This window comes from Neltuma alba, unplaced genomic scaffold, assembly GCF_004799145.2.
Source record: "Neltuma alba isolate B1F8T4 unplaced genomic scaffold, ASM479914v2 tig00013210_pilon, whole genome shotgun sequence".
NCBI lineage: Eukaryota > Viridiplantae > Streptophyta > Magnoliopsida > Fabales > Fabaceae > Neltuma > Neltuma alba.
The window spans coordinates 805-72893 of record NW_021637515.1 but is presented as its reverse complement, the minus strand read 5'-3'; the positions used below and the strand labels follow the sequence as shown (position 1 = coordinate 72893).

General features: G+C 35.7%; 9 protein-coding genes across 9 annotated transcripts; 6 read left to right on the top strand and 3 right to left on the bottom strand.

Annotated features, from left to right (window-relative positions):
• The first annotated feature begins 5178 nt into the window (after window positions 1–5178).
• Window positions 5179–6444, top strand: LOC114735493 (vinorine synthase-like). Its single transcript, XM_028923191.1, has one exon. It carries the CDS (start codon window positions 5179–5181, stop codon window positions 6442–6444), a length of 1266 nt encoding a protein of 421 aa, XP_028779024.1.
• A 2114-nt stretch (window positions 6445–8558) lies between these two features.
• On the top strand, window positions 8559–9923 carry LOC114735492 (vinorine synthase-like). The gene has a single exon (XM_028923190.1). It carries the CDS (start codon window positions 8559–8561, stop codon window positions 9921–9923), a length of 1365 nt encoding a protein of 454 aa, XP_028779023.1.
• A 3018-nt stretch (window positions 9924–12941) lies between these two features.
• LOC114735491 (DNA-binding protein HEXBP-like) lies at window positions 12942–13283 on the top strand. The gene has a single exon (XM_028923189.1). It carries the CDS (start codon window positions 12942–12944, stop codon window positions 13281–13283), a length of 342 nt encoding a protein of 113 aa, XP_028779022.1.
• A 27415-nt stretch (window positions 13284–40698) lies between these two features.
• Window positions 40699–42003, bottom strand: LOC114735490 (vinorine synthase-like). Its single transcript, XM_028923187.1, has one exon. The coding sequence runs from the start codon at window positions 42001–42003 to the stop codon at window positions 40699–40701; it is 1305 nt and encodes a 434-aa protein (XP_028779020.1).
• Window positions 41216–60159, top strand: LOC114735496 (vinorine synthase-like). Its single transcript, XM_028923193.1, has 2 exons — window positions 41216–41285; window positions 59357–60159. Exon 2 carries the CDS (start codon window positions 59409–59411, stop codon window positions 60024–60026), a length of 618 nt encoding a protein of 205 aa, XP_028779026.1. The 5' UTR covers window positions 41216–41285; window positions 59357–59408; the 3' UTR covers window positions 60027–60159.
• On the bottom strand, window positions 47591–48055 carry LOC114735489 (salutaridinol 7-O-acetyltransferase-like). Its single transcript, XM_028923186.1, has one exon. It carries the CDS (start codon window positions 48053–48055, stop codon window positions 47591–47593), a length of 465 nt encoding a protein of 154 aa, XP_028779019.1.
• LOC114735488 (vinorine synthase-like) lies at window positions 48234–48761 on the bottom strand. The gene has a single exon (XM_028923185.1). The coding sequence runs from the start codon at window positions 48759–48761 to the stop codon at window positions 48234–48236; it is 528 nt and encodes a 175-aa protein (XP_028779018.1).
• LOC114735495 (vinorine synthase-like) lies at window positions 48307–64926 on the top strand. Its single transcript, XM_028923192.1, has 2 exons — window positions 48307–48828; window positions 63374–64926. Exons 1-2 carry the CDS (start codon window positions 48804–48806, stop codon window positions 64693–64695), a joined length of 1347 nt encoding a protein of 448 aa, XP_028779025.1. The 5' UTR covers window positions 48307–48803; the 3' UTR covers window positions 64696–64926.
• A 3712-nt stretch (window positions 64927–68638) lies between these two features.
• On the top strand, window positions 68639–69964 carry LOC114735483 (vinorine synthase-like). Its single transcript, XM_028923182.1, has one exon. The coding sequence runs from the start codon at window positions 68639–68641 to the stop codon at window positions 69962–69964; it is 1326 nt and encodes a 441-aa protein (XP_028779015.1).
• The last annotated feature ends 2125 nt before the right edge of the window (window positions 69965–72089 follow it).

Genomic DNA, 72089 nt, shown 5'->3' with positions numbered 1-72089 from the left:
TTATGAAGAAGAATGATGTCATCTTGCCATACTTGCTTCTTTTAACCTCCTTCTAGTGTTAATTAGGCTTTTTGATATCTTGTGATCTTTTATCCTTTCTCTATATAAAGCTTCATGGGCTTTTTGGTAGTGACTCGCTATCCATTGATCTATCAAAAGGTTTCGGCCTACAAGGAAATGACTTCACTTTGATTGAAAAATATAGTGAAAATTGCATGAAGATCCTAAAAGCAAAAATAAGTTCATAAAGGTCCCATAAAGTTACAAACAAGTTATAACTCTCAAGAGATCCCATTCCAAAAGAATGTAAAACTACAATTACTTTTCTATCCTCGTTGATTGATATAGAAACAAAATGTGAAAGGTAGAGAAGCCATTTTGTGCATTTTCTGCCCAATTGTTTTATGAGAAACAAAAACATCATTCTAAAACAAATTGAGTTCATCGATCATCTTCCCTACTATTATTATTGAAGTCAAAGAACCTTTAATTTCCTATCTTTTCTCTTCGTCGTCTCAGCTAATTTTCATATTCGCAACATTTCATCTCCTCTCCTAAAGGTTATTGATTGGGTTTGTGTGTATGGATATGTATAAAATTCTTCCATACTTGACCTGAGCTTGAAACTTGAGCTACTAATGTTTGAACCATCTATCGCGAACCAAGTAAACAATGTGAAACTTGTATTTTTCGTGCGTTGTTTTGATCATTTAAGTTGGGATCTCATTATAAATAAATAGGGTAATGAATGGGTGCTTTGTTTCTAACCATAACTGTAACATCCTGAGTTTTATCGGGTTTTAATAGCCTCTTTTGGGTTGATTTTGAGGATAGATTAGTGATTTAACCTTGATCTTGGTGTTTGTGTTGGATTTGAGGTTTGTTGGAGGAATAGGTGAACGTACCCTTCTCAAGGTATGTTCGAGAGAGTTTCAGAGGGGAGTGTCTTCTCAGGAAGGTTTGGCCATGGCGAAGTCATGGGGATGCCGCGGCGAAGTTACTCTGGTGAGCGAGGCTTCCCTTTCGGGAAGGTTTCGCCGCGGTGAATGTTTTCTGGGCGAGCGAGAGTTTCCTCTCGGGAAGCTTTCGCCGCGGCAAATATTGGGGTTCGCCGCGGCGAAGTCAGGTTTTCAGGCGAGTAATCCCTCTTGGGATTAGTTTGCTGCGGCGAAAGGTCCCGAATCTATATAGTCGCGGGAGGGTTCAGCGTGCGAAAATAAGAAAAATCTGAAGGAGGAGAGAGGAGCTCTGCTAGGGTTTCGAACTGTTGGCTTGGAGGAGACATTTCTAAGGATCCATTACCTCAAGTAAGTGATTTTAACCTCTAATCTATCTTCTTGATTGGAATTTATAAAGATTTATGGTGAAACCCTAGGATTTTCTAGGTTGTGTTGGAACTGAGGTTTTTGACCGATTGTTTTGGGTTTAATTGATTGCATTGGGTTAGTTTAAGTATTTAATCGGTGTAGTTTTATTGGATTTAAAGAATCTTGAGTTTTTGGAGTTAGGGTTTATGGAATTGGATGATTTGGGATTGAGGATGATAATGTAGAGATTGATTTTGAGTTTTGTGAATTGGGTTATGTTAAGGAGGCTTAAATTGGATGTTTAATCGGTTTAGATTTGTTGTTGGAACCTTAATTGCTCAAATGGGATGTTGGAGGTTGAATTCCTATAGTGGGTCTTTGAGGTTTGAACTCTAATTGATGCTTGGAAGGAGACTTGATGTTTTAATAGACTTTGAGGACTTTGGAGTGTTGTTTTGATAGTTATACCCTTTGAGTTGGGTAGAGTTTTGATGGGAGATAGGAATTTTGTGTCCCCAAGTGTTGTTTTGGCCACATTATTAGTTTGAAAGCTAATATATGTTGGTTGTATGTTTGTGTGCTTGTGTAGACCGGTTGTGAGTCTTGGTGGTGCACGGGGCCATATTGTTGATTGTTATTCCTTGCTCAGGCGAGAGGTAACCACTTTCCAATCCTTAGTACTTGCTTCTGTGGTATTGTGAGTAGATTTATGTTTTTTGCTCTAAGTAGTAATTATGTTCAAACTGTATGTTGTGTATAAAAAGGAAAACCGTCTTGTGGGGTTTCGACTAATGATGAATGAATTTTGGAATTGTGAAGGATATGCCACTGAATGAGGTTAATTGTGAAATGATTATTACTCTTTGATTATGATTTGAGCATGATGCATTGATTGGGAATTGGTGAGAGTTTTGTCTGTTACTACCACGTGGTAAGGCCTCCATTAATGCATGATGGTTGGCTTAGTACGTCCCCCATAGTGAGGGATAGGCCTTTTGGCTCCCTACGTCCCCCAGAGTGAGGGATAGGCCTTTTATGGCTCCTTACGTCCCCCATAGTGAGGGATAGGCCGGCTTCGGCTCTTGAAAATCCCCCAAAGTGAGGGATATGGTTGATGGGATTGCATCATTGCACCTGCATTAATTGTTGTGGCTATCAATTATTATATTAATTGTAAACTGCCCCACTTGACACCTCACGAGCACCTATTTAGTAGTACCTAGTATTGGAAAGGTTGGTTACTGGGACTTAGTCTCACCCCGTGGTTTACAATGCTTTCAGGTGAAGGTTCCGGGCGTGGGCCGTCGGGAAGAGACGCAGAGGCTTGAGCTTGGTTAGCTTTAGACCTCTAGCATTTGTATATGTATGACTAGTATATATTGCCACAGTTAGGACTACTTTTTGATATATTTGATTACCCGACCTTGTTGTAAACTGGAGAGAATGTATCTCCTTATTTTGGTTGGCCGGAGGCCATTGCTAGTGTTTTATGAACTCTGGATTATTTGGTTGGGAATCATTTAGATGGGCTGATGTGATGTTTGTTGTTACCCGGGCCGGAGGCTCGGAGGCCCAGTAGATGTAAATGAATGATTTTAGTTGCATGCAATGAATTACGGGTTAACCCGAGTTTGAAAATCAATTTCTAAAAATATGAAATTTTCCTTCTACTATGGTAGCTCATTTTAACAGCTTTCCTTTTCTACCATAGTAGTGACCTTGTGATGAGTTCTAACGTTTTTAAGGTAAAGGGTCTTACAATAACAACTTTCATCGTTTTTGTTCATTCTCACTTAGCAATACCCAAACAAAGTAAGTCATTTTGAAAAAAATTACTTCAAGTACTAGATGCAACTTAAGCTTTATTATTAATCTGGAGGCAAAATCCTGATTTTCAGCCCTTCATATGGGGTTCAAACTAAAATTTCTCTGAGAAATAATTCAGTATTTGAATTAATGTATCAATTTATCAAACAAGAATGTCAACATATAAGTGACCAACTGCCCGTTTGTTGTTTAATTAAAAAGATGCGATAAGTTTAAATCTAATTGCTCTAACTGGGTCTTCCCTTCCAATGAAATGTCTTAGATCACGCTTATGCCAAAAAGAGACAAAGAAAAATGACAACGCATATTTTGCTAGCATGTGACGGCATTTATGTTCGCTTCCAATGAAAATCATTATAAGTTGAAAGAATCACGACGGAAACTTGTTATATAAATATATGGGCCAATGATTTTGGCCGACTTCATCATTTAACAAATTTTTCACTCACTACATGTCATGTTTATGCCAATATACACGAGCTTTAAAAATAAGTCAGGCTCCAAGAAATTGCAAAATAATCCCCTCAATCATAGCTTATATTTTTGGACCATAAGGAAAAAGTTAAACATTTTATTATGAGATGTTTTTAAAATCTTTCTTTTCCGGAATACTAAAAGGCTAAAATGTTTAATTTGAAGAGAGTCAACTTTTTTTTTTTTGAAAAAAAAAAAACAAGTCCGAAGAAAATTAAGATGAAGGATAAAAGAAGTTTGGAGTTGTGATACAGTTACAGTGTACTATATATCATGAAGTTTAAATTTTTATTGTTATTCTTAAAATTTTTAGTTTTAAATTTGTGAGTTACTTTGAATTACATTACAAATTTAGCATCTATTTTATTATTTATTATTTAATTTGCAAATTCATAGAAGAATTAATAACTTTCCCGCATATAAGGCTCGCCTTCCACTCCAAGAAATTAATAGTGACCGATAACCATAACCATAGTTCCTCAAGCCCGCAATCAGTATTTTATTATCTCTCTCAATTATTACTTGCACGCAACCACTCTTCAAATGAAAATGAAAAATGTTTAATCTTGTCAATCACATGGGGAGTTTGTATATTAGGGCTCGTTTAGATCTATTTCTTTTATAAGCACTTTTATATAGGTCGAGACAAAACTCTCTTCACATATTTAATCACAATTGAAAAGATATTTTAAAAAGCTCCTTCCCCCATTCCAAACAAATCCTTAGTTGTTAAAACGTGATCTTGATCAAAATCAAATTCAAACTATCATTGAGACATCAATAAGAGGATAAAATTGTCGTGATTGAAATTTGAAATTAGTTTTAGTGCTCTTTGCAATGATGACCATGGCAATACTCATCATTTTATGGAACCAGTTTCAATCCTTGATGAGCACTCTAAGCTCATCAGATTTGGATTATCCATATCTCATTTGGAAGATCTAGATTTAAAATCTTTAATTAATTATTTTTAAATAGAAAAAATTATTTTTTGAAAGAATTATAGTTAGAAAATTATCTCTATTTTAAATTCTATTCATATTAAAATAATTATTTTAAATAAATAAAAATTAAAAAGAAATCAAATCTGGAGTATCTAAATGAGATATAGATGATAAAAATCTGAGGAGTTTAGAATGCTCATTAAAATGATGAGTACTAAAACTGGTCATAGTTTTGTTTTATTGTGAGATTTGCACTATTCAAATATACTTTGAACGATACATATTTGAAAATTTCAACTAATGTTTTTTTAAATAAAAACTGACTTTTGGGGGGGGGGGATCACAATTAAGATATTGCATATCATATTTTAGATTCGTACACATTAGACTAATTATTATAAGAAAAAAAATAAAAAATAAATCTGAACTGTTCAGATTAAATATATGAATGATCCAGATTTAGATGTTCATCTATATAATATTGACAATGACATCCTCCTTCATGATAAGGGCTGTAAGATGAGCATAAATATAATTGTTTTGAGTAATAATAAGAAGCTACACGTCAAGGAGAGAAGCACCAAGAAATTAAAATGAGCGTTGAAGTAGAAGTAATCTCCAAAGAAATGGTGAAACCATCGTCTCTCACACCTCAACATCTTCGTCATTACCATCTCTCCTTCATCGACCAGATAACTCCCCAAATCAACAATTCTATGGTCTACTTCTTCAATGCCGATGATGTCACAGACAAATTTAACATCAACGAAGCTTCCGATGTTCTCAAGAAATCATTATCTCAAGTCTTAACCCACTACTACCCACTCGCCGGAAGACTCATAACCAACAACTTAGTCGTAGACTGCAACGACGAGGGTGTCCCTTACGTAGAAACCAGAGTCAGGTGCCACCTCAGCACCGTCATCGGCAACCCGTCTCCGGCCGACGTCAGGAAACTGCTTCCCTACGACATGGATGAAATCGTCGATACAGTCCTAGGTGTCCAATTCAATGTCTTCGATTGCGGCGGAATAGCCGTCGGTGTAAGCCTCTCCCATAAGATCGCCGACGCGCTGTCGTATTTTGAGTTCATCAAGAGCTGGGCAGCCATGACACGCGGCGAATCACAGCCAATAAAAACCCACTTTCAATCTTCCTCACTCTTCCCGACAAAAGACTTGTTAGGATACGACCCGAATTCACACATCGGAAACCACAAAATCGTGGGAAAGCGGTTCGTATTTGAAGCATCGGTAATAGAATCTCTGAGAACAAAATATTCAAGAAAGGTCATTGAAGAAGGCCTAAAACCTCCTTCAAGACTAGAAGTGTTATCAACTTTCTTATTGAACCGGTTTATTGCTTCAACTAAAGAAGAAGGGGACAAGAAAAAGATTGACATGGTGACATCCACAGTGAATCTACGCACAAGAATGGATCCTCCATTGCCAGAATATGCGTTCGGGAACTATTACTGGTATGTTCAAATGTTTTCAACGTTAGATGAGAAAGGAGAGAACAACGACGACTTGGGAAGACAGTTAAAAGAAGAGATAAACAAAGTGGACAGCGATTTTATTGTGAAGCTTCGGGAAAGCAAAGAATGGAATCCTAATAGAGAAGATATGGCTAAAGCTATTGAGAAGGGTGAGTTGGTGCCTGTTACCTTCACTTCACTGTGTAGGTTTCCCGTGTACGAGGTTGATTTTGGATGGGGTAATCCTACGTGGACAGGACCGCCTACGTGGAAATTCAAGAATGTAATTGTTTTTAAAGACACCAAGTCAGGTGGAGGCATTGAGGCGTACGTCAACTTGACGAAGGATGACATGGCTAAATTTGAACGTGATGAGGAGCTTCTTGCTCACGTTTCTACAAAGGGGTTGAAATAATTTTATGTTTGTTTTATATATTTATATGCTTATTTTACAATTTATGTACTGTGTTCTTGTCTGTTGTTCACCTTCATTTGTCATTATTCAGAGCTTATCTGTTAATCACTTGATTAATGAAACTTGTGGGTTTGTTTTGTCATTAAATTATAAAGGTTCGAGTTTTATGTTTAAGAAAGTGTTCTAAAATATTGTTTACTTCTTGACCTCTGCACCCTTTTTTTTGGACATTGACTAAACACTGCGTCTTTTAATAGTGCAACTTGTTATCTAGTTTACATGTCAGATCGACGCGTTATTGTTTTACAAAGCACCCTTTATAAGTAAGCTAAATGTATTAGATTATTTACCAGTTTTTGGGCAAAGTAGATTATTTACCAATTACATGCTCTATACCCACCATAAAGTATTAAGAAAAATAGGATACATAAGAGCAAGTTTGAGAGGTTGGATTTGGTTCAAATATAAGACATTAATCTTATTTGTCTCCCAAATTTATAATGTTTTTCTCAAAATATCCCTGTTGATTGTAAAGGATTCCCGCTAAAAGGTGGTTTCAATACAAATTAATAATCAACTTAATCAATTTTCTTAATATCCACATAAATAAATGTAACATGATTTTTTCTAAAATATGTATATATAACATTATATATACACTATATATTAGTTAATAAGTTAAATAAATTAGTTTAATAAACAAATGATAAATATGAGAGATAAAATGGATTAAAGTATTACACTACCTCAAGTCCCTAAGATTTAGATTATAATTCAATTTGAACCGTACACTAAGTTTTATATTAAAGACTAAAGATAATATTTAAAACTAAATTCAATCCCAAACAGACGTTTTTTATAAATATGGACAGAGTACTAAATTAGGACCTCATTATAACTTTCAGTTTCATGCTCATTTCTTAATATTTTAGTATTGGAAATCTCTAAGTCCTTTTATGGTGTTAACCTGTTCCCTTGGATGATTAATTATCATTCTTCCTGTTAATCAGCTACTGTTTTGGTAGAGCTCTCATCCTTTGCCAAATAAAACCTTAGAGAATATAATGTTCTTAAGAAAAGATTTTAAGAATCAGGTTTTTTTACGCCATCAAATTTTTATTTCAGACTATACTGTCATTATAACAATGAAAAAAAAAAAAAAACAGAGACCACGACACTCAAGTCAATTAATCAAGATCATAATTGCATATGTCACAGATAATAACAATGGAGTTCATACAAGTCTATAGGGCCATGATTTCTTTTGTTTATTTATTATTATTTTTTCCCTAAAAAATGGGGCGAAAGCTCAGAATCCTCAATCATCAACTATGTGCAGAGATGTGGGAAAGAAACTCCCATCATATCACAGAAAAGTACATCAGATAATCCTCAAAGCGAACTATGCAACACAATCAAATCATCACCATATATGCCCTAAAGTATAGTTTAAGTTGCAAGCCAATCAGCTTTAGAATTTCCTTCTTTAATATGTTAGGATCCTACGGCAAAAATGCAAGAAAATAGAAGAGAAGAATTAAAAACTTTCAAGAAATAATAAATAGAAAAACTTTACTATTTTGGAGGATTTTTTTTCCTTCAATTCTAATTTGTTTCCTATTTTTCTTTCCATCTAAATAAATAATAAACTATGAGAAAAGATCACCTGGCATACTCTATAAACCGAGCGTAGCCACATATAAATTCAAGAAGAATTCTATTCCTTACCTTCGCTCCACTTCATGCCTCCTGCATCGGCTGAATAACAACATCCGTATCATCTCCCAGAAATAGTTTTAAAGTTCTAGATTCAGAAACTTCAACCAGTGATTTTTAAATAATTTTTTAAAAAAAATAAAACTGACAAAATTATTTTTATTTTACATTTTATACCTACCAAAATAAAATTTTACAAAATAAAAATAAAAAGAATTAAATCAAGACGATTTGAAGGTCAGAATTTCGGTGTTTGATGAGCACCCAACCAACTCCCATTAATTAATTAGCCATCCTCGTCCATGATGAGAATTATAAGTATAGATAGAGATGATCATCATAATTGTTGAGCATAATCAGAAGCTACACGTTAAGGAGAGAAGCACCAAGAAAATAAAATGAGTGTTGAAGTAGAAGTAATCTCTAGAGAAATGGTGAAACCATCGTCTCCTACACCTCGACATCTTCGTCATTACCATCTCTCTTTCATCGATCAGATAACTCCCCAAATCAACAATTCTATGGTCTACTTCTTCACGGCTGATTCTGTCACAAACAAATTTAACGTCAACGAGGCTTCCGATGTTCTCAAGAAATCGTTGTCTCAAGTCTTAACTCACTACTATCCACTCGCCGGGAGACTCATGACAGACAACTTAGTGGTAGAGTGCAACGACGAGGGTGTCCCGTACATAGAAACCAAGGTCAGGTGCCGCCTCAGCCACGTCACCGACGACCCCTCTCCGGCCGACTTCAGTAAATTGCTTCCCTACGACATGGATGAAGTGGTGGACACAGTCCTAGGTGTCCAATTCAATGTCTTCGATTGTGGTGGAATAGCCGTCGGAGTAAGCCTCACCCACAAGATTGCCGATGCGCTGTCGCATTTCCAATTCATTAAGACCTGGGCCGCCGTAACACGCGGCGGACCAGAACCAGTCAGAACCCACTTCCAATCTTCCTCTCTTTTCCCGACAAAAGACTTGTCGGGATATGATCCGAATACACACATAGGACAGCACAAAGCCGTGGGCAAGCGATTCGCTTTTGAAGCATCCGTAATAGAATCTCTGAGAACAAAATATTCAAGAAAGCTCAGTGAAGGCCAAAAACTTCCTTCAAGAGTAGAAGTCTTATCAACTTTCCTATTCAACCGGTTTGTTGCAGCCACAAAAGAAGAGGGCGACAATAAGATTCATTTAGTGACATCCACAGTGAATCTACGCACAAGAATGGATCCTCCATTGCCAGAATATGCGTTCGGGAACTATTACTGGTACGTTCAAATGTTTCCAACGTTAGACAAGAAAGGAGAGAGCGACGACTTCTTTGGAAGACAGTTAAGAGAAGAGATAACCAAAGTGGACAACGATTTTATTGTGAAGCTTCGAGAAAGCAAAGAATGGAACCCTAATAGAGAAGATATGGCTAAAGCAATTGAGAAGGGTGAGTTGGTGCCTGTGGCCTTCACTTCACTGTGTAGGTTTCCCGTGTACGAGGTTGATTTTGGATGGGGTAATCCTACGTGGACAGGACCGCCTACGTGGAAATTCAAGAATGTAATTGTTTTTAAAGACACCAAGTCAGGTGGAGGCATTGAGGCGTACGTCAACTTGACGAAGGATGACATGGCTAAATTTGAACGTGATGAGGAGCTTCTTGCTCATGTACCAGTCTCCTCATCTACGAGCTCTACCAAGTCAAAGGGATATACTTTAGTAACTCTAAACGGACCTTCCCACTTATCACATCCAGCATTATAGTAATTAGAGATAAGAAATATTCTCAAATTATTGAGGATTAAAAATGATAAGAAAAAGTCAAAGGATTTTGGTGGAAAATAATTACAGTAATTTTCCAAGCCAATTATAGGAAATTGACTAATTAAGGAAAATTGGTCAAATGTAAATAAGGAAAAATATTTCCGAGCCTTGGAAAATTAAGAAAAAATGGGGATAATATCTTTTGAGAGTTATATGAAATTATAAAGCTGGTTTTATGACCAAATTACCCTTAGAGAAATTATAAGAGAATTTAAGGGTGATTTAGGCTAATTAAGGAATTTTATTTAGAAAATTCCAAATAAATATTTTTAAGGGGAATAAAATTCCAAGAAAATTCCTATGAGATCCCAAGGAATTATAAGGAATTATGGAATTAAATGGAGACCCTCAAGTATCCAAGGTTTTTCCAAATAATTTGGAAAAGTGGAAAAATCCCTAAGAAGAAGGGAATTAATTTTCCTTTTTAATTAATTATTAGGAAATTAATTTTGAGACAAAGAGGGCAATTTGGGAAGAAAATAATGAGGAGAATAAATTAAGGATTTGATAGAAAATAATTACAGAGACTAAGTTATTGTAATTATAGAAAAGAAGTTAAACTCAGAGCCTAAAGTATACCGATAAAGCAAGATTAGTGTCTTGCAAATCCAAGGGATCCTATTGAGCCATGTGTCAAGCTCTTGAAGGAGAAGATTTGAATTAGCCAAGTGTCATTCCATAAATGGAGAGGATTTTTGACTTTAGTAAATAATTTCATTTGGAATTATGTTAATTATGAAATTTGGCATGATGAAAGATAACGTCCTGAGCTTCAATTTGATAGCTAATAAGTTAAAAATGGCCCAGTATACGATTTATAATGATTTTTCAAAGTTAATAGTCAGAATCTGGGAATCAGAGTTTTTGGCAAATGGACAGTGTTGCTTTTCTCAAGAACCTGACGCTTTCTCATAAGGAATTGGACAATGAGATTATTTTTCCTTGAAAGAGGACTTAAAGAGTTTTAAGTAGAATTTTGAATCACCCCAATTGGATTTTTGTAAAATAAGTTATGAATTTTTTAAGTTATGCCAAAAAAACTGGATTCTTACCCGATGAACAGTAAAAATCCGAAAATTAGCGTTTTTATAGAAAAAAAGTGAGCCCAAGACCATCCAATATGGTCTAAAATGATTTTGGAAGGAACCTAAGTCAATATAATAGTAAGGTGTGACATTTTTGGTATCAAAGTGGAGGTTCTGGCATAAGATAGAACGCTCTGCTTAAGTATCCCTTGGATGTTTAGAACAATACCTATTTTCAGAAGTCAAGATGGGGATTACCATGGACTGGGATACTAAACCTAAGCCGTCAGTCAACACTTGGGATCCAATAGTAATTGATCTCACCAAGGACGAGGATCCAGAGGAATGGGTAATGGGAGATGCCAGCCCTAGCCATTCATTAGTGTGCTCCAATGATTGTGTTGAGCACTACCCAGAGCTGCTAGGGATCACGACAGAACAGTTGCTGTACCTCCCACGACCCGGAGACCTGGTCAACCCTGTAACTGGCCTATACCAAGAGCCATTAGATTTAGATCTTTATGTTCAGTCTCTTAAGCAGTCTGTTACTCCTACTATGTACCAGTGTAATATCCCTGGACCCAGTACTGTACCAGTTGTACCCCCAGCCCTGGCAACACTTGTAGCACCTGCAATACCATTTGTACCTGCCCTAGTTCAGCCTAGTCATGAGATCCGTAGTGTGGGTCAGCTGAGTGATCGGCTGAGGTTCCTAGGGCGTCACATCAAGAGGGATGTTGATGCAGACCTGAGAGTACACCTAGATTACCTCCAAGGTGTGAGAGAGCTGTATCAGGCCCATAGACCAGGCAACCCTTACCTGGATCCTTATGACTAGCGGAGTGAGATGGTAGAGGTCCTACCCAATACCCCTTTCTGGACCCATGAGATCACCCGCCTAAACTACCTGCTGGGAGATGATGTTGAGGACTGGATCCGAAGCCTCGAGGGCTTTGTTATCGTTCATTTTCTTTAGATGATTAGGATGTTCTTATCACTGACGTAGGATGTATTTTGGTACAACTAACCCTAGTAGGTTAGGTTGTTTAGTGCTTGGTTGCTGTATGTTGATTTTATTCTGGCTGGTTGATGTTTAGGTGCTAATTGCTGTATGCCTGTTTTGATAATGAAATCCAAGCATGATATTTATTTTCTTGCTCCTTGTTATGTTATTCGGTTAGTTAAGCGATGATTAGAACCCGACGAAACCTTTCACCAGAGAGACCCCCAGTGCAAGATGCAAGGGTCCCTCTTGATCCATTTCAAGTAATTCTGGATCGCCTTAAGGAGTAGCAGAAAACCATCAAGGATATGCAAGCAGCGCAAGCTCGCCAGGAACAAGACAGAGCAGCAGCAGTAGCAGCAACATTAGCAAACCTCGAGAGGAGGCAATCAGAGGAAGAAGTCTCTCAGACCAGCACCAGCACCAGACCAATTACCTAGGCCGGCAGTACCACTGGCAGACCCTAACAGTATCCAACAATGGATGACCCGCTTCTGTAAGCACAACCCGCCCTCGTTTGATGGAACATTTGATGTGCAAGCGGAGGAAGAGTGGATTAACCATCTAGAGAAGATTTTCAAGGTGCTAGACTGCTCATCGGAGCGAAAAGCCCAGATGGCGATATATAAGCTAAAGAAGGATGCTGATCGCTGGTGGAAGAACACTAAGATTCTTCTGGATGCTTGAAACACGATGGTAACTTGGGAAGTGTTTCTAGAGCAATTTTATGAGAAGTACTTTCCGAGATCTGTCCGAGATGAGAGAGAAGCGAAATTTCTGACTTTGAAGCAAAGGGATGATGAGCCTTTTGATGAATACTTGTCTAAGTTCATCCGTCTCTCTCATTATTCAAGCTATCTCTGATATAGAGATGATGAGAGGTGGACGATAGAGAAGATGGTTCGAGGACTGAGGCCATCATTGAGGGAGATGATTGCTCCTAGACAATTTGAGCTGTTCAATAAAGCAGTGGAAGCTTGCCGAATCACAGAAAGCAGCTTCAACCATCATCTAATGGTCAAGACAACTCCCAGAGTAGAGAAGGGAGGTCAAGGAGGTCAAGGTGCTACCTCGTCCAACGTGAATAAGAAGAGGAAGCAACCTTGGAACAACCGCAAGAGCAAGAAGGGCGGTAAAGCACTAAAGGGCAAGGAGTGTCCTAAGTGTGGCAAGAATCACGGTGACAGACCGTGCATGGCTGGGCAGAATGTTTGCTACACCTGTGGCAAACCTGGACATTTCTCGAGGGAGTGCCCTCAGAACACCGAGTAGGCAAGACCACGCACCCAGGGCCGAGTGTTTGCCATCACAAGAGAAGAAGCCCGAAAGTCTCCGGAGATGATCCAAGGTACGATCATGATTAACAATTCTCCGGTGATTGCAATGTTTGATTCGGGTGCTAGTCATTCTTTTATTTCATATGCCTATACGGAAAGACTTGGCTTGAGTATAAATACATTGCCATATGATATACATGTGTCTACCCCAACACAGAGTAGGGTAATTACATCTGATGTATGCCTGAACTGTATAGTTTGTTATGAGCACTGTTGCACTGCTATAGATTTGATATGCATGCCTTTCCATGAGATGGATGTGGTGATTGGACTCAATTGGTTGTCATCCCACAATATCCTAATGGATTGTAAGAACAAAACCCTAATCTTACCCATGAGGGATTTAGAGTTGAATCCGGAAGTTAGATTAAACTTCATTACGGAAGCCCAAGCGGGCAAATGCTTACAAAAAGGTTGTCAAGGATTCCTCGTTTTCTTCTTAGTGCAAGTCGAAGTCGAGGAAGGGATAGGAGAAATCCCAGTGGTTAGGGAATTTCCGGAAGTGTTTCTGATAGAGATCGCAGGATTACCCCAGACAGAGAAGTAGAGTTCACAATTGACATAGTACCTGGAGCAGGACCAATTTCTAAGGCCCCTTATAGAATGGCTCCTAATGAAATGATAGAACTTAAGAAGCAGATAGAGGAGTTACTTGAAAAAGGTTTTATTAGACCAAGTGTGTCGCCATGGGGTGCTCCAGTGTTGTTTGTCAAGAAAAAGGATGGTAGTCTAAGGCTGTGCATAGACTATAGGGAGTTGAACAAGGTCACAGTTAAGAACAAGTATCCACTCCCTAGGATAGATGATCTGTTAGACCAGCTAGTTGGAGCCAACGTATTCTCTAAGATTGATCTAAGATCGGGCTATCACCAGCTCAAGATTAAGTCTGAAGATGTCCCTAAAACTGCGTTTAGAACCCGATATGGGCACTATGAATTCTTAGTGATGTCGTTTGGATTGACGAACGTACCTGCCATATTCATGGACTACATGAATAGGATTTTTCGTCCTTACTTGGATCAATTTGTGGTCATATTCATTGATGACATCTTAGTGTACTCCAAGTCTCCAGAAGAGCATGAGGAGTATTTGAGGATTGTCCTAAACACCCTGAAAGAGAAACAGCTGGTGGCTAAACTTAGTAAGTGTGAGTTTTGGCTCCAGGAAGTCCGATTTCTCAGCCATGTGATTTCCCAAGAGGGAGTGGCTGTCGACCCCAGTAAGATTGAGGTAGTACTCAACTGGGAGAGACCCAAGATGGTGACCGAGATCAGAAGTTTCCTCGGACTAGCAGGGTATTACAGAAGATTTATCCAGGACTTTTCTCAAATTGCTCTCCCGCTGACCAAGTTAACCAGGAAAAACCAGCCGTTCTTGTGGGATGAGAAGAGTGAGGCTAGTTTTCAGGAGCTGAAGAGGAAGCTCACTTCTACTCCTGCACTCATACTTCCCGATCCTTCACAACCGTATGTGGTTTATACAGATGCTAGCAAGCAGGGACTGGGATGTGTGCTTATGCAGCAAGGGTGAGTAGTAGCCTACGCCTCACGCCAGTTGAGATCTCATGAGGAGAAGTACCCAACCCACAACCTGGAGTTGGCAGCGATAGTTTATGCACTGAAGATATGGAGACACTATCTGTATGGAGCAACCGTAGAATTGTTTTGTGACCACAAAAGCCTCAAGTACCTCTATGACTAGAAAGAGTTGAATATGAGACAACGAAGGTGGATGGACTTACTCAAAGATTATAATTTTCAGATTAAGTACCATCCAGGCAAAGCGAATGTAGTCGCGGATGCCTTAAGCAGAAAGACAGTACAGGTAGCATCGTTGATGATCAGAGAGCAGAAGCTGGTAGAGGATTTCAGAGATTGGGGTCCTCTATATCAGATGCAGTTAGTGGAAGGAAATAGAGGTAAAACCTAGTTTATAACACTGCTCAAGGATCAAATCAGAGAAACACAGTCACAAGATTGGCTAGCAAAAATTCTCAAGGAAAAGCTGTCTAGAGGTGAGAATAAGAACTTCAAAATTTCTGAGGAAGGGATACTAAAGTTTAAAGGAAGAACCTATGTTCCCCAAGTGTCTGATCTCAGAAAAGAGATACTGGCAGAAGCCCATAAGAGCAAATATACTCTTCACCCAGGAATAACAAAGATGTACCATGATGTTAAAGAACTCTTCTGGTGGCCTGGAATGAAGAAGGATATCATGGAATATGTGACAAAGTGTCTTACCTGCCAGAAGGTGAAGGTAGAACACCAGAAACCTGCAGGAGAGTTGCAACCCCTGGATATCCCTAAGTGGAAATGGGACAGTATATCCATCGACTTTATAGTGGGGTTACCTATGACAGCGGCTAAGCATGATGCAATATGGGTGATAGTAGACTGTCTGACTAAGTCCACGCATTTTCTCGCCATGAATGTAAAGGATTCTCCAGAGAAGTTAGCAAGACTTTACATTAAGGAAATTGTTAGGCTGTATGGTGTGCCAAGCAGTATTGTTTCGGACCGAGACCCAAGATTTACTTCTAAGTTTTGGAGGTCCTTACAGAAAGAAATGGACACCACTCTCAGATTCAGTACAGCCTACCACCCCCAGACAGATGGGCAGACGGAAAGAACAATTCAGACATTGGAGGATATGTTACGTGCCTGTGTATTAGATTTTGGCGGTAATTGGGATACGTCTTTACCGTTAATTGAATTTTCCTATAATAACAGTTTCCATTCGAGTATTCGGATGGCACCTTACGAGGCACTCTATGGGAGGAAGTGCAGATCCCCCTTATGCTGGACAGAGCTTAGTGAAAGAAGTTCTCTTGGTCCTAATATAGTGGATCAGACTTCCTGACAGATAAAAGCCATTCAGCAAAGGCTTCTAACGGCTCAGAGTAGATAGAAGAGTTATGCAGATACAAGGAGGAGACCGTTAGAATTTGACGTTGGTGATCACGTATTTCTCAAAGTGTCACCAACAACGGGAGTCGGTCGATCTCTAAAGACCAAGAAGCTTAGTCCAAAGTATGTTGGACCATTTCAGATCTTATCTAAAGCTAGACCAGTGGCCTACAAGTTGGCTCTTCCCCCGAAGTTAAGTCAGATTCATGATGTTTTCCATGTCTCCCAACTGAAGAAGTACTATCCAGATCCCACGCATATCATAAGCTATGATAATATTGCGCTTCGGGATAATCTATCCTTTGAGGTTAGACCAAAACAAATCATTGATCAAAAGGCTAAGCAGCCGAGGAACAAGCAAATTCCCCTGGTTAAAGTGGTCTGGAAGGGTCTTTGCTCCGAAGAAGCTACATGGGAGATGGAAGCTGAGATGAAGGAAAGGTACCTTGAGCTTTTCCATTAAGGTATACTTTAAATTTCGAGGACGAAATTTATTTAGGGGGGAGAAATGTCACATCCAGCATTATGGTAATTAGAGATAAGAAATATTCTCAAATTATTGAGGATTAAAAATGATAAGGAAAAGTCAAAGGATTTTGGTGGAAAATAATTACAGTAATTTTCCAAGCCAATTATAGGAAATTGACTAATTAAGGAAAATTGGTCAAATGTAAATAAGGAAAAATATTTTCGAGCCTTGGAAAATTAAGAAAAAATAGGGATAATATCCTTTGAGAGTTATATGAAATTATAAAGTTGGTTTTATGACCAAATTACCCTTAGAGAAATTATAAGAGAATTTAAGGGTGATTTAGGCTAATTAAGGAATTTTATTTAGAAAATTCCAAATAAATATTTTTAAGGGGAATAAAATTCCAAGAAAATTTCTATGAGATCCCAAGGAATTATAAGGAATTATGGAATTAAATGGAGACCCTCAAGTATCCAAGGTTTTTCTAAATAATTTGGAAAAGTGGAAAAATCCCTAAGGAGAAGGGAATTAATTTTCCTTTTTAATTAATTATTAGGAAATTAATTTTGAGACAAAGAGGGCAATTTGGAAAGAAAATAATGAGGAGAATAAATTAAGGATCTGACAGAAAATAATTACAAAGACTAAGTTACTGTAATTATAGAAAAGAAGTTAAACTCAGAGCCTAAAGTATACCGATAAAGCAAGATTGGTGTCTTGCAAATCCAAGGGATCCCATTGAGCCATGTGTCAAGCTCTTGAAGGAGAAGATTTGAATTAGCCAAGTGTCATTCCATAAATGGAGAGGATTTTGACTTTAGTAAATAATTTCATTTGGAATTATGTTAATTATGAAATTTGGCAAGATGAAAGATAACGTCCTGAGCTTCAATTTGATAGCTAATAAGTTAAAAATGGCCCAGTATACGATTTATAATGATTTTTCAAAGTTAATAGTCAGAATCTGGGAATCAGGGTTTTTGGCAAATGGACAGTGTTGCTTTTCTCAAGAACCTGAAGCTTTCTCATAAGGAATTGGACAATGAGATTATTTTTCCTTGATAGAGGACTTAAAGAGCTTTAAGTAGAATTTTGAATCACCCCAATTGGATTTTTGTAGAATAAGTTATGAATTTTGAAGTTGGGCCAGAAAAACTGGATTTTTACCCGATGAACAGTAAAAATCCGAAAATTAGCGTTTTTATAAAAGAAAGTGAGCCCAAGACCATCCAATGTGGTCTAAAATGATTTTGGAAGGAACCTAAGTCAATATAATAGTAAGGTGTGACACCACTTGGTGACAAACTTCCCGGGCATCAGCTTCAACCGGGCTTTAAACTTTAGAACCTTGTCACCTTCATAAAATTGCTTCCTCAGAATCTGTCTGTCATGAATCATTTTCAGCTTGTCTTTATAAATTCTGGCATTGTCATAGGATTCAAGTCTCATTTCTTCAAGTTCTTGGAGTTGCATCTTCCGATTGACTAGTGAAGATTTGAGATCTGTATCACATGCCTTGATTGCCCAATAAGATTTGTGCTTGATCTCCATAGGTAGATGGCAAGCCTTGCCATAGAGCAACCGGAAGGGGGATATGCCTATAGGGTCTTGTAGGCAGTCCTGTAGGCCCAAAGAGCTTCCTCAAGCCTTTCACTCTAGTTCTTACAGGATGGTTTCACAATCTTCTCAAGTATTTGCTTCACTTCCCGGTCAGAGACTTCAGCTAACCCATTCGTCTGAGGGTGATAAGGAGTGGCCAGCTTGTGATTGACTCCATGTTTAGCCAATAAAGACTTGATGGTCCTATTACAGAAGTGTGTTCCTTGGTCATTGATGATTGCTCTTGGAATGCCATACCTGCAAAAGATATGAGAACGTAAAAACTTGGTAACAGTAAAAGCATCATCTTTCCTCGTTGGCACTGCCTTTACCTATCGAGACACATAATCTACTGCAAGTAATATGTATGAAAACCCAAAAGACAAAGGGAAGGGACCCATAAAGTCCATGCCCCACACATCAAAGATTTCACAAAAATGCATAGGTCTTAGAGGCATCTCATGCTTCCTACCCAAACTCCCAAACCTCTGACACTTATCACAAGACTTGCAGAAAGAATAAGTATCCTTAAATAGAGAAGGCTAATAAAAACCACACTCTAAAAACCTCCTAGCAATCCTATTAGCACTAAAATGCCCCCCGCAAGATAAAGAATGTGCAAAGGTAAGGATAGAGTGGGTTTCATTATTTGGAACACAACGTCTGATGATCTGGTCACTGCATTGCTTCCACAAGATTGGAGCATCCCAGATATAGTATCTTGCCTCCCTCTTTAGCTTATCAATCTGAAATTTCGACATAGAAGGAGGTACAAGGTCAGTGACAAGATAATTAACTATATTAAAGTACCAAGGCTCATGAACAACCAAGGCAAAAAGTGCAGAATCAAGAAATGAGTCAATAACAAGATCAGAAGAGTCAACTCCCTATGTGCCTTCAGGTAACCGACTAAGGTGGTCAGCTACATGATTCTCTGCTCCGGCTCTATTTCTAATCTCGATATCAAACTCCTGTAGCAGCAAAACCCATCTCAGCAGTCTAGGTTTAGACTGAGGCTTCTTAAATAGGTACCGAACCGCTGCATGATCTGTAAAAACAACCACTCAAGAGTTTATTAGATATTGTCTAAACTTATCCAAAACAAAAATAATAGCAAACAGTTCCTTCTCTGTGGTGGTATAATTCACTTGAGCGGAATCAAGCGTCTTGGAGGCATATGCGATGACTCTAGACTGTTTCTCCTCCCTCTGTCCAAGCATGGCACCTACTGCAAAGTTAGAAGCATCACAAGACAACTCAAAATGTAAATCCCAGTTAGGTGCAGTGAGAATAGGAGGTGAAATAAGCATAGATTTCAAAGTGTCAAAAGCATGCCTACACTTGTCATCAAATTTAAATTCAACATCTTTTTTCAACAAGGTAGAAAGAGACAAAGCAACTTTACTAAAATCCTTAATAAAGCACTGGTAGAAACCTACATGCTCCAAGAAAGACCTCAAGTCCTTTAAACAAGTAGGATAAGAAAGGGATAAAATAACTTCAATTTTGGTTCTATCAACCTCAATCCCCTTTTGAGAGATAAGGTGATCTAAGACTATCCCTTTATCAACCATGAAATGACACTTTTCAAAGTTTAAAACCAATTTCTTATCAATACACCTCTTAAGAGCCTGCTCTAGGCTATTCAAGCACTCCTCAAAACTCTCACCATAAACAGTGAAGTCATCCATAAAAACCTCCATGTTCTGCTCTAGAAGATCACTAAATATCGCCATCATACACCTTTAAAAAGTGCCTGGAGCGTTACACAACACAAATGGCATCCTTTGATAAGCAAAGGTACCAAAAGGGCATGTAAAAGTAGTTTTGTCCTGATCTTTAGGAGCAATGGGCACTTGAAAATAGCCAGAAAAACTGTTCAGAAAACAATAGTGAGACTTTCCTGAAATTCTCTCCAACATCTGATCTATAAAAGGTAATGGAAAGTGGTCCTTTCTCGTGGCATCATTCAACTCTCTATAATCTATACACACTCTCCAAGCATTTTGAACCCTTGTTGGAATCAGTTCATCATTTTCATTTCTCACTACTGTGATACCGCTCTTCTTTGGTACTACTTGTACCGGACTTACCCACTCACTGTCTGATATGGGATAGATGATCCCAGCACTCAACAACTTTGAGACTTACTTCTTAACCACATCCAGAATGAGAGGATTCAATCTCCTCTGTGGTTGCCTAACTGGCTTGGACCCTTCATTTAAAAGGATCCTGTGTGTGCAAACTGATGGATTAATCCCCGAAATGTCCCCTAAAGACCATCCTATAGCCCATTTATGACTCTTCAACACAGAAATCAATCTTTCTTCTTAAGAACTATTCAAAGAACTGGAAATAATAACAAGCAATTTAGAATCAGGAGCAAGAAAGACATATTTCAAATTAAGGGGAAGGGGTTTCAGTTCTAAATCAAGAGGTTGCATAACAGAAGGAACTAATTCTTTTATGTCAAGTCCATTCAATGCAAGTGGCATGTCCATGTGGCTTGGGGGAGGAGATATAAGCTCATCATGATGTGTATGTCCTCCACTTCCCAACTCAGTGCCATTCTTGGATTACCTACAAAAAAGAGGATCGGTATCAATTTTATCAACAGAAATATTAAGTAAATCACAAGGAAGAGTGGGATTAGAAGTGACTAAGTGAGTAGCAATCTTGTTGCTAGCCTCTTCTAATGTTCCAGCACCACTCAAAGGAGAAGCTACCAATGTAGCTTGTGTAACAGCTCCTTTATCATCAGTACCTACAGAATCAACAAACTCGCCTTTCTCAAGGCTATCGTCAAGTGTAACATTCAAGGCAGAATCATAGTTAAGACAAGATGATGCATCAAAATTATGAGAGATGGAAAGGAGGTGATCAACTTCTAAATAGTTAACGCAAACCATGTCACCATAACATGAGCAAAAAGAAGAAGAATGAGGGGTAGATAAACAAATGCATCATCATGCTCAACAATCTCGTCATACCAGTCATTTTCATGCATCTCAGATTCATGCAAATCATCAACCTCATTAATAGCACAATCAATCAAATTAACATCCAAGTAAGAGCAATCTGCATAACCTTGACTCATAGCATCAAAAATGTTAAAGGTAATCTATTGGTCCCCAAAGCCTATGGTAATGACCCCGTCTTTCACATTAATTATGGTTTGGGATGTTCTAAGAAAAGGTCTTCCTAGAATCAAAGTGCTATCGGCTTTAATCTCATCAGTCATATCTAGCACATAAAAGTCAGTTGGGAACACACGACCCTTCACTTGCACAAGAACGTCCTCAAGAAAGCCCTTAGGATGTCTCACAGTCCTATCAGCTAGACCTAGCACAACACTAGTGTCTTTCAAGGCATGAATACCCAAATTCTCATAGATAGAGGTAGGCATAACATTTATGGCTGCACCTAAGTCTAGTAAGGCATGTGAAATGTTTGTTTTGCCTATGGTACAGGGAATAGTGTAGGAACCCGGGTCTTTACACTTAAGGCAGCTGTGGCTTGAAGATAGCACTAACACTAGACCCCAGTTGGATTCTCTCACTATGCCTATACTTCCTCTTGTTTGTACATAGATCTTTCAGAAACTTAGCACACTTAGGCATCTTCTTAATCAAATCAAGTAATGGCACATTAACCTCAAGTTTACTAAACATTTCAAAAAGCTCATCATTATCTTTCTTTTCAACAACTTTCTTACTCATGAGATATGAATGAGGAAAAAGCAAGTCAGAAATGTTTACCTCATCACCTTTGGGAGGTGATCCTTTCTCTATTGGCTCTTTGGATTGAATGGAGGTCTTTTGAGTAGCCTTGGGAATGTCTTGAGTGGTTTTAGAAGGAGGAGACTCAACTTCTATCTCTTCGTCAACCGATTCTTTATCCTCTTCATCTTCTTTGAATTGCATTGTCTTAGCACCAATTTTCTTACCACTTCTCAATGTAATTGCATTCAAAGATTTAGGATTTATCACCATGTTGGAAGGCATTGAACCACTACCCTTAGCTTGCTGTTCACTCATACCATTTGACAACTTAGTGACATAAAAAGTCAAATTAGAGGTTCTAGTTTCCCATTGCTCCATCCTATTCTCTAGGATTGCAAATCTAGCTTCAGATTTAGCTTCAGACTTAGATATGTGCTCAGTCATTGCCTCAATGCCCTTGAGTATTCGAGAGAACCGCTCATCATCCTTAGACTGTGATTGCTATGGGGTAGACATGGCTCTAGAAGATTCTCCTTGTAACCCTCCATAGCAAGATTGCCCTTGAGGAACCATATTCCCTTGAAACCCTTCTTGAACTTGCCTATTGTCACCTCCTTCCCATCAGAAATTTGGATGAGCTTTCCATCCTTCATTATATGTGTTTGAGTATGGGTTCCATTGCTTAGATTGATTGGCCCTTCCTTGATACATGGCAGAAACTTCCTCATATCTATGAGGGCAAGCATCAGAAATGTGCATAACAGAGTTACAATGCTCAAACTAGGTGCAGTCATCTCCATAGAATTAGGATTCCGGGTGTCAACAGGGGGAGTGTGAGATGCAAGCTTATTCAACTGTGTAGTCAAAGCAGCAATTTGAGAAGTGAATGTGTCCAATTAAGGAATGTGGACTAAAGAAGGATTAGTATGCATTGCATTGACATTTTTAGACTCCCTGATGTTATACTGTTGATGGTTCAAGGCCATTTTCTTGATAAGTTCCCATGCCTCCTCAGCAGTTAAATCAATGAGAGAACCCCCAGAAGCAGCATCCAATATCCCCTTGTCTTGGGTCTTAAGTCCATCATAAAAGTATTGGACTAACTGCTCATCTGGAATCTGATGGTGTGGACATCTAGAAAGCAAGTCCTGAAAATAGTTCCAGTAGTCATGAAGTGACTCATCATAGTCTTGCTTTGCAGAGTAGATCTCTTTTCTCAATGTAGATGTCCGGAAAGTAGGGAAATACTTCTCTAAGAATGCTTTTATGAGGTTGTTCCAGTTATGGTAGGCATCTCCCATATGCCTAGGCAAACTCATTTACCATTCTCACGCTTTGCCCTCCACAGACAAGTGGAATACCTTCCAAAGAACCTCATCCAGATTAGCCCCAACCGGCTTCATGCTAGAACATATCATAGAAAGAGATTTTAGATGATTGTACAGGTCCTCACCTATCTAACCATAGAATTTAGGCAAAGAATTAAGCAGTGGACCTTTAATCTCAAAATTGACAACAACATTAGGGCATGCAACATTAAAAGGATCATAATTTGCATCAGAAGTAGTGGCTTCACTAATGGTTCTTCTTCTAGGGTTACCTCTATTATTCTCTCCTACTCTATCATGTTCCCCATTATGTCCATTGCCCCCTCTGTCATTTCCACCATTGTTGTTACCGTTAGGATTGTTAACAGTTTCCATTATGTCACCTAAGTCAACTACCAAATCTAGACCAGTTAAATTGTCTAGTTCAACCTCACTAGTCCTTTCTACCCTTTGGTCTTGTCTAACTTCCCTTAAAGAACTTTGAAGCTCAGGATTGGAAGGAACTAGGCTTTTAGACCTACCCCTTCTTGGCATAAACAATCCACCAACCAGAAGCAATTAAGCAAAAGAAAACAAATGAATGCAATACAATGCAAGTGTATGTGTATGAGAATGAAAATGCAAGAAGTAAAATGAAAATGAAAATAAAAAATGCAAATAGATGAAAAATAAGATATTTAGTTGTGTTTTTGAAAAATTTTCTATGCAAAGGAAAGAAATGCTATGAAAAATCAAAAGAAACAAATGCAAACTACTAAAGAAAATGCAAAAACTAACAAAAATAGCTCAACAAATAAACCCCAATCAAGGATACTTGACACTTAATTACTAGGGAACCAATTTCTTGGCTCCCCGGCAACGGCGCCACTTGAAATAACTTGCCCTTAATTTATCACTTTGGGGTCACTCTAAAAATTAACCGAATTAAGCAATATAGTGCACAATCCGGGTCGTATTCACTTTGAGGAGCTGAAAATGAAATTAAATCCTAGTAAATAAATGCAAGTAACCTAAACTATAAAAAAAGGATTTTTGATTTGATAATTTCTAATTAAACACCATGAATTAAATTGAAATTAAAATACCTTTTTTTGTTTTTATATAAGAATGATTAAAATGAATGAAGATTAAAGAAATGAAAATGAAACACACAAATAACAATGATAACAATTAATCCTTTAATTCAACAACGCAGGCAATCCTCACTCCAAAAGATACAGGAGTTAAAACAATGAATTTAGAATTATAATTAAGCTTTTAATTCAACAACCGAGCCACCTCGAATTGCCACAAAATATTTTCCTAAAATCCCAACTTACTAACTGCAACCAGAATAATAAAATGGGATTAAGGATGCTAAAACCAATGCTTAATTAGAACTCTTAAATCCAACACAACAGGATTAAAGCTAGCAAGAGACAATATGATCCAAGATTTCAAGCCACCTCAGAAAATCACAATATATTAACTCCAGAATCAATACAAATGTCATAACCACAACATTATAATTAAAAGTAAAGTTATAAACAGCCCAATGTCAAATGCTAAGCAATAATCCAGCCACAATAATCTCCAAAAATAATCAAATTTAACAATACAAATTTTCCAATAATTAGAATAACTATCCTAAGACCTAGGAATTGTTAAACAATTATTAGACAGAAAATTAAAGTAACTAAAACTCCCCTTTGATGATCGAAGCTCCTGCCATTGTTGTTGAATTAGAGAATCATGAAACTCTAGCCACGATTAGCCATGAAAGTTGCTGTAATCAATATTCTATTGTGAGCTTCCATGGAGGACCGCCGAGAAAGTCACAGAACAGTGAGGAATCTGAAGGGAGAAGGAGCTGACGGTAGATTGAACGGAGAAGATGGCGATGGATTTGGGTGGAGATGGACCGATGGACGATGAATGATTTCTGTCTTCTTTGTTCAACTCTTCTGTCTCTGTTGCGTGACGCCCCTCTGGTTCTGTGAAGAAGACGTTGATGGTGATAGATTTTAATCGGGATGGAAGAAATGGTGATGGTGGAGGATTTGAATGTTTGGATTCATGGAAGATGATGGGATTGGCCGAGAGCGAAGAGTATGGAGAATGAAGAATAAGGTCCCTCTCGCCATCGAGCTCCTCTAGTCCTTTGTTCTGGTTCTGTCGCTCTCTCCTTCTCTCATCTCACTCTCTGCCACGAGGAAGAAGACCTGGAGAAGAAGGTGAAGGTGATGCTATCGATGGAAGATGAAGACTCAGAGGAGACGGAGATTGGTGACTTCAGTCCTTCGTTCTCACGCTGTCGCTGGTCCTTCACTCTGTTCGCGCTGCCATCACTGGTCCCTGCCCTCAACTCTGTCTCGTGTGTTCTCCCGGGTGAACAAGATGATTGTTGGATATTAGGTTGGGGGCAAAACATTGCGTTTTGCTCCCCCCATTATTATTATATTTTTTAATTTTTTTTTAATTTTCAAAATCTTCCAAAAACCTGCAAACAAAATTCAAAAATAAAGTAATATTAATTGTCCTTAAAAATCGATTAATCACAATTAAACTAAAATATAACAATTTTGCCCCTATAAAATGATAATTCAAAATAAAACACATTAAATCAATTAACAATCAATTAAGGCCAAAATGACTAATTAAGTTGACAAAACCCATATAAAAGATATCAAAATATATAAAAATAATTGAGTTTGTTAGCGGTGCCTGTTACCTTCACTTCACTGTAGGTTTCCGGCGTACGAGGTTGATTTTGGATGGGGTAATACGACATGGACGGGACCGCCTACGTGGAAATTCACGAATGTAATTGTTTCTAAGGACACTATGAGGCGTATGTGAACTTGACAGAGGAAGACATGACTAAATTTGAACGTGACGAGGAGCTTCTTGCTCATGTTTCTACGGCTAAGGAGTTAAAATAATGTTACACTAATTTTATTTATATTTTATTGTAAGTCTTGGTTGCTTATTTTAGAATTTACGTAGTGTTCTCGTCTAGTGGCCACCTTCGTCTGTCATTATTGAGAGATTATCTGTTAATCACTTGTTTAATGAAACTTGTGGGTTGGTTTATCATTAAATTAAAGGGGTCGAGTTTTTATCTTTAAGCAAGTGTTCTAAAATGTTTACTTCTTGAACATTCTCTTTTAATAGTGCAACTTGTTGATTAATTTATGGGACTGTTTGAATTAATTTTTTGGAAGTAATTTTATGATAAACAAAATAAGCATGTGAGAAGAGTTTTGTCTCAACTTACGTGAAAGTATTCTGCTTACATATTTTTTAAGTTTCCCAAACTCTCATTACATTTTACCAATTAAATGATATACAACTCTGGTCTTTTTTAATTGTCACATGTAGGAGGTTTTTTTTATCTGTCACTTGTATCTTTTTTAATACTTTATTTTCAATTCTACCCTTATTAATTAAGGGAGACAAATGTAAAAGTGAAGGAAGAGAGAATGAATGAGAAAAATATACTAGCTATTTAATAAGAATAAAAGTGAAAGATTTTATGTACTTAATGATCTCCTTAGTATCCTTAGTATATGAAAAATTAATACAAGTGATAATTAAAAACCACCAGAGTGGTATACGAAAAGTGTTAAGAAAAATTGGATATATAGATTATTGGACGAATGACGTAAGTGAGACCGTCATAAAATATTAGTACCATATAGCTTCAGTCCTTAATTAAAAGCTTGTGGGTTTAATCACTTGTTTAATGAAACTTGTGGGTTGGTTTTATCATTAAATTAAAAAGGCAGACTTTTTATCTTTAAATAAGTGTTCTAGTTAAAATGTTTACTTCTTGAACATTCTCTTTCAATCACTGGTGTCAAACTCGCGAATGGACTCTCCGAGTTTAACGTTTTTACATTTTCAGTTAACAAAATCGTGTCGATTCACTCTTAAACTTGTGATAACTGTAAACTCGATTAAACTTACGAGTTCATTTACCGAGTTTACCGTTTTTTCGTTTTAAGCTTAGAAAATCGTGTTAACTCGCTTTTAAACTCATACTAAATTTTTGGATTTGATTATATTTAGTGACTTTATATATGAATTTCATAGAAATTTTTGGGTTGAATGTGATAAATTATGAACATTGATGGATATAATTTTAATTATTTAAATTTAAAATATATTTAAATGAAATTGTTCTCATTTTTTATATGTTAATTATTTGATTATATATTTTTAATACCAGTTTATTAATAAAAATAAATTCTTACGAGTTCACAATTCGAGTTTATATCATTCTTATGAGTTTGTTTAAACTTGCAAGTTTGACAACATTGCTTTCAATAGTGGAACTTGTTGATTACTTTATAGGACTGTATGAATTAACTTTTTGAAGGTAATTTTAGGATGAACTAGATAAGTATGTGACAAAAATTTTATTTCAATTTATGTGAAAGTACTTTGTTTAAGTATTTTTTAAGTTCCCAAACTCACTATGTTTTACCAATTAAATGATATATACCGTAAAGTGTTAAGAAAATTTGGATATATAGATTATTGGAGGAATGACATAAGTGTGGACGCCATAAAATATTTCTACTATATAGCTTCAGTCCTTAATTAAATCAGTTTGGATAGAATATGAAAGCCAAATAAATTAGTTATAATAAATGTAATATAATTTTTCTTAAATATTTATATATGGCATTGGATTATATATTAATAGCTGAAGTATTCATTTAGTCTTTTAATTTTATGTAGGGTTTTCATTTAGTTTTTGAACTTTAAAAGTATACTTTTAATCCTTTAGTCTTAAAATTGTTGATAAAAAATGATGATATTGACATTTTACATCTTGATAAAATATTATTAGATACTAACATGTTAAGTTTAGTTTCAAAACAATCATGATTATTACAAAAATTATTACTTAATCCTAATGATTTTAAGATTAAAGGATAAAAAATTTGCCTTTTAAAGTTAAGGGATCAAATTAAAATTTTGCATTAATTTAAAGGACCAAATGTATACTTTAGCCTAGATTAATTTATAAATTAGATAATTTAGTTTTAAAAAAATTATAAATTTGAGAGACAAAGCCAATTAGCATATTAAGACCAAATTCCAACTAATGCTTATATTAGAGATGGAGTACTAAATTAGGATCTCATTATAACTTAAGTTTCCCACTCATTTTTTCAGAATTGAAATTATGTAAAAGTCCTTTTATGGTGTTAACTCTTTTCTTTTTTTGATAATAAGGGGAAAAACCTTACACAGGTCCTACTTGACCTTTGGCAATCGACATGCAATCAGCTTCTAGAATGGGCATCAGCTCAGCAGGTACAGTACCAATGCAATGAAAACCACTAAGTGCTCCTAGAGCCTTCTTCGTAAAGAAGTCCGCAGCTTTGTTAACCTCCCTACTGATGTGGGCTATGCGAACTTCCCAGTCTCCTCGTAACAGCAACCAAATTTCTATAATGACAGGGTAGTCAACATGCAGCTCATGAGGCTCATTCAACAGAAATTCTAGAATGTCACTCGTGTCGGATTCTAGGATTATTCTACAGTGACCACCATCCCATGCAAGTTTTAGTCTGTGTAAGCAGGCCCAAAGTTCAGCATAAAGTGTGCCTCTGTTATCAAGTCTATGAATAAAACCATGTAAAAAGATGCCTGTTTCATCCCTGAGAAGCCCTCCGTAAGCACAAGCTTGCTTAATGGAAGAGAATGCTCCGTCGACATTAAGTTTAATCCACCCTTTATATGGAGCTTGCTAGTTCGTATTATTTATTGATCGTTTGACTTCTGGCAGTGCTATCCCTAACATCTGCTTCTGGATCTGACCAAGAGTTGTGAGAAGGGTAGTGATATTCACAATGATGGCTTCGTTAGTAACCTTTTTTTCCTTCAAAGAGCAAGAGGTTTCAATGCCGCCAGAGCCACCAACAAATCAAGGAGAAAGTCACGTTTCACTTGACTCCATTAACGTTCTTGGAAGTAATATTCCAAACAAACCAATCATTGAAACTTAACTCACAGAACCATCTCCACTTAACTGGGGGTATGAACTTCTACCATAGTTTCTTTGTTTCAGTGCAATCGCGGAGCACATGGAGTAGATCCTCGGAGTCTTTCTTGCACAAAAAGCAGCTGTCATCATTAGTAAGTCCTCGTTTGTGGTGCAAAGGCATTTGTTAAAAGACATTTTCAAGTGGCTAACCACATCATTGATCTGTTGCGTTATGGAATATACAGCTTCCAGATATTCTCTCATAGTGTATCCAACATCATCTCAGGATCTGATAACTGCTTGTATGCTGATTTCACAGAAAACTGCCCGTTACAAGTGTATTTCCACCTAGCATTTGAGCCATTAGCCACAACTTCAATACCTTCTTTGACATTGTTCCAAGTCTTTTTTATTCCCATCCAGATATTGGAGCCACTTTTCTTTTTCTCAATCCTTGGAATGAGATCATTCCTATAGCGATACTTATCTCGAATCACTTTAACCCAAAGGTCATTTTGATTTTTGACAAGCTTCCAACCAACCTTCATAAGCTTAGCATGATTCTGAAGTTTAGCGTGCCTCAATCCTAGACCTCCCTTTTTTTTTTTTGGCGTGCATACAGCATCCCAAGCAACAAGAGAGATCTTCTTATGACCTTCTATGTTCCCCCAAAGAAAACCTTTATTAAGCTTATCAAGAGTTTCGCAAGAAGGCACTAGGAGGAGTGAAGTCTGCATAACGTAATTTGGAATGGTTGACGTGACAGAGTTAATTAACGTGGTCCTTCCTGCAAGAGAAAAGGCACCTGTCTTCCATTTATTCAATCGCTGTTTAACTTTGTATACTGTCTCCATGAAAGTATCTTAACTCACTTGTTTATGATGAAGGGGAACGCCTAAGTATTTTCTCAAATCCATTGTTGGAGTAAAACTTATATACGTACTTATTTCAGAGCATCTGTTATGATTCATATAAGGGGAGAAAAAGATGCGAGTTTTAGAGGAGTTGACCTTAAGACCAGAGCAATTGCAAAAAGTGTCCAAACACTGTTTAATCATCTCTGCTTGTCGTAAGGATGCTTCCGCAAATAAAATGATGTCACATGCAAAGAAAAGATGGGAAATAGGTGGCCATTTTTAGGTATACGAATCGGTTTCCATTCTTGTTTGTGCATCCTCTCCTAAATGAGGTAGGCAAGTTTCTCCATGCAGATTACAAAGAGGTAAGGTGACATCAGGTCCCCTTGTCTCACACCCTTTGGGGAGATAAAAGAATCCGCTTTGCTGCCATTCCATAATAATTGCAATGTTGCCAAGCTGATGCAATTTTCAATAATATTAATGAAATCCAACGGGAGTTTTAACTCCTTCATGAACCTTATTAAAAACCACTAGTTAACTCAATCATAAGCCTTTTCAAGATCAATTTTGATGGCCATAAAACTCCTCTTTCCACTCATATTGCACATAGAATGAATAACTTCTTGTGCCACTATGATATTATCAAATCCATGTTGCCCAGGAACAAACCCACACTGATTAGAGGAAATAACTTGTGGTATGAACATTTTCATTCTATTTGCAATAATTTAAGTCACCACTTTATAAACAATGTTACAAAGGCTTATAAGCCGCAAGTCTTTGAAAGTTTCTGGTGGCTCCTTCTTTGGTATTAAGACCACCAAAGTGCCATTTTCCTCTTTCACTTCTTCACGATTGGCCAAAAATATGCTTCACCTGCTTCACTAGAGAAGTGCCAACAATATCCCATTGAGATTTGTAGAAAAGAGCATTGAATCCATCCGATCCAGGAGATTTGAGCGGGCCCATACTAAAGACTACATCTTTAATTTCTGAATCATTGACTTCTCGATTACAGATCCGTACGCAAGACTCTTCGATAGGAGGGTAAGTGACCTGACACATGAGTTCCTCATAAGAGAGAGATTCCTCCATAAAAAGTGAAGCAAAAAAGTTAGTAGCTTCCTATGTTTTATAACTTCTAGATCATAGCACCATTCTCCTTGCTCCAGTCAAATGGCATCCGCTCCGTTAGCTTTCCTTCACCCATTAGCTCGAGAGTGAAAAAGCTTCGTATTTCGGTCCCCATAAACGGACCAGTTCACTCTAGCTTTCTGGGCCCACGAGAGGGATTCTTGAGTAACAACCTCTTCAAATTCTTGCCATAGCTTAGCCTGGAGATCCTTGTAGAAACGCACATTCCTTCCTCTTTCCAACACCCTATTAACGCCATCCATTTTACGAAGGAGCTTTCTCTTTCTACCCTCGATATGCCCAAAGACATGCATATTCCATGAACAGCAAAAATCAGTGAGTCATGAAGATTCTGACTCTACCCTATACCATCTCTCCACTTTTCTCTAACAAACTGCTCAAAATCATTGTGCAGAACCCATGCCGCTATGAAACAGAAAGGTCGACTCAATTTTTCAACACCCACGTCCATCTGTAAAAGAATAGGGCAATGATATGATTTATAAAAGGGGAGATGAGAGATACAAATATGAACATTTGGGAATAGTTGACTCTAGGCATCATTTGCTAACAGCTGGTCTAGACGTGCTTCTACATTCCGTCTCTACCATGTAAAGGAAGGGCTAGCATGTTGGCAAAGAAGAGGACGAAATAGACAAATAGAAAAGCAAAGAAATAATAAACAAATGCTTTTTGTATTGCTTCTGACTTGGTGTTAAATGACAGCATCACAGGTCCCTATATATAGGCTAAGAACAAATTGAATATCCCACGTATCTCGGTCCTCTAACCCACTAAGTTGTACACTATCACCTTACTTGAGAAAATAAAGGACTCTGGAGAAAATAAAGGACCACTAAATACATTACTAACAGCCTTGAGGATAAAACAAAAAAATAAATTAAACAAATAGAAACGTGGAGAAAAATACGAGCATCAGTTTTGAATTATTCTTCAACACTCCCCCTTAATTCAAAACTACAAACACCAAGTAATTCTCTGAAATAGCAGAACTTCTCTTTTGATAAAGCCTTGGTCAAAACATCAGCCAGCTGCTCTTGTGTGCTGCAATATTCCAATGCTATCTCCTTCTTTGCTACCAGATCACGAATGAAATGATAACGAATATCAATGTGCTTGGTTCTGCTGTGAAATGTTGGATTCTTTGTCATGGAGATAGTTGCCTTATTGTCACAAAATATCTCTGTTGGTCCCTTCTGTTGTTGTTGAAGATCTACAAGCACTCTTCTTAGCCAAATAGCTTGACAAGCTGTTGAAGTTGCTGCATAAAACTCAGCTTCTGAGGTTGACAATGCTACAGTAGCTTGTTTTTTTGAACTCCAGGTGATCACTCCTGAGCCTAGAGTGAAAACATTAGCTGAAATACTTTTTCTATCATTTAGTGAGCTTGCCCAATCACTATCTGTATACCCACACAACCTGAAATTAGAGACTTTAGAGTACCAAATGCCATACTCCAAAGTTCCAGCAATATAGCGTAAGACCCTCTTTGCAGCTCCATAATGAACAGTTGAAGGTTGCTGCATAAATCTAGAAATAACACTGACAGGAAATGCAATATCAGGTCTAGTGTGGGTTAGATAAATTAGACCTCCAACCAAGCTTCTGAATCTCCTTGCATCTGCCATCTCTCCTCCATCTTCTTGCTGTAATTTTTCATTTATATTCATGGGAGTAGCTGCAGGTTTGCAATTAAGCATGTGAAATTTATTGAGAAGGTCCCTGGCATATTTCTTTTGTGAAAGAAATATTCCATCTTTAGCTTGATAAACTTCAAGACCAAGGAAGTAATGTAGTAAGCCCATATCTGACATTTCAAACTCATTCATCATTTGAGACTTAAATTCATCCACAAGAGCAGTAGAGGAGCTACTATAAATGATATCATCAACATAAAGACAAATAATGATGAAATCATTACCTTCCTTCTTTACAAACAAGGTGGGTTCATTTTCACTTCTCATATACCCCTTTTTCTGAAAATATCCATCAATTCTGCTGTACCAAGCTCGAGGAGCTTGCTTCAAACCATACAAAGCCTTTTTCAACTTGTACACCTTTGTTTCACTGCCTTCTTTTATAAAACCTTCTGGTTGTGCCACATAGACTTCTTCTTGTAAGTCTCCATTGAGGAACGCTGATTTGACATCAAATTGATAAACCGGCCATTGTAGTTGTGCAGCTAATGCTAGCACTAATCTCACAGTTTCAAACCGAGCTACTGGAGAGAAGGTTTCTTCAAAATCAACACCATATTGCTGTGCATAGCCTTTTGCCACAAGACGAGCTTTATGCTTTTGTAAGCTTCCATCTGCAGCAAACTTTGTCTTGAACACCCACTTTAAGCCAATTGCATTTTTACCATCTGGTAAGTCCACCATCTCCCATGTTCCATTCTTTTCAATAGACTTCATCTCTTCCACCATTGCTTTTTGCCATTCTTCCTTTTCAGTTGCTTCTTCATAGCTTAATGGATCTGAAACAGTAAGAGCAAATTGACAATTATATATGTCAGTACTATATTTGGGATTTGGCTTTTTGGTTCTTGTTGATCTTCTCAATGGAATTGGTGCAACAGAAGACTCTTCAAGAGTTGTTGAGGAAGAGTTTCTGCTAGATGAATCTGTTGTAAGTGGCTCTTGCCCTTCCTCTTGAGAAACTTCTATAGGAATCACTTGTTGCACTTGCTTAGCATTCCAATCCCACCTAGCACCTTCATTGAATACTACATCTCTGCTGATGGTAATTTTGCCACTTATGGGATTATATAGCTTATATGCTTTTGATTCAGAAGAATAACCAACAAAAATATGTTTTTCAGATTTCTCATCAAACTTTTGAGAGTAAGTTTTAATCAAAGCATAAGCTATACAACCAAAAATTTTGAAGTGGCTTACCGTTGGCTTTCTACCAGTCCAAGCTTCATATGGTGTTTGATTACGAACAGCTTTTGTGGGAGACAAATTGAGAAGGTAAACAGCTGTTGCAACTGCTTCTGCCCAAAAATAAGTAGGAAGTTCTTTCTCTTGCATCATACTTCTGGCCATCTCTACTACAGTACGGTTTTTCCTTTCTGCCACACCATTTTGTTCTGGTGTATGTGGTGCTGTAAGCTCCCTACAAATTCCATTTTCATCACAAAAGTTCTTAAACCCAGTTGAGATAAATTCACCTCCTCTATCTGTTCGAAGTGTCTTTATTAAAAGACCACTTTTTCTTTCCACAAAAGCTTTGAACTTCTTGAACCTGTCAAAAGCTTCAGACTTGTTTTCTAAGAAGTAAACCCAAGACATACAACTGCAATCATCTGTGAACAGTAAAAAATACCTACTACCACCAAGAGATCCCGTACTCATAGGTCCACACAAATCAGCATGCACTAATTCAAGACATTCAGAGGCTCTCCAAGCCTTACCAACAGGAAAAGATTTTTTACTTTGCTTTCCATAGACACATCCTTCACAAAAGTCAAGAGAATCAAGTTTTGGTAAACCATAAACCATTTCTTTTTGATTCAACAACTTCAAACCACTGATATTTAAATGCCCATATCGTAAATGCCATAGTCTAGTTTCATTATCACCACTAGCAGCCAAAGCATATTTTTCAAGCATTGAAACATCCAATGGAAACATTCTATTTTTGGCCATAGGAACTCTAACAATGATTTGCCCAGATTTCTTATCTCTAATAGTGCAACAATCATCATCAAACAGAATTGAATATCCACTACTCATTAATTGCCCAATACTAAGCAAATTATGAGATAGACTAGGAACATGCATCACATCCAGGACAATCTTAGCATTACCTTGATTGGTTTTAATGCTAACAGTACCTCTACCTTCAACTTGAATATGCTTGTTATCACCAAGGGTCACGTCTGATTTCTGAGACTCATCAAGCTCCTTAAATAGAGACTTGGTTCCTGTCATATGATTGGAACAGCCACTATCCAAAAACCATACATCATTAGTTTTTTCTTTTTCACAAAATAAGGCCATGAACAGCTTACTTTCAGCATCTGCATTGTCTGCAAAATTGGCTTGGTTGTTCTCATCTTTCTGCTTTTTCCAACAGAAAGCTTCTTTGTGACCTGGCTTTTTACAGTAATGACATTGAAAGGTTTTCTTCTCTTCATTTGAACCTCCCCTGCCTTGTCCTCTTCCTTGGCCTCTTCCTCCTCTTCCACGGCCTCTACCATGTCTGCCACGACCACGACCACGACCGGCAGAGTTTTGTGGTATCTCTTCCTTCACCTGAAAAGCCTTTTCCTCATGCTTTTCACTAGACCTGAGCAACCTTTCTTCATGGGCTTGCAAAGAGCTCATCAGTTCATCAAATGAGTAATCAGACAAGTCATGAGCTTCCTCAATCGCAGCAACAATATGTTCAAACTTTGGAGTAAGACTCCTTAAAACTTTTGCAACAACAATTTCTTCAGAGATATTTTCCCCATAAGACTTCATTTGATTAACAAGAGAAGATACTCTAGATAAATAAGTCTGAACAGGTTCACTGCTTTTCATACACAGAGTTTCAAAATCACGACGGTAAGTTTGCAATTTTACCATAATCACTTTTGAAGAACCTTGAAACTCCTTTTTCAAAATCTGCCAAGCCTCCAGTGACGTTGTTGCTGCTGCAATTCTTGAGAAAATCGTCTCATGGACAGCTTGTTGAATGAAGAACAAAGCTTTGGCATCCCTCTTTTTGGTTTCTTTTAATCTTTCCTCAGCCTCTTCATCTACATCGATGTGATCCACAAAGCCAAATTCCACCAAGTCCCAAAGGTCTTGAGACATAAACAGCGTCTTCATCTTGATACTCCAAAACTCATACTTTTCACCTGTGAAAATGGGTATGAGCGGTTGTGAAGAAGAAGAACCAGCATTCACAGTGAAAGCCATTTTGCTTTTCGTCCTTTCTCTCTCCTCTCGTGTTTCCCTTGCTCACAGACACTCAAAAAAGCAGAGAAAGTGTTCTGCCTAAACCCAAAAAGTGTCTCGCACTAATATCCAATGGACCCAAACCTCACTCTATTGCCCACAGAACCAACCTGGCTCTGATGCCAGTTTTGTTGGCAAAGAAGAGGACGAAATAGACAAATAGAAAAGCAAAGAAATAATAAACAAATGCTTTTTGTATTGCTTCTGACTTGGTGTTAAATGACAGCATCACAGGTCCCTATATATAGGCTAAGAACAAATTGAATATCCCACGTATCTCGGTCCTCTAACCCACTAAGTTGTACACTATCACCTTACTTGAGAAAATAAAGGACTCTGGAGAAAATAAAGGACCACTAAATACATTACTAACAGCCTTGAGGATAAAACAAAAAAATAAATTAAACAAATAGAAATGTGGAGAAAAATACGAGCATCAGTTTTGAATTATTCTTCAACATAGCATAACTAAGGTCAGACACTTCCGTCTCCTCATACCAACTACAAAAGTCCCTGTCTATGAAAAGGCTGTCAGGAGCATCAATTCATCGTTCAGTTTGAAAAAGAGTAGCATTGAAGTCTCCCCCTAATAACCATTGTCCCTGAATGTTACATTCTAAGCGTTATAACTCGACCCACAAAATACGTCGTGCCATTAAGTAGGGGCTAGCATAAATCACAATCATATACCAGCGATCTCGTCTAGAATTTTTAATAAATAGGTGCAGGTACTATCTATGACTCTCTAACACCTCTACCTTTCAAACTCCAACATTCCATAAACACCAAATACGTCTACTGAATCCCTCAGCTTCTATGAAAATGTCGTCTTGAAACCCAAGTCTCCCTATTCTTCTTTCTATTTTCTCTTTGTCTGCTCTTGTCTCGACCAAAGCTAGAAAGTCAAAGGAAAAGTGCTTTTTTAGTTCTTGTATCAGGCTTGTAAATGACTTCGCACCTGTAACTCTAGAATTCCAAAACATGTAATTCATAAGGAAACCATTGTTTGAGTCTGAGAAGTTTTAATATCCCTCCCCTAGATAATATCCATCATTATGGTCCTATCACTCTCTCAAGCCACTGTGTCATGCGCAACTACCGTAATCACATCCTTGTTAGATGAAGCAGCCTGCTCATATGTTAGGTCTTGTGGATCAGGCTGGCAAATAGTCAGCCCATTAGTGTCCCGAAACATGCAAGTTGAGGGGTTTTGGGCCTCTAGGTCCGATGGCCCACCCTGCAACGACATAAAAGGGTTATGTATTTCAATTGGACAATCATTGAGATGAATGTTCCCCTTGAATTGGGCTTTTGATTTGTCCGAAACATTTTCCTTTCCCCGTAACTTAGTTTTCTCAACAATCTTCCTTTTAGACCCTAGTACTGTGGTCCACGTGTTAGAATTGCTATTGGTTTCTTTCCCAAAATCCCTGACTCCATCAGAGCCCGACAATTTCTCATTCTTATTTTTTTGTATCCTAACTGGCCGATACACCATCTTTCATTCCTCCTTTTTGTTGATCCAAGAGTGATTCTTCTGAATCTTGCTATATCCAGCTCCTTTTTTATCCGCATCATTAATACCGTTCTTCAATCCCTTCAAATCTGTTCCATTAATTCCTCCATCCAATTTCTTGGGAATTATGCGAGTTGAAGATCTGCAAAATTTTCAGCTAATCAACATTTGAGGACCCAAATGTACGTCCGGCACCACCGTCACCATCTGCCCCTCCATCGTAGCTGTAGCCGCCGACAGTCTCACCTAGTTGGTCCCCTCCATATCTTCAATCATAGTATTCATTAGGCCCTCTACGTTCTGTCCCCTCACAATGGGGGGCATTCATGCTTTTCATGCCCATATGTCCTGTAATTAAAACAAACTAGATGAAGTCCCTCATACAATAGTTGCCAATCCTCACCAAACGCCATAAACGCAGAGAGCAAAGGTTGTTGTAGATCAATTTCAACACAAATACGAGCAAACTCTCCCTTATCATATACTGACGTTGAGTGATCCACCTTGATGGTTTTCCCAATCATATTCCCTATAATGCCCAGTGATTCCATATTATTAAATTCCATTGGCAAATCTAGTATACAAATCCAAGCAACTATCTTACGTTGTCCTGGGGTTAAAATTGGGGCGCCACTGCTGAACCAAAAGGTAATGGTCATCTATCATCCAAGGCCCCTCCTGGAAAGCATGATCTTGATCCTCTCTGCTAGTAAATGAGACAATGTAATAGTCATTGCTGAGGGGAGTCACTTTCATTGGGTCTCTTGGTTTCCACATTCTTCTCACCCTGTCAATAAGAACATTCTTCAGGACCTGTGCCCTAAGGAGTTTGATGATCAAAGAATTCATCCAGGGTTGGCATTAAGAAGTATACTGTTTGGTTGTCACCTTCAGCACCGGGTACCTTGGTTTGATGGTTGTGCCTTCAGTCTCCACACTATCTACTAAATCTATGTCTCCATCATTGTTAGGATCCATGTTCTGGTTCTTCTTGGTGAAGAAGGATCTCCACCCGTTCACAATATCTTCATGTTCATCGATCATGCTTAACTAAATAACCCCCACAGCCCAAAGAAAGTAGTTTCTCTTTGTATGACAAAGGTAATACTCTCCGATTGTTGTTGGTGAGTGTATTTTCCTTCATCCCTTCTAGCTCCTTGTCACCTCTTCCCCCTGACCTAAACACAAATTAGTTATCTAACTTTTATTTTGAGGACGACATAAAGCATACAATAATTCAAGATTTTCAACCTCTGTTTCAAAGATATACCGATGCACTTCCAAATTAATCCTATTTCACGCCCAAAAGGTGGGTTGTGATTAATTGGATAGTGTTTGGTAGATAAAAAGTTTTGGTAGGTTGAGAATTAGGTCAATTTGGCGTATATGTTACGTCTTAACATCAGTTTAATTTATTGACTTCAGACATAGCCTTTTCACACGTGAATTTTCTTTTTGGGATATTTGTGTCATTTTCCACTTATAGAAATAAATACTCTTTTAACACATTTTCCCAAAGTTTTATATGATTTTTGGTATCTGAAGCAACTTCATTGAAAGCTGGGAAGGAGTTTTAAAAGCAAGAACAACATGGAACTTCTTCTTTTTTCTTCTTTTGGCCAACAAAAGACAACATGAAATTGAATAGAAGAAGGAAGAGAGATTGAAGGTCCAAGTTCGCACTCCTAAAAAGAAAGCATTATAACCGTTACGATTAAGTGTTCGTTATTGCACCCAATGTTCCTTTGGCTTGACAAACTATGAAAATTAGAAGTGATGCTATGAGTTTTGATCCCAAAACGAATCTAGGGCTACGTAGTTCGCTACCATCCATCATTTCCAATATTCTACTACCAACCAGAAGCTGTCCTTTGAAGTATGTTATGCTAGGGTTTCTCTCTAATGATTCTTATGTTATGGCTATAATAGTTTAATACTATCTCTAGTTTCTAATATAAAAATTAGTTAGAAGTTAAATTTAGTCCTAAATAAAACTTCTAGTTTGTTCCTTATACTTGTCATTTTTTTTCCAAACAATCCCAATTGATTGCATATGTTAAGCAAATTTGTGTCAAAATATAGCTTTAATGCACATGATTTAAGGTAGTATCTTAGAAAAACCAGCACATTTTTTGACAAATACAGTAATTAATTTAAATAATGTTTTAATCTATCCAAATTATTAGTTTTAATGACAGGAGGTAGTATATATTTATAGTTTTGTGATTGACGATGAGTGGCATGTTTATATATTTTGAACCACTTTTAATTAAATGGAATCAAAATTAATATAAAATGAAATTTTTGTGCGTACTAAAAAAGGGTGAAGGAGGGAAAACAAATGAAATTTTCAAGGATATTATTTTACTAATCCTTTACCTATTATAATCAAAGATGCATCAAAAAACAAAGGATGAGAGCTCTAGCAAATGAGAAGTTGAATAAGCTCTAAAATGTCCAATTTTCTTCAGTAATTTACTAATTTATGGCACATAGGAGCTTGTGTTTGGTCAATATAATTTTATCCATGTAGCTTAATAATAGAGCGTCTTTGCTATACGATAATAACACGAGCCGTGCCGTCACATCTGACTAGTTAGCTAGCTAATCAGCAACAAGTTGCACCATTAATTGAAGGGGAGAAAACATTTTAAACACTTCCACCGAAAAAGAGAAAACTTCACCTTTTTCATTATTCAATTAATAATCACTCATCAAAAAACCCATAACTTATAAGTCAGTTGACAGATAAGCTGTCAGTGACAGACCACGTAGGTCAGTTGACGGGAAAACGACACATGAATGATAAATGATACTAGTAACAATAAACACACACACACATATATATGTAATAAATATAAAATTATTTCAACCCTTTTGTTGAAACATGAGCAAGAAACTCCTCGTCACGTTCAAATTTAGCCATGTCTTCCTCTGTCAAGTTCACATACGCTTCAATGCCACCACCTGACTTGGTGTCTTTGAAAATAATAACATTCTTGAATTTCCACGTTGGTGGTCCTGCCCATGTCGGATTGCCCCATCCAAAATCAACCTCGTAAACTGGAAACCTACAAATTGATGTAAAATGAAACCGCACTATCTCACCCTTCTCGACTGCTTTATCAATCTCTTCTATCTGTGGCAAAGTGCTCAATCCTTCACGTTCTCGAAGTTTCATAATAAAATCCTTGTCTACTTTGTTTAGCTCTTCTCTTAGATGTCTTCCTAGGTCGTTACACTCTCCTTTCTCGTTTAACGTTGGGAAAGCTTCACTATACAAGTAATAGTTGCCGAACGCAAATTCTGGCAACGGAGGCTCCATTCTTGGGCGTATGTTCATTACGAATGTTACTAAGTGATTCTTTTTGTTCACTTCTTCGTTTTCTTTTGTGGCAGCAATGATCCGGTTGAATATGAAAGTTGATAACGCTTCTATTCTTGAAGGAGGTTTCTGGCTTTCTTTGACCATCCTGGAATATTCTGTTCTTAGAGATTCTATTACGGATGCTTCAAATACGAACCTCTTTCCCACGATTTTGTGCTTCCCGATGGCTGAATTCGGGTCGGATCCCGACATGTCTTTTGGCGGGAAGAGTGAGAAAGATTGCAAGTGGGTTTTGATTGGTTCTGGTTCGCCACGTGTCATGGCAGCCCAGGCGTTGATGAACTGGAAGAAAGATAGCGCATCGCCGACCTTGTGGGAGACGCATACTCCGACGGCTATTCCGCCGCAATCGAAGACGTTGAATTGGACGCCTAGGACGGTGTCGACGATTTCATCCATGTCGTAGGGAAGCAGCTTGTTGACGTCGGCCGGAGAGGGGTTGTCGATGACGTCGCTGAGGCGGCACCTTACTCTGGTTTCTGCATAAGGGACACCCTCATCGTTGCAATCTACGAGTAACTTGTCGGTTATGAGTCTTCCGGCGAGCGGGTAGAAATGAGTTAAGACTTGAGACAACGATTTCTTGAGAACATGGGAAGCTTCATTGATCTTAAATTTGTTTGCGACATCATCGGCATTGAAGAAATAGACCATAGAATTGTTGATTTGCATACTGAGCTGGTCGAGGAAGGAGAGATGGTAATGACGAAGATGTTGAGGTGTAGGAGACGATGGTTTCACCATTTCTGTACACATTACTTCAACAACTTCAACACCCATATTTCTCGGTGCTGTTCTGATCCGTACCGTTTGCTTTAGGATATTGCTCTCACATGCACAACTCGTAGCTTCTTCGTATTATTCACCAGTATTAATGCTACACATATATAGGGAGGGAAAGAGACGGTGGGTAGTGCACAATTAATGTCAAGAGTTTTGACTTGTCTTTCATGAGCACCTTTTTTTTGTTTTGACCAGAAACTTTCATGAGCACCTTAGACTTATCTGATTTAAATCCTTCATATTTTATTTAGATAGATCAGATTTATTTTTTTTTATTTGTTTAAAATAATTATTTTAATATTATAAAATTTAAAATAGAGATAATCTCTTAACTATTTTTTAAAAAAAAATAGTTTTTTATTTAAAAATAATTAATTAAAATTTTAAATCTAAACCGTTTAAATCAATTATAGATGATTTAGATCTGATATGATGAGTTTAGAGTGCTCATCTAGATTATGGTTATCGGAACTGGTTCGTGAAGAGTGACTTGCGTGCACAAGTAATGTAGCTAGATGGATGATTTAGGTAGCTGTCAATTAACAATTAATGCATGTAGAGATGAGATGAGATATTTGTTTCCAAGTTGAGGAGACGATAGGTGGTTGGTCTCTGTCAATCTCTTATTAAATGTGCCATTATCTTTGACATTTCAACGCTTTCCTTGGTGGACTGGCCGGCCAAAGATAGAGTTTGATAGGTAAGATTTTGTTTTTGAAAGTAAAGATTGATCTGCTCTGCTTTCTATACACGGATAGATAGGTTATATTGTGTCCCTATTCTGGGATTAATTTGTTGTCCAAGCAAAAACAAAACAATAGCATATGATAATTATATATAAACGAAGAGCTTAAACCCAATAAGAAAAACATATCGAGTTGACAGTGTGAGCTTTGATATGTGTGAATCGGACTGGGCTTAACGTGTTGACTTCTATATTGTTTGCTTCCGTCGGTCTCTCGACCACTCAGCATCATAAAGTTATTGCATTTTCAACAATGGCTACCTTGGTTGTGACTGAATTTCCTTGATATTTGTATTATTTGAGTTTTGCGAAATTTCAATTTTTATTGATATAAATATATACATGTAAAAGTTCGTAATAGTTTTTTAAATAATAATGGTAATTCTTAATATTAATTTTTGGTTGCTTATGCTCAAAATGATACAAATGAAACTTTTTTTTGTTTATAAATTCAGAGTATCCCAAATCATTTTAGATTTGAGATTAATCTTTGTCAGACCGAGTACACTTTTTAGAATTTGAACTTGTGTTTTCTTCCTTTCAATGCCAGAAATGCCAGACTACTGTCATATCAACCAATAGCTTGTTGGTACATTAACTGAAACGTTTTTGTTCGGACAGGGGAATGAATGAAATTTGGTGAAAATTTTTCATTTTAATTCTCTTGATTAGTTGTCGTCATTTGGTTTCTTTCATTTTGCAAGTGACAATCGAGGCTGCAACTAACATCAATTGGTCATGGCCACTTGCTTTATGTTTGTAGTGATTAATCGATTTTCGACGTTGTTTCAAATTCCATTAATTTCATTTAGCTGTGTACTTAACTTTCCCATTCCTTACAGTTGAGAAATCCATTTCCTTTCCTCTGAGTCTGCATTTGGTGCTCAAGCAAATCTCTGGGCTCATCTCTAAGAATGTCACAATCTAGCAAAATTATCGGCATTTGCTCAACAGGAAAAAAGGACCAGTAATATTTGTGTTTCAAAATCATTTTTAAATATGTAATAACTTAGTCTAAACTCAATAAATTTTTGAGTTAAGTTGTATTCATCACTCTATAGTATACTTTTTACTAGTAGTACTTAGTCTCCTAAATTAACTTTTGTTCCATCCAAAATCTCAAAAAAAATTTCCAGTATCATTCAATATCCTCAATAATTTTTTTTATGTATCCCACGATGTTTTTAAATCGCACTGAGTATCTTAAATTCAGAATACTCATTATTACTGAGAAAGTACTTTAAGAGCAAAATTTACCAGACTAACTTGAAATTTATTACTTTTTGCGTGATTTTGCTCATCAAATATTTACTTAGTAGCAATAAGCACCCTATATTTAAGATGCCAAATGCTACTTAAAAATTACCACTGAGAAAATATTTGAGGAGCAAGATTACACAAAAAATTTATAAATTTGACGTCAGTATCGTAAAGTTTGCTCTTAAAATATTGTCTTTGTAAGAATAAACACTCTAAATCTAAGATACTGAGTGCTATTTAAAAAAAAATCTTTATTGTGTTAGATACATCAAAAATTACTGAGGATATTGGGTGCTGCTTAAAAAATATTATGGAATAAAAATTATTCTAGGAGACTAAGTACCACTAGTAGAAAGCATAATTTAGGGTGCTAAATATAACTTTAACTCTAAAATTTATTTTGGCCAAGTTATTCCATATTTAAAAATGATTTTGAAAAACAAATATCAGTTGTATTTTTTTTTTCTTGTTGAGCCAATGCTGGTAATTTCCTAAACGGTGATGTTTTTAAGAGATGAGCATTCGGTGGACTCCTTTCATCCCATCGTGTCCCACCAACCAAACATCCTCATTAACCCTAATTCTCTCAGTCCTCTGTCAGTCTCTTCATTCACAATCATCGCGAGATCATCATCATTTCCATCACTCTCTATCTTCATCGACCATCATCTCGCGCCCATCACTCAGACAATCTGATTGATTAAGTAATGAATATATTTCCTTTTTCTGGGCCAAAAAAAAAAAAACGAAGAACACACCTTACTGATACGTTTTGCACATCATTACTAAGTGCTGTTCTATTTTATGATTTCTTTTAAGGTTTATAATTAATACTCTTTTGGTCCTTAATATAAAATCTATTCAACTAATTTGATTAGAATAAGAAAGTTAGGTAAGTTAGTTAATTATAAAAAATATAACATGTTTTTTCTAAAATACCATAATTATCTTTCTTAATATCCTCCCGCCACTCTTACTTGATTATGATTAAACGAGTATCCATAGAGATAATTTAGGAAAAATCAATAAATTAAATATGAAAAATAAATCTTATATTTAGAACTAAAATTAACTCAACAGTTAAGTCATATTTAAAGGACCAGAGGAGTATTTTGTTTTGATTTTGTTTGAGTGCGCTTGTCATCTATTTTGATTAATATTACCTCCGCTCTTTTTTATAAGATCCAATTAACCGAAGTACATGGTTTAAAAAATCAGTTAATATTAGTTAAAAGTAATAAATATATAAGGAATGCTTTTTTTTTTCAAAATATAATGCCCTTATTTACAAGAGGATAGGTAAGAGAGAAAATGAAAAAGAATATGCGGACAAAAGATGATATAACTAAGAGTAAAACAAGCAAAAATACATTTAATACTCAAACAGTTTAAAACTAGCTAGATTCACCGGATAATAATTTAAAAAATTTGAATCTCATGGAAAAGATTATGAGAAGGAGTATACGATACTAAACATATAACAATTGAAGATTAACTGTCAGCCTCTGCCTCAATGGTAAACGGATGCGGCTAGGCTTCTAAATTAATCCTGCTTTTCTCCCAAAATGTGCGTTATATGTTCTTGAATGATGTTATATACTCCTCCGGTCCTTATTATAAGACCCCATTTGACTTTTTATTTGGTCCTAATTATAAGACCCCAATCTATTTTGTCTATTATATTTATGCATTTTTTTTCAAGATAATCCTTCTAATAATGATAGTTTTAGCCAATATACTTAATTAGCAAGGATATTTTAGGAATGACAACACTTATTTATTATAAATAACCAACTTAACTTACTTCCTTAATCTCCTCGAATAAGTCAATTGGGTCTTATAATTAGGACCGGAGGAGTATGTAGATAAAAATGTTTGGTAGGTAAGAATTAGATCAATTTGGCTTTATACCTTACGCGCATCTTAACATCATTTTATTGACTTCACAAAGAGCCTTTTCACATGTTATAATGATCATTAATTCCTAATTTTCTTTTTGGGGTATTTGTGTCATTCTCCAGGTGTTACGCTATAGAAAATAATGCTATTTAATTAACACATTTTCCTAAAATTATATATATACTTTTTTTTTTTACATTTATGCATATTTTCGATACCTAATCATCTATCTATATGCGAATGTGCATAGGAGATACTCTCTTGTATCTTTATCATAAGGACACCTTTAAAAGATATGGATAGCTTTTATTATAAGTCACTTGATGGGTGTTAGTTAAATTTTCCTAATACACAGTCTTATCTAAATTCATTAACTATGAAACGATCGAACTTTTTTCTTTGGTTTTCCGCAACACGTTCTCTGAAAAAATTACTAGAGGTTTCTAGGCAAAATGACAATGTAGTTCTGGCTCCTTTTTTTTTTGGGTTGCTGAGAGGTCTAAAGACAGTTGGATGTACTTTACTTTTCTCTTTATTTCCCTAAAATCTAGTACGTTTTACTAAAATTGTTTTCTATATTGCCAAAACTTGTATGTATATTAAACCAACCTTAGTTAAATTTGAGAAAATGAAAAAATAACTCATGCATATGCAATCCGTAGTGGTTATGATCTTGATCGGTTAATTTGAATAGGATCTATTAATGGTGTATGTTAAAAAAATAACCGGTGGCATATTGGCAAAGGAGGGTGAATGAGGAAAAACAAATGAAATTTTCAAGGATATTATTTTTAACACTTTTTTTTATTGTTACCGACTCATTATCAAGTCAAAAAAATGGATTAGATGATTTTAAAGTGTCCAATTTTCTTCACTACTTTATCGTACGGAGCACGCAACTAGCAAATAAGTTTATCCATTTAGCTAAATAACAACGGGAGAAAGACACATAAGAGCTGAAATATGAGGATTTGAAAAATGATCCCACGAAATGTCCATCAGATGTTAATATAAGAGCTAGACAAAATGTTCACTTTGATCCTACATGTAAGATATCAATTCATTTTACCTTTTTTATTTATAATTTTTTTCAAAATATCCACATTGATCACATATATTAAGAGCGTTCCTAATCAAGGCATAACTTCCATGCACACGATTAAAGAAACTAATTTTGGAAAAATTAGACAATTTGTTATAAATAACTAAATTAATTATCTAACTCTTTAAGAATTTTTATGAAACGATCTAAAAGCCCTTACTTGCTACAGGTGAAGTGCAATTCTTATTACTTTACAAAAATTTCATTTCAAAATAGTCCATTTCATAGAAATTAAGACATTTTCAAAGACAGTTTGGAGATTTTCATACTTCAGATCTTCCTCCTTAATTATACAACGTCCTTACTAAGATAACTACGCAAGCTCTGCCGTCAAATCTGACTTGTAAGCTAATCAACAAGTTGCAACTTGCAATTTGCGCCATTAATTAAAAGATGAGAACTTTCCCTTTTTATTTATTTAATAATTATTCAACAACCCCACAACTTTCAGTCGATGGACAGATCTAGACAAGCTGTCAGTGACAGACGACGATGGACAATAATACAAGAAAACTATGCGAGAACGATGATGAAATGATGATAATAATAAAGACCCATATAAAATTATTGGTGTAAAATTAGGTCAACCCCATAGTGGTAGAAACATGGGCAAGAAGCTCTTGGTCAAGTTCAAATTTGCCCATATCATCCTCTGTGAAGTTAACATAGGCTTCAATGCCACCACCGGATCTTGTGTCTTTAAAAGTAACGAAATTCTTGAATTTCCAGGTGGGTGGTCCTGCCCATGTGGGATTCCCCCATCCAAAATCAACCTCGTACACCGGAAACCTACACAGTGAAGTGAACAAAAACACCACCATCTCATTTTCCTCATCAATAGCGCTATCGGTCGTCTCTTCTCCATTAGGGTTCCATTCTCTGCTTTCTCGAAGCTTCACAATAAAATCATTGTCCACTTTGTTTAGTTCTTCTCTTAGCTGCCTTCCGAGGTCGTTACAATCTCCTTTCTCGTTTAAAGTTGGAAAGGCTTCGAGAGACAAGTAATAATTCCCGAATGCAAATTCTGGCAATGGAGGTTCCATTCTTGGGCGTAGATTCACTGCGAATCTCAAGTGAATCTTTTTGTCCCCTTCTTCTTTAGTGGCTGCAATATACCGGTTCAGTATGAAAGTTGATAATACTTCTACTCTTGAAGGAGGTTTTTGGCCTTCTATGACTTTTCCGGAATATTCTGTTCTCAGAGATTCTATTACCGATGCTTCAAATACGAACCGCTTTCCCACGACTTTGTGCATACCGATGAAAGAATTCGGGTCGTATCCCGACATGTTTTGGCGGGAAGAGTGAGGAAGATTGGAAGTGGGTTCTGATTTTTTCTGCTTCGCCCCGTGCCATGGCGGCCCAGCTCTTTATGAACTGGAAATACGACAGCGCGTCGGCGATCTTGTGGGAGAGGCATACTCCGACGGCTATTCCGCCGCAATCGAAGACATTGAATTGGACACCTAGGACGGTGTCGACGATTTCATCCATGTCGTAGGGAAGCAGTTTCCTGACGTCGGCCGGAGATGGATTGTCGACGACGGTGCTGAGGTGGCACCTGACTCTGGTTTCTACGTAAGGGACACCCTCATCGTTGCAATCCACGACTAAGTTGGTGGTTATGAGTCTTCCGGCGAGTGGGTAGTAGTGACTCAAGACTTGGGACAACGATTTCTTGAGAAGATTGGAAGCTTGGTTGATGTTAAATTTGTTTGCGACGTCATCGGATTTGAAGAAATAGACCATAGAATTGTTGATTTGCAGACTAAGCTGGTCGAGGAAGGATAGATGATAATGACGAAGATGTTGAGGTGTAGGAGACGATGGTCTCACCATTTCTTCAGAGATTACTTCAACCTCGACACTCATTTTCTTGATGCTTCTCTCTCTCCTTACCCTGTTGCTTCTGATTTATATTTGCTCATGGCAATTCTTCTTATCAGTACTTAATATAAAGATCTGATGGAATAGGATACCGCAGCAAAGAGATTAATTAAGATAATAATGAACAATATAGTTCCTAAATTTGGACTAATACAATTTTTGGTCTTGAGTTTGCCCTTATTTTGATTTTGATCTTTCACATTTTAAATCATATGTTATACTTCCTCAAATTTCTTTTCATTTAAAACATTGACTCTATAATTTAATAAAAATTTGGATTATTTTACTTCTTAAGAAAGCAAAGCCTATGATTTGAAATTTAAGGAGCTAAAATCAAAATGAGAAAAAACTTAAGTAACCAAAAATTATATTATCCCTTATTTATATCACTATGCACGTCCGCATCGTTTTCTTCTCGGCTTCTATCTAGTATTAATTATGATAGTATTTTATTGATTTCCATTTCTCTCTAGTATTTTATTATTTCTTTTGAACGATATATATGTATATATATTAACAATATGATTAGTATAGATGGATGATATTTAAGATATTTGTTGCCAACTTGAGAGACACATGGTTTTCGGTATCTGTAGTTGTTCGTTGGCCCCAAAAAAAAGGTGCCTGTCGTATTTTCTTGGAATGAAAGGAAAAGTATAACAATATCATGCGAAAGTAGTTGTTTTATAAATTACAAATGACAAAAAGAATAGAATGGAAGTTATATTTTTAAAAGTAATTTTGAAACTTTAGAAGCACGTGATATATTATTATTATTATTATTATTATTATTATTATTATTATTATTATTATTATTATTATTATTATTATTATTATTATTATTATTATTATTATTATTATTATAATAGTTATAGTTATAGTTACATAATAATACATATCACAAAATTTATATAAATTCCTTTTATCGTTCATCTAAATTTTCTTTTCTTATTTTTTTTCCCCTTTCTTATCATTGTTTTATGAAAAATTGTCCCTTACGTTAACGATTTAATCTTTTAGACTTTGAAAATATCTTATAATGAGTGTTTTTCATATTTGTAGTTTTTAAATGTTTAAAAGGTAAAATAATACACAGTACTTTAATTTTTTAGTGGTATAATTTTGTCCATTATGTTTTAAATTTGGTACAATCTCCCTTTCTTTAATTTATTTATTAGCTAAAGTATACATTTAGTTCTTTAATTTTATAAAAGGTTTTAATTTAGTTTATTAACCTTATAAAGTATATTTTTAATCTTTTAACCCTAAAATTGTCGGTCTCAAATTATGTTTTTTTTTTTTGTAACAATCGTGGTTGTTTTGAAAATTAAACTTAACATGTTAATATGTGAGATGTATTATTAACATATAAGATGTTAATATCATCATTTTTTATTAATATTTTTAAGGTTAAAGAACTAAAAATATACTTGTTAAAGTTAAGAGAATAAATGCATGTTTGTTGCAGCGTTTTGAGGGCCAAAAGTAATTTAAAAATTTAATAAGTTAGTTTGCAAATTTGAAAGCTGTTTGTCACAACTTTTAACCAATCTAACTTATGGGGCAAAAGCTACTTTTTTAAGCATAATTACAAAAACATCTAAAACTTACTTATAACTTATACACAAGTAATTTTTAAAAATTAAAAGACATTTTTGCCCTTATATTTATATTGTTCTTGTGCTTCTATTTGCATATTCCTTGTATTTTCCAATCATTTTTTAGTTATTTATGTTTGATACTCTCTTAAGTAGAAATAATTTTTAACATAACTTTTATAATATTTTTACTTTTTAATATTATCTTTCATTTTATATTTATATAAATTATGCAGAGTATATCATCCAATTAATTATATTAATATTATTTGCTTCAAAAATTTTCACATTACTGTGATTTCTAATTTAAATATATTTTTATTCATTAAATATAACTTCTTCCAATTATAGTAATTTAAAATCATTATATTTTGTAAATTCATATTTTTAATTGCTTTTCATTATTTAATAAAATTCATATCTATTTTCCTCATTCTACAAACTAAACTTACTTATCCAACTATAATCCAAATAACTTTTCTACTTTACAAACTAACTTTTATAAAAGTTAATCCAAATATAAATCATATTACCCAATCTAACTTTTACCTAATCTACGTTTCTAAAAGTTAAATTGAAAATAAGTTACTTTTTTACCGTCAATCCAAAGGGACCCTAAATTAAAACTTTCTACAAAGCTAAAAGACTAAAAATATACTATAACATTATTTATTTAAAATCACCTTTTTTCTTTTATTCATTTAAAATTAACAATTTTAGGTAACCAAATTATAATTACATAATAAATTGAAATATGAGTGAGATTGCATCAAATTTAATAAATCATTAATAAAATTACATCAAATTTAATAGATCATGGTACACCTGAAAAATAAGATCACCATGTAAACAATTTAAACCTCCTCCCCGTCATAAGGAATGGGAGACCCACATAACCATTACACACGCTCACCCTTGCTTAGCCACATGGGGTATACTAGCCCACAACCCATCGCCTGGGTGCCAGTCCAAGTATAAACTGTTAGCAAAATGCTAGCTCTTAAACTTAAGTTATACTTGCGAGGAAGAATTATAATGAGGTTTTTAAAAAAATGATTATTAAAAAGTTTTAATAATAATCTAAATAGTCTGTAATGACAAATTTCAGAAATGACAACTTTTAAAACTTGCTTTCTAATTATTTTTTTCATTATAATTCTCCCCAATTACTAATATTATCAGAAACGGACAAAGTGATTGAACGTGGCAAAGCACTGATTTGGTTCATGTGAAGCTGATGCGGCGAAGCATTGACTCAACTGGTGGGCCCTATTTGTCTTGAAAGCTAATGCCAATTGGTTTAATTTAACACCCATACTGTCCGGGTTTCTTAGCTGTTCACTAAAGCCCCATGTGATCCTCGGACCCTCCGGTTTTCTTGGTTCGTGATTAGAGCCTCGTGTGATACTAGGGCCCACCATAGAGTAGGCGATTATTATAGTGCTAATAATTGAATTAAGTCCAGGTCAAAAAAAAAAATTGAATTAGGTGTCATTGGTTTGTTGGCTCCACGATACCATGCATGTATAAATTGAAAATCGCCTCTTGCCAGTGTTCAATTGTGAGAGAGTTTGAATCAAACAAAAGTTATTTTTCGATTTACTCAATTGAACCGATTAATCAAATATTATTTTTATAACATTAATAATTAGGTGTATTCAGATGTTAGGATTTTTAAAAGATAATTTATACTTTGAATTGAAGGTAATGCCATATGCATTAAGTTTATTTCCAAATAGAAGCTATCACTTCCTGTTCCAAATATAAGATTTAGTTTGTTATATAATTTACACTAGAAACTAGATCCTATATTTAGGATTAGAGATAGTACATCTTTAAATTGCAGGCCTTTTTTTTTTTTTACTTTGTCTTATACCACTCTGTTTCTATTTATAAGTCAGTGGGGGGAAAAAATTTGTTTCAAAATATAAGTCATTTGTATGATAATAAATTAGCTTTTTCCAATTTTACGTATGTTAACTTAAATAAATGCACGGAGAAATAAAGTAAATATGGGAGAGAAAATAAAATATATTTTAATACTCTTTTTTAATAAAAACAAATGTAAAAAATATTAATTCAATAGATTTCTTGATTTGCGAGTTCAAGATACAAATGATTTATAAATAGAAACATATTAATAGTATAAAATACTAGTTTTAAGTTCAAATTATTTCAAAGATCTACTCTTTCCGTACAAATGTCAAATTGCAAATCTTCAAACACTAATATAGATAAATGACAAATCTACCAACATCTCAAGTTCAGGGAACAAATACCAGGAACAAGATCAATAACAAAGTAACAAAACAAGAAAAGAACAAACAACAAATATTACATACTTCTTTCCACCAAGCTAAATTTAAGTTTGCTAGCTAATACTCCTCATCGTCTTCCGAAAACAATAATAAAACTTGTCACTTGATAATACAACAGGCTCAAATAGGCCCTTTTTGTAGGCTCATTTGGGCTGAACTGCGAGCCCAAATTTTCCAAAAAGCAATTCTCTTTTTTCTCGTGAAGATTGACAAGGTTAAAATATTTACAATTTGACCCCAAAATTTTCCATTATTTATATTTATTTTTCACCGAAACAATCAATAATTCACGTCACGTCTACCAAACCAAATTTAGCAGAAAATCATCATCAAAATCCAGGGGATAAAATATATAAAAATTAATATCTATTAGCCAATTATACCTTGAGTCATGACGCTGACTGTGTTTATCTAGAACCAAAGAATGAAAGCTCAAATTTGACCACGAAACATTGTAAAATCCCCTTTAATTTAGATCCCGGTAAGCTTTGGTGACAATTTACGACCTTTAATTAAGGTTAAACATGCGGAATCTTACATCTTGATTTCGGGCGGATAGATTATTAGTATTGAGAGAATTATGTAAACGGCACGAAACAAAAAGATAGCGTTTACTTCGATCCTGAATATGGGGATAGCCATGTGTCGAGAGAGTTTCTTTAGCACGCTGTGACAGTGTTTACTTCAATCCCGAATACGGTAATTAGTTGAGATGTTTGCTTTAGTCTTATATGTAGAATGTTAATTCATTTTATCTTCTAAATTTACAATTTTTTTCAAATTATTTTTATTAACTACATATATATAGTGAGATTTTCATCAATGAGGTAATGATTAAAGAGGTGCATATAAGAACTTATACGCTTTTAACATAAATAATTAATTGAACTAATTTTTTAATATATATAATTTAATTATCTAGATGTTATATATAAAATTGAATGGAGTATAGTAGGTTAAGATTCTACTACCTTCGGCAGTTGACTGATTTGATAAAATTAAGGAAAGAAGTTAAGTTAGTTATTTGTAATAAATAGGTATTGTCTTTTTTAAAATATCCTTACTAATCAAGTGTATTAGCTAAAACTATAATTATTGGAAGGACAACCTCGGAAAAGATTGAGTAAATATGAGAGACAAAATGGATTGGAGTCTTATATTTAAGAGCAACATAAAAGTCAAACGGGGTCTTATCTTAAGGAACGGATATAGTATATTAAAAGGGTATTTTCTTGTATGTGAATTATTAGGAATGTAGGGATATTTTATTCATTTATTAACGATCCCCATATCGCCTCTAATCATAGACATCTTGGGGTTTGTTGTGAGTTTTTTTTTTTTTTTTGGGTTTATCAACCATATATAAAATGTTTGTCATTTTATTGTATAGCCATGCATGTTGTTGGCTTTCTCATGAATAAAGAATAAGCCATTAAAAGTTATTGCTATATTTCTATGTATATATCAATTTCATTTTCTAAACACCAAGCTGACTTTCTGTTCTACGATTAAATAAATAAAAAGCGACAAATAATTTTGAATTAAATTAGACTTTTTGGGTCCTCTTCGCCATTAACTATTAAGTTGAATGAGTCAAGCTAGACAACGACATATATATGAGGCCGAACTCATCAATAAACAATTTGCCTTCAGTACATGCCATGTATGCCAAGACAAGGAAGCAATAATACATATAAATAAATCCCTATTCATTAAAAAAAAAAAAGGGTAGCAAAAACATTGACCGAGAGCCCTACTGCCCCCAAAAATATTGACAAGCACGGTCTGTATAATAATTGCAAAATTTTTAAATAAATAGTCACTTTGAAGAGTAATTCTTAACAACAAAGATAAAGAAAATAAGAAGAAAAACTAGGTGAACCATAACTAGTTTGTGAATTTTCTGATGTAATTAAAGTTTGTTGATCATATAATTAAGTTGCCAATGTTACCATCAACTTTTAAGAGTTAACTTACATACATTAAAGTTTAACATCTATTTTATTAATTATAACTATAATTCCTTGAAACCACATAAAATATTTTATGAGAGATGCATATTGCCTGCACGCAACTGCATCAACGTGTGCCTAAAAATGTTTGATAATACTGAGTTATATAAGAAAAGGACAAAATTATAGTGACAGATCCGCATAGTTTAGTACTCACGATTCTCTTGATCTCTCGACGATAATATTATAGTCCCATCCATCGGAGTTTTTCAAGTATAAATACTGGCAATAAGGTGAACTGATTGGGCAATAAATCAGAAGAAAATACGAAAAAAGAGGAAAGCACTAAAGAAAATGAATTTTGAAGTTGAAGTAATCTCTAGAGAAATGGTGAAACCTTCGTCTCCTACATCCCAACATCTTCTTCACTACAATCTCTCCTTCATCGACCAGATAACTCCCCAAATCAACAATTCTATGGTCTACTTCTTCAGTGCCGGTGACGTCAGAAACAAGTTTAACGTCAACGAAGCTTCCGATGTTCTCAAGAAATCGTTATCTCAGGTCTTAACTCATTTCTACCCACTCGCCGGAAGACTCAGAACCAACAACTTAGTCGTCGACTGCAACGACGAGGGTGTCCCTTACGTAGAAACCAGAGTCAGGTGTCACCTCAGCAACGTCATCGACAACCCCTCTCCGGCCGACGTCAGCAAACTTCTTCCCTACGACATGGATGAAATCGTCGACACAGTCCTCGGTGTCCAATTCAACGTCTTCGATTGCGGCGGAATAGCCGTCGGAGTATGCCTCTCCCACAAGATCGCCGACGCGCTGTCGTATTTCCAGTTCGTCAAGAGCTGGGCAGCCATGACACGAGGCGAACCAGAACAAATCAGATCCCACTTCCAATCTTCCTCACTCTTCCCGCCAAAAGACATGTCCTCAGGATCCGACCGGAGTTCTTCAACCCTCGGGAAGTACAAAATCCTGTGCAAGAGGTTCGTGTTTGAAGCTTCTGTAATAGAATCTCTGAGAACCAAATATTCCAAGATGATGGAGAACGTTCTAGAAGGCCACCAAAAACCCCATTCAAGAGTAGCAGCCTTATCAACTTTCCTCTGGACACGATTTATGGCGGCCACTGAGGAAGAAGAAGGGAACAAAAAGATTCACTTAGTGGGATTCACAGCGAATCTTCGCCCAAGAATGGATCCTCCATTACCAGAATATGCGTTCGGCAACTATTACTGGTATCTTCGAACTTCTCCGACGTTAGACGAACAAGGAGAGTGTAAGGATCTTGGAATACTGCTAAGAGAAGAGCTGAATAAGATCGACAAAGATTTTATTGTGAAGCTCCGAGAAAGCGGAGGATGGAACCCAGTAGAGAACAGAGAAGAGATTGTTAGAGCAATTGAGAAAGGAGAGACTGTTCTCTTAAGTTTCACATCATTGTGTAGGTTTCCAGTTTACGAGGTTGATTTTGGATGGGGAAATCCAACTTTGGCAGTACCACCTGCGTGGAAATTCAAGAATTTGGTATCTCTCAAAGATACCAAGTCAGATGGCGGCATTGAAGCTTATGTAAGCTTGACTGAGGATGACATGGCTAAATTTGAACGTGACGCGGAACTCCTTGCTCATATTTCAAATAAGCTCTCTTTGTAGGCTCATTTGGGCTGAACCGCAGAGCCCAAATTTTCGTAAAAATGCTCTTTCTTGTCCAAGCCCCATCCAAGGATTTGGGTGGTCCGTCATCGAAGGTATTAATTCACATGAAAATTGATGAAGTTTAAAATATTTACAATTTGACCCCAAAATTTTCCATTATTTATATTTATTTTCATCGAAACAATCAATAATTCACATCATGTCTACCAAACCAAATTTAGCCGAACATTGTCATCAAAATCACAAATAAACATGGGATAAAATACGCAAAAATTACTATTTATTATCCAATTATGCCTTGACTCATGCCGCTGATTGTGTTTATCTAGAACCCAAGAATGAAAGCTCGAAATTGACCATGAAACATTGTAAGTTCCCCTTTAGATCCCAATAAACTTTGGTAACACGTTAAGACCTTTAATTAAGGTTAAACATTTGGAATCTTACATCTTGACTTCGGGATAGATTATTGGTAGAGAGAAAATTATATAAATGGCACGAACAAAAATAGTCAGGTGTTGGCATGGGCTATAGGGATAAGATAACTACGTGTCACGAGCGCTTCTTTGGCACCCTGTGATAGTGTTTACTTCAATCCTGAATATGACAACTAGTTAGGGTGTTTACTTTAGTCTTATCTATAAATTTTCAATTCATTTGATCTCTTAAATTTAAAATTTTTTTTTCAAATTATTTCTGTTAATTACTTATATGTGTATATAGTGAGATTTTCGTAAATGAGGTAATGATTAAAGAGGTATATATAAGAAACTCTACACTTTAACATAAATAATTAACTTAACTAATTTTTTTAATATTTATAATTTAGTTATCTAGATGTTGTATATAAAATTGAATGGAGTACAGTATTTAAGATTATATATTAAAAGGGTATTTTCTTGTATGTGAATTATTAGGAATGTAGGGATATTTTACTCACGATCACCATATTGCCTCTGATCATAGATATGTCGGGGTTTGTTGTACGTTCACCTGTCAAAGAAAAATTAGAATTTTTTTTTGTTTACCAACCATATATAAAAGGTTTGTTATTTCATTATATAGCCATGCATGTTGTTGGCTTTCTCATGAATAAAGAATAAGCCATTAAAAGTTATTGTTATATTTCTATGTACATAATAATTTCATTTTCTAAACATCAAGCTGACTTTCTGTTCTAATATTAAATAAATAAAAAGCGACAAATAATTTTGAATTAAATTATACTTTTTGGGTCCTCTTCGCCATTAACTATTAAGTTGAATGAGTCAAGCTAGACAACGACATATATATGAGGCCGAACTCATCAACACACAATTTGCCTTCAGTACATGCCATGTATGCCAAGACAAGGAAGCAATAATACATATAAATAAATCCCTATTCATTAAAAAAAAAAAAAGAGTAGCAAAAAATTGACCGAGAGCCCTATATTGCCCCCAAAAATAATTGACAAACACAGTCTGTATAATAATTGAAAATTTTTAAATAGATATTCACTTGGAAGAGTAATTCTTAACAACAAAGATAAGGAAAATGAGAAGAAAAATTAGGTGAACCATAAGTAGTCTATGAATTTTATGATGCAATTGAAGTTGGTTGATCATATAATTAAGCTGCTAATGTTACCATCAACTCTTAAGAGTTAACTTACATACATTAAAATTTAACGTCTATTTTGTTAACTGTAACTATGGTTTCTTGAAACCGCATAAAATATCTTATCAGACGCATGTTGCTTGCACGCAACTGTAGCAACATGTGCCTAAAAATGTTTGATAATACTGGGTTATACTAGCTCTGGTTCTTAATATAAGAGCTCATTTAATTTTTATTTTGGTCTTAAATATAAGATCCTAATCCACTTTGTCTCTCATATTTATCTTATTTTTTTCAAAATAATGTTTGTAATAATGGTAATTTCAACCAATACACTTTATTAACAAGGATATTTTTTAAAAAATAATACCTATTTATTACAAATAACTAATTTAACTAATTTTCTTAATATAATCAAATTAGTCAACTAATTGTTATATTAAGAACCGGAGGAAAGTAATAAGTAAATGTTCCGCTGAAGACTACATAAGAAGAGGACAAAATTATAGTGAGAGATCCACATAGTTTAGTACCCACGATTTTCTTGATCTCTCCACGATAATATTCTCATCCAACGGGGTTTTACGAGTATAAATACTGGTAATAAGGTGAACTGATTGGGCAATAAATCAGAAGAAAACACGAAAAAAGAGAAAAGCACTAGAGAAGATGAGTGTTGAAGTTGAAATAATCTCTACAGAAACGGTAAAACCTTCGTCTCCTACATCCCAACATCTTCGTCACTACAATCTCTCCTTCATCGACCAGATAACTCCCCAAATCAACAATTCTATGGTCTACTTCTTCAGTGCCGATGACGTCAGAAACAAGTTTAACGTCAACAAAGCTTCCGATGTTCTCAAGAAATCGTTATCTCAGGTCTTAACTCATTTCTACCCACTCGCCGGAAGACTCAGAACCAACAACTTAGTCGTCGACTGCAACGACGAGGGTGTCCCTTACGTAGAAACCAGAGTCAGGTGCCACCTCAGCAACGTCATCGACAACCCCTCTCCGGCCGACGTCAGCAAACTTCTTCCCTACGACATGGATGAAATCGTCGACACAGTCCTCGGTGTCCAATTCAACGTCTTCGATTGCGGCGGAATAGCCGTCGGAGTATGCCTCTCCCACAAGATCGCCGACGCGCTGTCGTATTTCCAGTTCATCAAAAGCTGGGCAGCCATGACACGAGGCGAACCAGAACAAATCAGATCCCACTTCCAATCTTCCTCACTCTTCCCGCCAAAAGACATGTCATCGGGATCCGACCGGAGTTCTTCAACCCTCGGGAAGTACAAAATCCTGTGCAAGAGGTTCGTATTTGAAGCATCTGTAATAGAATCTCTGAGAACAAAATATTCCAAAATGATGGTGAACGTTCTAGAAGGCCACAAACAACCCCTTTCAAGAGTAGCAGCCTTATCAACTTTCCTCTGGACACGATTTATGGCGGCCACTGAGGAAGAAGAAGGGAGCAAAAAGATTCACTTAGTGGGATTCACAGCGAATCTTCGCCCAAGAATGGATCCTCCATTACCAGAATATGCGTTCGGCAACTATTCCTGGTATCTTCGAACTTCTCCGACGTTAGACGAACAAGGAGAGTGTAAGGACCTTGGAATACTGCTAAGAGAAGAGCTGAATAAGATCGACAAAGATTTTATTGTGAAGCTCCGAGAAAGCGGAGGATGGAACCTAGTAGAGAATAGAGAAGAGATTGTTAGAGCAATTGAGAAAGGAGAGACTGTTCTCTTAAGTTTCACATCATTGTGTAGGTTTCCAGTTTACGATGTTGATTTTGGATGGGGGAATCCAACTTTGGCAGTACCACCTGCGTGGAAATTCAAGAATTCGGTGTCTCTTAAAGATACCAAGTCAGATGGTGGCATTGAAGCCTATATCAGCTTGACCGAGGATGACATGGCTAAATTTGAACGTGACGTGGAACTCCTTGCTCATGTTTCTACCACGGGGTTGAAATAATGTTACACTATAATGTTATATTATCTCCGATCCTAATTATAAGACCTCGTTTGTAGTCTACAAACGATGTCTTATAATTAGAACCGGAGATAGTATATTTGTAGAGCTTAATTGGGTTCTCATTTTCCATTTATGCAAAGTGTATGTGTTCTTGTCAGCTGCCCACTACTCATCTGTCATTGAGAGCTTACCTGTTAATTTGTTGGTTGAAAGATATGGGTTTGTTTTAAGACTATAAAAGGCTACGTTTTGTTTCTTAAACAAAATGTTTACTTGTTTATTTGAAAAATCAATTTGTTTTTATAGGCCTGTAACGCAACTTGTTAATTTGCCGGTCACAAGTGGATATCATGTGGCGCCCAGCAGGTTATTATTTTAGCAAAGTCAAGATTGTAATTAAGTTGAGTCCAAAAAAAGATTGTAATTAAGTTATTTGATTACGTATAAAGTAAATATATAAGAGTAGTAGTTTTATCTAGTAAAATAAGATTAGTGACTTAATCTGCAATGTATCATAGACCACTATTCCTAAACTTGAGGGACCACTTAATCTAGAAATTTCTTTGGCAGTCTCTCTCCCATACAAGCATCTTCTTTTTATTTGAAAGCCACTTCATAATGCCATTCCTTCCTTTGATGTTCTAAGGTAACATCATCTCGATGTCTCAGGATCATGTCTTTTTGGATGTCAAAATGATGAAACTTTAAAACATCCCATGCCCTTATACGAAAGCAGTTTGGCTTGGATGCTTTTTAATTAACTTGTACAACATGTCTTTTGCTAATTTCAAGTGTTCGCTTATTAAGCTGATAATTGTTATTAATCTTACAAGGATGGAGAAACTTGGACGTTATTAAAAGGTATTATTATACTCACAACATGTTGTGGCTAAGTAGGAATCTAGCTTTACATGAAGGAAAAATCAAGCAGCCAACTTCAATTTTACAAGAAATAAAGGGTTTCATCGCTTTTTCAGACATTGCTTGTTCATGGGAATGCTCTCACAGGGATGTTGATATCCATAATCAAAGTATTACTAAAGCAGTAGTCTCGAGTATCAAAATGGTGGACAATTATTCTCTAAAAAAATAAAAAGCAAGAATAGGGACTTGCATTGCAATATTACAGTCTCCTTACATAGAGGGATATAGCATCAATTCCTCCTCTAGAAAGAGAGACACTAGTAGGACTTGTGTTCTGTAGCCAGTGTCTCAGAGCAATTCTTCTTTGGATAAATAGTTATGCACGTATCATCTGTTGGAGTTAAAGTGTTATAGTAATATGTTTACTTATTTATTGGAACAATGTGTGTGTGTTTTTTTGCTTATGGTGCAACTTGTTTGATTAGCTTACAAGTCAAATCTTCTATTGCACATTATTATTGCAGTTAATATCATCTTTAATCCATGAAATTTCAGCTTAATCATTTTAATTTTGGTTTCTGAAATTTGAAAACTAATGGTTTTGGTCTTTAAAACATTGTCTATTTTAAGAACAAAAAATCTTTAGGCAAACCAAAATGAAATCAAATTTTAGAAACTAAAACTACTGATTTCAAATTTTAGAAATCAAAATCAAAATGAGATCAAATTTTAGGGACTAAAGATAATATTAACCATTATTATGTTAGCAAAAACCTACGTCCAAAAGTTGTAATCAATCTAATACGATAAAGTATTAAAGAAAATCGGGATATTTGATGGCAAAAAGAATAAAAATCGGATACTTTGATTTTCTGTCTCAATGCAAATTGAGGATGGTTGTGGGAAATAAAATATTACTACAATAAAAGTAGAATATGCTTTTCCCCAAAAAAAAAAAAAAGGATAGGCAGATTTATTTTTATTAAAGAATACATATAGAGACCTCTTTTAAAAATTATACTATCTCCAGTTCTAATTATAAGAGCTAGTTGACTAATTTGAGGAAATTAAGGAAAGAAGCTAAGTTAGTTATTTATAATAAATAGGTGTTGTCTTTTCTAAAATATCCTTGCTAATCAAGTGTATTAGTTAGAACTACCATTATTAGAAGAACTACATTGGGAAAAAATATATAAATATGAGAGACAAAGTAGATTAGGGTCTTATATTTAGGACCAAAATAAAAATCAAATAAGGTCTTATATTAAGGACTGGAGGTAGTATTACTCGAACATCTCTTCTATTATTAAAATTATCTTTCCTGCGTAGGGATTTTTAAAGTGGCTGTTTCGTGATAGCAAAAGATTCTGAGAAGGAAGGACTTTCCATAAATATTCCAAGGAAAGAAGTAGCTATATATAGGAGGAAATGCAATGATCCAATGGGAAATTTCTAATTTTGAAGAAAAATATTTAAAATAAGTTGAAGAGCATGATGGTCTTTTTGAAAAAATAATTCGATTTTTGTATGATTTGACTGTTAATTAACTATCTATTGGTCTTCAAAACAATAACTCTAGATACTTTATAGTCATCAATATTGGTTCACAGAGGTCTTTTTAGTGAAATTTTACCTAAAATAAATGCTATCATTCCATCTATTAGCTTATTAAATGACTCTCGCAAGACAGGTATACGGCTAATTATATTCATTGTGGTGCGGAGAATCCATCAATGGACATATTTAATAATATCTTTGTCAAATACCTGTCTTCTATTTAAGATTCAAGAAACAAGACATTATCCCCATTGGAATTTGGATTTTTCAGGTTTAATTTGAACAGTATGAATTTAACTTTTTAATTTATTTTTAAAAAATTATTTTAATGCATACAAAATCTAAAATAATATAGATAATGTAATCTTATTAATAAATTGTTAGTTGAGATGGTAGACAGTCTCACTCCCATAAAAAGAAGAACAAAGTTTAAATCCTCATAAACACATTTGTTGAGACGACTTTAATCTTAGGGGGTGTTTGGAAGCACTTTTCCACAGAACAAGGCAAATTCCTCCATATATTTACTCCATACACCGTAAAAGCACCTTTAAAACCATGGTTTTAATCCATCTAATTAATTAGTCCCCAGGTTATTAGCACCAAAACTTTCTCCTCAAGGAAAATGCTCATCAATGCTATATATATGTGTAAGTCACCAAAGCGACCATCTCATTGTTTCCCCCCAAAAATTTTCCAAAAGATCCCGTCTTAATATGTACTGCACGCAACTTCGCTCTTGATCACATGTGGACTAAAAAACCATTACTAATATTGTTGATATTACACGAAAACTTCTTCTTCTTCTTTTTTTAATAGGAGGACAAATAATAGCGATGTATAAATAGTGATGATAGAGTAATGAATTGTTTGGGTGGGGCAATAATAAAGAGAAGCACGACAAAGAAAAATGAGGCCAGAAGTAGTGGAAGTAATCTCTGCACAAATCGTGAAACCTTCGTCTCCTACACCTCAACATCTTCGTCGCTATAATCTCTCCTTCCTCGACCAGATCACTCCCCAAGTCAACAATTCTATGGTCTACTTCTTCGATGCTGCTGCACAAAAATTCGACATCATCGACATCTCCGACCGCCTCAAGAGATCGCTATCTCAAGTCTTAACTCAGTATTACCCACTCGCAGGAAGACTCATGGCCAAGAACTTAACCGTAGAGTGCAACGACGAGGGTGTCCCATACACAGAAGCCAGAGTCCGGTGCCGCCTCAGCCACGTCATCGACGACCCTTCTCCGGCCGACGTTGGCGAACTACTTCCGTTTAAAATGGATGAAGCCGTTGACACAGTCCTAGGTGTTCAGTTTAATGTCTTTGAATGTGGCGGAATGGCCATTGGTATATGCATCTCCCACAAGATCGCCGATGCACTGTCTTACTTCCAGTTCGTGAAGAGCTGGGCCACCGTGACACGCGGCGGCAACCCGGAACACATCACGACCCACTTCGAATCATCCGCACTCTTCCCGCCAAAACACATGCCGGGATACGACCCGGATTGTCTCGTCCCGAAGGAAAAGATCGTGTGCAACAGATTCGTATTTGAAGCATCTGCAGTAGAATCTCTGAGATCAAAATACTCGGAGAAGGTGGCGAAGAACATTCTGGAAGGCCAGAAACCACCTTCAAGAGTTGAAGTATTGTCAACTTTCATATGGACGAGGTTTCTTGAAGCCACTAAGGGGGAAGAAGAAGAAGAAGAAGGAAGCAAAAAGAAAAAGATTCAGTTGGTGGCATGGGCAGCAAATCTACGACCAAGAATGGATCCTCCATTACCAGAATATGCGTTCGGCAACTATTACTGGCCGATGAGAACGTTTCCAACGTTAGACGAGAAAGGAGAATGTCATGATATGGGAAGGAAGTTAAGAGAAGAGTTAAATAAGATGGATAAGGGTTTTATTGCGAAGCTTCGAGAATGTGAACAGTGGAATCCTCAACAGAAGAAAGAAGAGATGGTTAGATCAACTGGTGGTGGGGAAGAAGGAGAGATTGCCGCGTTTGCTTTCTCTTCATTGTGTTGGTTTCCGGTATACGAGGTTGATTTTGGTTGGGGGAATCCGACGTGGGTGGGACCGCCAACGTGGAAATTTAAGAATGTGGTTACCTTCAAAGACACTAAGTCAAGCGGTGGCATTGAAGCTTATGTTAGCCTCACGGAGGAGGACATGGCTAAATTTGAACACGATGAGCAACTTCTCGCACATGTTTCTACTGCGGGGTTAAAATGATGTTTTACTTGCTCTGGATTTATCGTATGGCTTGGTTGTTTATTTTAGGGTTTACTGTACTATAGTCAATTGTCCACTTTCATTTGTCAACTATATAATAAGTTTCTTGATGATGGAAAGTCATAATCGGCTTTACTTTGTTTGGTACTAAGGAGTCAAAAGTCTAATCTCCCAAGAAAGTGTTATAAAATGTTTACTTGTTAATTTGAATCAATAATGTAATTTTGATTAGGAACTTGTTGGTAGAATGATTAGGTTACAAGAGTTTTTTTTTTGTACTACACACAGGTATTTTCCGGTTAAAAATAATCCTATTCGAAATACTGTTGAGCACAAAATATGAACATTTTTCTTAACAAGGATTTGAACTTTAGTTTGCTATTCTGTTAGACCCAATCCTTGTTGGTAACTTACGAGAGTTTTTTTCTTTTTTTGGGCTAGGGTAGCTTACAAGAGTTAATAAATTTGTCAAATACTACTCAAATCAACTAAATTATTTACTATGCTCTCTAATATGATAAAGCATTTTTAAAACGGATGTTAGCTTCATCATCTAACTTCTGATACTTGCTAGCTATTCTAGTTTGATTTGAAAACACATGAATTCTTTTATTTAGAAGATAGACACTAACAACTTAAAATTAAACCAAGAGATCATTGGTAGCTTGCACGCATTGTCTAAGCTCAATTTTCTTGTTTATAAAAAGTTTTCGATTGGTTTTATTCATAAAGAAAAAATTCAAAAGTTTAACCTTATAAGCTTAAACAAAGTAATTTAAAACGTTTACCGTAACAATTAGTAAATTTTCTGTCAGCGCATAACTTCTCGTTAGATTGATTATTAGTTCACAAAAGTCAGGAGTTACTTGTGCCCCTCACGCACGCTTCGTAAGTGGCTAGCTAAGACAAGTTATAACTTGTAAATGAAGGAGATATATATATATATATATGTGTGTGTGTGTGTGTGTATTAGATTTAATAAAATGAATGAGCAAGCCGGATTTTAATTTTATATTATACACACACAAATATGTTGTACTCTTCGTGTCATAAATGATGTAGCAACTAGTAAAGGGTGAATTTTACTACCACCTCTGGTGCTTAATACTACCTCTAGTTCTTAATATAAGAGCTAATTAATTAATTTAAGTATGTAGATTAAAAATTTTTATTATATTAGTTATTTATAATAAATATATGTTCTCTTTCCTAAAATATCCTTACTAATATGTGTATTAGCTAAAACTACTATTTGATGGAACGTTTAACATGTGCAACTACTGCAAGGACTACTTTGACAAAAAATAAATAAATATGAAAGACAAAATAGAATAGAGTCTTGTATTTAGGACCAAATTAAAAGTCAAACTAGCTCTTATATTAATGACTGAAGGTAGTATAACGTAAGAGCTAGTTGACCAATTTGAGTAAATTAAAAAAATTAGTTTAGTTATTTGTAATAAATAAGTATTGTCTTTTCAAAAATATTATTACTAATCAAATGTATTAATTAGAATTATCATTACTACAACAACTATATTAAAAAAAAAAGGGATAAATATAAGAAACGAAATAGCTTGGAATCTTATATTTAGAATCAAAACAGAAGTCAAATTAGTTTTTACATTAAGGACCAGAGATATTATTAAATGTAAGAAATTAATATATTTTATCTCTTGTATTTATTTTTTCTTTCAAACTAATTTATCAAACTCATAAATTGATATTCCCTCCGGTTTATAATATAAAAAGTTGATTATAAAAAATTTTGGTCTAAAATATAAAAGGTTGACAGGAATACAGGATAATTAATGATAGTTTTTTACTTTTAACCTTTGTTACAAGAAGGAGAGAGAATTTTAAATGTAAGAGAAATGAGAGTAAATCAAAAAGTAAAATAGGTAATTTTTATCAATTTGAAACAAATTTAATAACTTAACATTTAAAAATATCAAATCCTACCTACGCCACTTTCTAAAACGAATCCTCCCGTGGGAGCTCCAACACAGGTGACGGCTATGGCTTGATGACTTGCTGCCGCCGGGATCTTTCTGTTTGAACTTTAAAATTTCAATTTAGGTGTTGCACTTTTCTGAAATCATGTATGTGGGGGTTCCAATTCGAGCATTTCATATTTTCAAAGTTTTTTATTAGCCATTTTCCCAATTGTTAAGACCTAGAAAAATTGAGAAAAAAATATGAGACGTTATTTTGCATATTTGTAAGATTTACGAAGAGTTTTAAATCCTCAAAAGTGGTCTAAATTAAGGAGTATTCATCACCGAACTCAAAAATAGGTTTGGACTAAACATAGGCCCAAACTGCACTGCCCGTGACCAAAGAGATTAGGTTCAGATTGCCAATCGATAATGGGCCAATGGGATAGCAAAAGCAAGCTTATGAATAAGCTATTTTATGGACTAAAGGACCAAATGGATGGAGTCTAGTAAAAAAAAAAAAAAAGGAGTTTTTCATAATTTGAAAAATTAATATTCGAATTTCTATTAAAAATTATGTTCACATTTAGTACTTAACACTCAAACAAGATTGCCTTATAAATTTTTTTTTTTATTTTTAGAAGTTTTCCTTTTTAGTACTATTCCATCCCCTCTATTTTCCTTTAGTAACTTTTTTTTCTCCATCCAAAGATAGTTTAGATTTCACCTGGAGTAAGCCTTCTAGTCATCTCTCCTTCCCTTCTTTCTTCCATTTGCAGCGTTCTTGAGAATATGATAAGGTATATAAATACACACACACACACATATATGCGCATTATTTGCAAGTATATTGTTGATATTCTTAAACAAGTATTAACAAGGCAAAAATCATTCTTATAGAACAATTATATCATGATACTGGCATCATCCGTTATCGTTCCAATGACATATAACCATGCATCAACAAGACGGCCGGCAGAAAATATTATGTGTGTGCTTCAATTAATTATTGGGATTGTTAATAACACCAAACGTGTATTAACAAAAGTGATCGACCTAGACTTTATATATAAATTGAGTAATACTCCTCCGGTCCTTAATATAGGACCCAATTACTGAGTTTGTTTTGGTCCTAAATATAAAATCCATTTCTCATATTTATTAATTTTCTTTAAATTACCCCTATGGATACTCCATCAACCATAATCAAGTAGAAGATAGAGAGGGGTACTAAGAAAGATGATTATGGTATTTTAGGAAAAACATGTCACAATTTTTATAATTAACTAACTTACCTAACTTCCTTAATCTAATCAAATCAGTTAAATGGGTCCTATATTAAGGACCGGAGGAGTATAAACATAAAGGAATATCCTAAATAAGAGACGCCAGTAAGAAGAGCACAAAACTGTCTGTTTCGGCCAGCAGAAGAGAATTAAGAAAACAGCTAGACAGAAAAAACAAAACAGCTAGCTTATACTATAGGATTAATTCGTTAATAACTTGTTGCCAATGGATATCGATCTACCAGGATACATACCTGATCTAACTCGAATTATTTACAAATATTTCAATGATTTAAATTTTATTACCTTACACTTAATATAATAGCTAGTTGGAGATTCCGTTTTGTCCTAAATATAAGATTTCAGTCCACTTTATCTTCAATATTTATCCTAATGACAGACGATTGCATATATTAAGAAGTTTATATCAAAAGATATTTTCAATACACATAATTAGGATAAGGTATTTTAAGTAAGACAATATCTATTTTTTACAAATAACTAATTTAACTAATTTTTTAATATTTATAAATTAGTTATCTAACTCTTATATTAATCACAAAATACAGTATTAAATTTTGTTTAATTATCATTGTCTCTTTCTCTAGTTAATATCACAATTTTTTAGTTTTAAAAATGTGAGTCATCTGCGTTTAAACGCTTACCGGTCCCAAAGATGCAAGTTCTAGCGTGTCTTAATATAAATAGATACATGCACTAATGATAACCAGAAGCACTGAGAAAATGAAGATAGAAGTTGAAATAATCTCTAAGGAAATCGTAAAGCCTTGCTCTCCTACACCTCAACATCTTCGTCATTACCATCTCTCCTTCCTCGATCAGTTATGTCCGGAAGTCAACAATTCATGGGTCTATTTCTACGATACTCGCACTTCAAACCTAGGATGCATCGACGACGATGCTTCCGACCACCTCAAGAAATCATTATCTAAAGTCTTATCCGACTACTACCCACTCGCCGGAAAACTCATAGATAACAGTTTCGTAGACTGCAACGACGACGGCGTCCCTTACATAGAAACCAGAGTCAGGTGTCGCCTCAACCACGTCATCGAGAATCCCTCTCCGGCCGTCGTCAGCAAACTGCTTCCCTATGAAATGGATGAAGCCGTCGACACACTTCTCGGAGTCCAAGTCAACGCCTTCGATTGCTGCGGAATGGCCATCGGAGTAAGCATCTCCCACAAGGTTGCCGATGCGCTGTCGTATTTCCAGTTCGTCAAGAGCTGGGCCGCCGTAAGCCGTGGCGAACCAGAACAAAAAATCAGAACCCACTTCCAATCTTCCTCACTCTTCCCACCAAAAGACATGTCGGGATACAACCTTGAATTTCACATCGACAAAATCGTGTGCAGGAGGTTCAGTTTTGAAGCATCAGTGATAGAATCTCTGAGAGCAAAACATTCCGAAAAGATGAAGAACCTTCTTGATGATGAAGACAATCAAAAACCCCCTTCAAGAATAGAAGTACTGTCAACTTTCATATGGACAAGATTTCAGGAAGCCACTAAAGAAGAAGGAAGCAGGAAAATTCACTTAGTCGCATGGACAGTGGATCTCCGCCAAAGAATGGAGCCTCCATTACCAGAATATGCGTTTGGCAACTATGTGTGGTTGATTCGAACGTTTCCAACGTTAGACGAGAAAGGAGAGTGTAATGACCTTGGAATGAAGTTAAGAGAAGAACTAAATAAAATAGACCAGGATTTCATTGTGAAGCTTGGAGAAGGTGAAAATCAGTGGAAAGCTGATCAACAGAGAAGTAGCAGTGGTGATGGGGAAGAAATAGTGGCGTTTGCTTTCAGTTCGTTGTGCAGGTTTCCAGTGTACGAGGTTGATTTTGGATGGGGGAATCCGACGTGGGCAGGACCACCTACGTGGAAATTCAAGAACGCTGTTGTGTTTAAAGACGCCATATCTGGCGGTGGTATTGAAGCTTATGTGAGTCTCGCTGAGGAGGACATGACAAAATTAGAAAGTGACGAGGAATTTCGGGCACATGTTTCTACCACAGGGTTAACTTAATCGACGATCATGTTTCTGGGTATATTTGTGAGGGTCGGGTGCTTTTCTCACAATTTAACTCATTCTGTTCTTGTCCTGTCGATTGTCCATCCACTGTCCTCAGTAAACGACGAGAGTTAATTGGTTGATTGATAGCAAGTTAACGGTTTGTTTCGTAAGGATAATGTCAAAAATCTTGTCTTCTATGAAGTATTTGGAGGCATTTGAATATAGTTGTTTCAGTTTATACATGTTCAGACATGTGATTGTCTTGTCCAATGACGCATTGTTTATCATAGTGCCAACTAGATGGTTCATATTTTATTATTATGAGAACTAGGTTATATAGTTTCTAATTTGCTTTTCAGTACCATGAAGCCTCATTTATTTTCAGTTTTTCCCATGTCTGTGTGATGACCACAAGTCCAAAAAAAAAAGTAGACCAATTCCAAAAGACTAGCATATTAAGAAGGTGAGTCTCTTGAATATATAAACCCCACCATGTTTGTGAAACTTCTCAATATAAAACCCATAACAGTTTATGACTCAAAGAAAGCAAAAGTTACGCAAGTTAATATTAGTAGTATCAAAATCATTTTGGCAATCGGTTTAGTAATTTGAGCATAACTTTCAAGTTTTGTTTGAATTGGGGTTAAAATGAGAAAGAGGTTATTAGAAAGAAAAACTTCCATTTGTTTCAGTTACTGCTTTTGAGAGTCTCCCCACCTAGTTTTATTTCCTCTTTATTATTTTGTTTCCCATCCGAACTTAAAAGGTTAATTTGCATACAATCTTGGACTGAAGTGGTTCAAGATGCATTGGAAATCTAAGAGAAAGGGATACAGCTTTCATGTTTTAATTGCTTGCTCCTTGATTTGCGTTTTGAGGTTGATGATTAATTGTCTCAACATTTTTGTTAATTCAATTTTATTTTCCATGCCATTCTGTTTGTCTGACCAACTTATAGAGTCAGTTGGGAATTTTAATTGAACTTGGAAATTAAAATAGAGCTCGAACTGAGTACTATAAAACTATGATTATCCAAATCTATTCTGTGCGAAAAATAGAAGGGACTAGTGTACTTTTGACGGAGTAGAGCAGTAGTGGTCATCGAAAGTTAAGCTTTGTGAGGGATTATAACATTATAGCTTTGAATAATCTATGTGTATTGAAAAATATTTATAAATGTAACACCTTATTTTCAAATTTTTTTTCCCTAAAGCATAAGTATTCATTGAATAGAACATTTTGTAAACTTTGAGTAGAAAACAAGAAGTGGAATCCCAAACACGCAGGTAGTGGGTCTAGTGGAGGGTTACCCATCAAAAAAATCCACAAATATTTTTAGGCTTCAAAGCGTCCACAGTTATAAAACCAAATGCTTTTAAAATAACTAGTTTTAAATCTTCCAAGCAATAGGGTTGGATCTGGTAGAAAAAGTTAGTCTTCCATAATATGATAAATCAAGTTTTAAATCCTCGATAAGAGAGGTGCATATATTTAGTGTCAGATAGTGCTTTCCAATAGTAAGATACCTGTGCTTACAAAAAAAAATTTTAAATCTAAAATTTGTAATAATTAATTGACTAGTTTTCCTACGCAATTAAAAAAAAATTGTGCAGTTTTTTATACGTAAAACATCTTTTAATTACTGGGCAGTTGCCAACTACCAATAAATTGTTGATTATCTAACGAAAGCTACCACTCTCTTCTTATAAGTAGTAAGGAAAAAGTATATTTCCTGTAGAATAATTAATAAATTTATTTTTAATTTACCTCTATTGACTTTAGATAAAAAAAATATAAAACATATTTTTTTCACTAAAAGTGGAACAGAGTAGTATTATAAATGTGATAATGCGTGTAAATGAACAAGTGAATGGGAAAGGGATGAGATCAGAGAGAAAGGAGAGCAAATAAGAGATAAACTGAAGGGAAATAATCGTTTGTAAATTCCATGTCCAGGTCTAGTATATATAGAATGAAAACCAAAATCTACTTAGTAAAATAATAATACAACTAATTCTAATAATAAAATACTCAATCCAGTCCTATATATAAGCTCCAAATTTGGAGAGAGATGTGTGATCCATTTTATAATTGAATTAAGTTTCAATTAAGATTTGTCTAATATTTAATACATTTT

Excerpts from the sequence above, each read along its gene's own strand:
- LOC114735496 (XM_028923193.1), top strand. The coding sequence starts at position 59,409 with ATGATGGTGAACGTTCTAGAAGGCCACAAACAACCCCTTTCAAGAGTA.
- LOC114735490 (XM_028923187.1), bottom strand. The coding sequence starts at position 42,003 with ATGGGTGTTGAAGTTGTTGAAGTAATGTGTACAGAAATGGTGAAACCA.
- LOC114735489 (XM_028923186.1), bottom strand. The coding sequence starts at position 48,055 with ATGGAACCTCCATTGCCAGAATTTGCATTCGGGAATTATTACTTGTCT.
- LOC114735483 (XM_028923182.1), top strand. The coding sequence starts at position 68,639 with ATGATAACCAGAAGCACTGAGAAAATGAAGATAGAAGTTGAAATAATC.
- LOC114735491 (XM_028923189.1), top strand. The coding sequence starts at position 12,942 with ATGATTGCTCCTAGACAATTTGAGCTGTTCAATAAAGCAGTGGAAGCT.
- LOC114735493 (XM_028923191.1), top strand. The coding sequence starts at position 5,179 with ATGGTGAAACCATCGTCTCTCACACCTCAACATCTTCGTCATTACCAT.
- LOC114735495 (XM_028923192.1), top strand. The coding sequence starts at position 48,804 with ATGATAATGACGAAGATGTTGAGGT. Across the intron at positions 48,829-63,373 it reads AATGACGAAGATGTTGAGGT|TGGAAGTAATCTCTGCACAA; the intron begins GTAGGAGACGAT and ends GGCCAGAAGTAG.
- LOC114735492 (XM_028923190.1), top strand. The coding sequence starts at position 8,559 with ATGAGTGTTGAAGTAGAAGTAATCTCTAGAGAAATGGTGAAACCATCG.
- LOC114735488 (XM_028923185.1), bottom strand. The coding sequence starts at position 48,761 with ATGGTCTATTTCTTCAAATCCGATGACGTCGCAAACAAATTTAACATC.